Raw genomic sequence first — 72,089 nt, 5'->3', positions numbered from 1 at the left:
TTTAATTACAATTGATGCTATAACTGATCTCCTTGTATTTAAAGAAATTAGGAAGTTCAAACTAAAAAGATGTTGCGAATGATCGTGTTGTAGCTCGAGGCCCTTCTAAAGAAGGTAGTCAAACATGACATGATTCTTTGAAAAGGACTTCTACTCCTTGGTTGCACGTGTGAGATAGATCGTATTCTGGTTTCCTTCTTAGAATAAATTGCTTGCTAGTTGCTACTACAGTGTTGTAAAACCGATATAATCCATGAATTTCTTGTCTTGCTATCGCATTATGATTAAGGGTGTAAACGGTCATGTTCAGTTAGGTTTTGTACAATCTTTTGAACTGAATCGGTTATACTAATTTTATATTTTCAATTATTGATTTCACACCAGTTATCCTCATAAACTAGTATTTTCGATTTTACCTATTCAGTCTGGTTTTTCAGTTTTAATCAAGTGCTAATTTCAGTAAAAACAAGTTGCTATGAAAAAAAATCCGTTGAATTAAAAAAAAAATATGTTGTATAAAAAGTGATTTAATAGAGTACTGGTATTAATACTATATCACCAAGTACTAGTATAGTATTAATATTAATATAGTACTAGTATTAATGTTACTATAAAAAAGTAATTTAATATTAATAAGTTATAATGATTTAATATAGTATTAGTATTAATATAAATTAATATACTAATATATACCAATTAATTAAAGCGAAATATAATTAATATACTAATGTATATTAGTATTACTAATGTATTATAGATTTATCAAAAGGATTCAAATGAATATATTGAGAATTTATTAGGCCTAAAAATGTAATTAATATATATTTTATATTAATAACATATGATCAAACAGATGTTCATATTTAATATTATAATTTATAACAATAAATTATAATATAAAATTATTTGATATATAATTATATATATTACATATAAAAATATTTTATATAATATTAAAAATTAATTATATATATAAACACAATCCGGTCCGGTCCATTCCTGGAAATCCTATAACCGAAACCAAACTGGTTCTATCCAGTTTATGGAATCATGGAATCCGTCCTGGACCGAATTGGTCTAAAACCAGACCAACCAGGTTGGTTTTCCAATTTTTTAGTTTAAACTTTCACCCCTAATTATGATTCCTATGAATCTCATTGAAAAGTGGGCATTCAGGCTGTGCATGGACTCAAGTCATTAAACCGAACCTTGCAATGAAATCACGAGAATATCAACAGTGATGAAAATAGAAATGAAAACTGCATGCAAGATATTTGTTTGGAGTATAATCCATAAACTTCATGCGAACTTTGAGTGAACTTTTTGTCTAACATTTTCTAAGTCACAAAATTGGGAGTTTTCTAAACTTCAGCTTGGCCAAAACCTCATTGAAACTCCACCAAAAATTGTGACGAAATTTTGTTAGGTTGGGTCATTAAATCGGATCGTCACAATAATAAACAAGGGTCCACAAACCAAACAATCTCCCACTTAGAGATTGGTATGGCCAACATATTACCGTCACCCCCAAAACTAATATCCTCTACCTCTGCACGACTTCAGTTCTACATGTGTAGTGCCCTTAGTCAACACATTTGGAAGGCATCTCTCAATTCCCACTACACTGGAAACACCTAGTCTCCTACCGACACTAATGCACATTAGGGAACATGTTGCTGAGACTCCCTTCTCTGATTTAGGCGACTGATCTAATCTCTTGCTGTAAGTGTAGATGACCCTGGATCATCAGATGCTCTATTCTTGTTTCTCACACCTTTGCTCTGAATCGTGGTCTCAGAAGATTTTCCAAGGCTTACAAATTCATAAGGAATTACAAAACTGACTCTCTTTTGCTTTTCCATTCTCACATGCAGAAGTTTTTTCCCCTTCTGTATTGTCCTACATTTCACTAGACCCAAATGTCAAGGAGAAAATATAAATTCTCTAACCACGAACCAAGACCATGGCACCCTTGGTGACCTTTCATGCACCTCCCGAAAACACTACCAAATGACCATTATCGTCAATCTATCCCATAGAGGTCAGGAGTTTTTTTCAACTAGAAAGTATTTGTAACTTTTTGCAAAGTTCACACATTTCTGTTTGGAAGTCTGATGCATACATCTCCCACTACCACTACATCCAGTGCATTTCTATCAGTCATGTATGCCTTACCAAAATCACCAACAATATAGTTCCGCATGATTTCTCGATATGAAGTGGTATGAAACGATACCCCTAGATCTAACCACTACAAAAAATTTCACTTTTAAGAAAAGATATAGTTCCTAAAAGTCAATTTGAACGGCAATATGTAGAGACAAGATCATTCGGTCCTAAAATTGATTGTCCGTTTGTACGGTTTATTATATCCACTCGAAATGTGTTAATTCCGTTTAAATGGTACCAAATTCTTTCGAACAGTACTAATTTGTTCGAATCAAAATAATGTCCATTCGAAGGAAAATATTGTCCGTTCGAACAAATTTCATTAGATTTGTAATAACAGGAACAAAGATGGTTGTGGGAAGTGTCACCAGAGGAATGAAAGAGATACAAGAGATGTTTGGCTTTGTAGCAAAACACAACATCACAACAGACATTGAAGTTATTTCAATGGAGTATGTGAACATTGCATGCCTTAGAACGTCTTGCCAAGAGTGATGTTGAATACCGATTTGTCATTGACATTGGAAACACCTTGGCTCCTACCAAGCCTTGAAGAGTAGCTAGCTTGGCGTCTAAGGTTTATTGTATTGTTCTAGTAATTTCTTTTAATTGCTTTATCAGTTTGTTTTATCTCTACTTGAACCTGGTGATCTTTACTGATCTATTGTCAAGTTCTTTAATAAAGAAAAAAGAGTTTTTATGTTAAATTAAATATTTTTTTAGGGTTTTAATCTTATATAATAATAACTATGTCCTGTTACTATATTTTAAATCAATATACTTGACCAAAAGTTTTTTTTTCCACTTTACAAGATGTGAAATTAATAAATTAACAGATATTTTAAATACTCTTCCTGTGTGGGTCACATTCAATATTCAATGTACGTAAATGGCCGGTGGCTCGGGACAGAGTTTAATTTGCTTCCCAAAACGAGGGCTAAGCTTCGGAAAGTCGATCGAGAAGTAGTGGAACAAAAGATTAGCTGAGATTTTGGTGGACTCCTACTGCTTGTACCTAACTCATCATGAGTGATCATCATATTTTTTATAACAAATTAACAATATTAAGGACCAAATACATGTTCTGAAAATGGATAATTACTATTCTTTAAAACTTCTCAGGATTTTCTTTTTAAACATCGTTTCAATATAAAACACATTTCAATTTCAAATATTCAAAATTTTCATCTAAACATTATCCAAACACAAAAGCTAACACAATTTTTACAACTTCAAAACAAGATAAAAATTAATATAACATTTTTTAAGCTTTGGAATAAAAATAATATGAAAAATCTTAATTCAAACTATTTCATTATTATTCACAGACTATCTTACTACTATTTATATATAGTTATTTACAAAATTTTGAGCTACTTCAAATGTCCAAATGAGCCCTAAATTAATTTGATCATTTAATTCTTATGTTAACATAACTCCCTCTGCATGCATGAATGACCATGCGGATTGAAGGCCCTTCTAAACGAAGGTAGTCATACATGACTCCTTGAAAAGGACCTGTACTCTTTGGCTGTATGAGATAGATCGTATTGGTTCTTTAATGGAATAGATTGCTTGGTACATCAATGTTGTACAACCAATGTAATCCATGAATTCCGTGTCTTGCTATCGTATTATCCCTTCCTATGAGTCCCGTTGAGAAGTGTGCACGATGTAGACTCACGTCATATTGAATTGAACCTTGCAACGAAGTCATGAGAATATCAATAGAGAAGACAACATAAATGAAAACTACATGCATGCATGATATTTGTTTGGAGTAAAAAGTACCATATATATGGTAGGAAAAATAATTCTATTTTTCTATGCAAAATCAAGAAGCATTCTTAATTGCGGTTGGCTTCTGTATGTACCTGTATTTCAGCAAGATTGGCAAACGCTCATGCCAACTGGAATGTGTAGTTTCCGTCGTTAGTGGCATTTTTTAGTTCAAATTTGATATGCCATGTTATTCCTTCGTATGTTTGATTATTTAGTTTCCTGCAATTAATTTGATATATATATATATATATATATATATATTAGAACCATTTAAAATTTCAACAAATCTTATATTCAACTTATCGCCCTCCGGTCATTTGAAGATCTTTCTCTCCCTAATCGGGCTCGTCTAAAATTTCAAATGTTCTTCCAATAATGGAGGCAATGCATAATAAGTGCGTACCTTGTAACATGGGCGTAGAACCAATCTTTACGATAATTGCTAAAATCAACAGTATAAATGAGATCCTAACCATCCTGATATAGATCTGCATACCATTCCCATAAGCCATATTGCCTATACCTGCCAATTAAATTTATTCATGAAATGGAAACAAATATTTATTTAAAGATTGTAGCATCGATCAATTTGTGGCTAGCTGACGTCGGTGTGATCACTAACCTTTCTGAATGAATGAACAATCGGTTTGTGAGAGTTGGCTTTGGATCTGGTATATGGAACTCTGCGGCGGTGCGATCGAGAATGCCAATTTCCCATCGAGTCGGACCATTTCCTGGAGGCCTATACACAACCCCACCCAATTCCACATTTGAGCCTACAATATTGGATGTCAACCAAATCTAAAAAATTCTATTTCCAAACTTATTTATTAATACACCAAATGTACGTATTAATTAATTATTGATGTAAAAGTCTACCAATACATCAATTAGACGAGAAAGTTATTTTTCTTGAATTTTTTCTTTCAATTTTTAATGTAGTTTCCTAGTAATTATATATATAGTCCTGCTGGGTACAATCGCCTCTGTGCAAACGGGACGTAATCGGGACGACGTGGCACAATTAAATGAAAAAAAAAACAAAAGAAATCAAAAGATAATAGGAACATGGCACGATTTAATGAAAAAACAAAAGAAATAAAAAAATCTAGAAAGAACTTGGTGGGTTTTGGCATTTCGCCATTTCAGACTTCCAAGAATCAAGCTTCAAGGCACCCATGGAAACGAAAGTAAGAAAAGCACCTAATAACATTGGAAAGGCCAAGAGAGAACTAGATGGGTTTTGCCATTCCAGTAACCATGCCTCAAGGCATCCATGGAAACAAAAGCAAGAAAAATGCCCTTAGAAACATCGGAAAGACTAGGAGAAAACTTGGTGGGTTTTGCCGTAATGGTATTTCTTAAGAGTATTGAAACTATCAAATAAATAAAATGTATTTAATATATATTTTATATTTAAAACATATAATCAAATAAATATTCAAGTTTAAGATTAAAATGTTATATTATAAATTATAATATATATTTGATACATAATTATATATATTATATATAAAAAATTATATATTATATAAAAAAATTATATATAATATTAAAAATTAATAATATATATAATGAACCAGTCCGGTCTAGTGTTGGAAAATATAAAATTGATTCCGGAATGGATTTGACCGGTTTTTAAAATGAAGGAACTGATTCCAGATCAAACCAGTCAAAAGCCGGACCAAACTAACCGGTCTAGTCCAGTTCAGGCAGGTTTTTCGTTTTATTTTTACACCCCTAGTACGGTGGGGTACCAGTTGGATCTGTTCCGACAATTCTGGCTAGTTCATTGGTCTATTGTCTGTTTGGGCTAACTTTTGGGTCTAAATTTGGGCCTATTTGTTATACACGATTTCTACTTTTTCTAATATACTTTGGGCCTTCCTTTTCTAATATATTTTGGGCCTTTTTGGGATTGATTTCTAACTCTTAATTTACTTTAAAGTATTTCTAGTTGACTATCTTTATATTTAAGTTTTATTTTTTATTTCAATATCATTTGTATTTGTAATGTGAATGCATGAAAAATAAATTACTAAATTACTAATAGATGTTACTTACTATAACTATAATACTAATACTAACTATATTACTTACTACCTACTACATAATTAAAAAAAAAAAAAATAACTTCACTAAATGTTTAGTATTACATATTTTTTTTAAAAAGAAGCAAATTGTCTTATGCATAGCAAATCAAAATGCAAGTAAAAATATAAAATAAATAAATAAAAATGAATTTTCTTAAACATATATAGCAACAATGCTAAAAAAAAAAAGACAAAAAAAAAAAGACAGCATAGATAAATGACAATAAATTGTGAATGATCTTTATGTTTGCTACTTCAACCTTCAATCTTCAACCGTTGTCACATTTAATTGTACGCCCAACTCTATATACAAACATTAACAAATATTAATAATAAGAATAAAATATCAAATATTAGTGAATTTGGAGTATGAACTAAAACTAAATTACAATGAAAACATATAGAACATTATCCATTATCCATAACCTCTCGGATATCAATAGTTGTTGATGGATGCCAAATTTTGAGAACAAATAAATGTCTCAATAGTTCTTGGAGCCAACGAACTTTGAAAGGATCAAGCACATGACCTCTCATACTAAATGCTGACTCGGATGCAACTGTAGAAACATGCATGACCAACAATTCTCATGTAATCCTCGCGAGTATAGGATAGTTAGGCTAATAAATTTTTCACCAAGTCAACAAGTCAAACGATGGGTTGAGTGTCTCACAACTATCTGATAAATATCAATTTACTTATGTTTTGGTAATAGTAAACCCTGTGGCGAAAGATGCTTTCTACCACTTGTAGAACCATTTGATCTCACGTTCGTCATCACCGTCACCATCATTCATGGTTCTAGATATCAAAGGGGGCTCATGTTCTCGAGTACTCTTAGTGAAACTGAATGTAGTATTATATTTTATATATAGAGCTGCTAATACATGTTACATACTTGTCACTAACTCCTTAGCACAAAACTCATCATGAACTTTCTTTAGAAGAAAAGTAAGAAACCCTAACTTGTTTCATAGATCAAGCACAACTACAATCAACACCAATACATTTTATCCTATCTAGTGACCCTTAATACTTATCATATTTTGTTATCATATTTATGGCTACACTCCTCAAACAATTATTTATATTCTTGCTTAGCATAATCAACTCATCTTGCAGATTATAAATCTCCAAAAAATTGGTATTGACTATCACATATAAAGATCCAAAAAATCTATTAGTGACATCATAAAACATTTTCAAAAACTTAACAAACGCCCGCACTATCTCTCACTCCTTACTTTTAAGAGGTCCCATATACCTATCATCAAAATAAGAGAGGAAATTATAATCCTCACTCTCTGTCTGCCTAAAAGCCTTTTCAAACTTCTTAGCTACCTCCAACATCATATATGAGTTACATTGTGTTTGTAGATCAAAACACAATATTTTCTTACAATCATTGTTTTCTGTACATTTCTTAAATTTGTCTAATCTTGCGGGAAATGAATACACATATCTAAATATATTTCTAACTATTGTGATGATGTCATTGCACCTCTTCAAACCTTCATTCACAATAAGATTCAAGATATGAGCACAATATTTCATGTGCATATACTTACCTCCCAACACATTCTTTGTCAAAAACTATTTCAAATATGAAATTGCAGTATCACTTAAACTTGCATTATCAACAATTACAGTAAATATTTTATCAATGCTCCAATCAAGTAAGCACAACTCAACATATCTCTCAATAGTATCCTCTTCGATGAATAGGGATTAAACAAAAAATTAATAATTTTTTTTTCTACAATTTCAATCCTTATCAATGCGGAACGTAATTCAAATTTTAAAAAGATTGTCAATAGACAAAAATATTCATACAACTTTCAGATAATTACAACAGTCAAACTTTTAAAAATATGGTCATAATCTTTAAAAATTTAAATAATTGTCATTTCTATCTTAAAAAATAATTTTTTAATTTGTTTGCAAACAAAAGTAACTTGTTTAAAAGTAGGGGTGAATATGAACAGGCTAGATCAACTGTCAACAATAAAGACGGGATGCTGGAGTCAGAAATTGGTGGAGAACCAGTCAATCGGTGGTAGAAGATAGCTAAAACTGACATTGACCGGTTCAGTCCATGTTCAAATCACCGAATCGGCTGATATAATATATATTTTTATATTTCTGATAAAAAATAATGTCATTTCAAATGAAACGACACCGTTTTATTTTGAACTGAATGAAAAAAATAAAGGAAACGATGTTGCGTCGTTTTTGAGATAGGGTTAAAATTTGCATCCTTTAGTTCTTCTGCTGAACTATACTTTTAAAGCTTTTTTATTATATGTACTCTCGTTTTTTTGTATAAATGAGCATTTAAGATACCAAAAGTGTTTTTTAGCTCCTAGACAAAAAGCCAAACAAGCCCCATTAATTATTTTTTTTTAAAAAAATAAATAGAGAGAAAAGCTTCCCCTTCTTTCCTTTTCATTCCATCTAAAATTTTAAACTCTTGCCTACCTTTTCTCCTCTCTTTTTGGAAAAGCTTCTTTAGGAAAGAAACCCTCATTTGCCTTTTTTATTTCTGATCTCATCCATTCTCCATCTCCTCTATTGGTAATTGGCAAAGATCTTATACTTATTTTCTAAATCTATCATACAACTCCATTCGAATGCATCATTAATAAGTGTTTAAACAAATATTCTATATTATTATTTGAAACGATTTACTGTTTGAATGGAAATAATACCCATATGAGTGTTTGAACCAACTAGCATAATGTTTGAAACAGTGCAATATATAGAAGAATTCTCAACATCAATTCTTTTACTTGAAGGATATAGTAATATCATTCAAACGACAAAATATGGATTGATACATAAACTAAATCATTTGAGCATAACATAGATAATTTGAACAAACTACTTTGCATTTTCTTGTTTGAATGATTACGTTTGGTTCAAATAGAAGATTTTCCCTTAAAAAAAATATTTAGGAAAGAAATTGTTTTGTCTCCAAAAAAAAAAAAAGAGAATATTTTTGCACCTCTAAGTTGTCAACGAATTATCATGAGAAAAAAAACTATTTTTAGACAAAATTGACACTTTAATTTTTAAAAAAAAAATGTTTTTTTTTTTTTGTTATAGTAATCTAAGATTAACAAAAATATTTGATTTATTTTTTCTTATAAATACGAATTGAGAATCTTCTCGGTTGCTTTTTAGTCAAGTCAAAAATAGTGTACTACCGAATTATAACATCAAGCCTTCTTAAATATTGTACTAGAACATTCAGTACACCCCCTTCATTTTAGAAGTTTTTCTTTTAATATAACAATAGAAATTGGAATGTTTTACAAATTAACCATATGATGTACACTTTATTTTTTGGAATTGCATATATGAAAAAGAATAACCTAGATCACTATTGACTTTAATTTTTGCAAGTTAATTCGTATGATTTGGGGTGAAGATGTAGAAAACAAAAAAATCCATGCACTTGAGGTTAGTAGCATTATTCCTACTCATGAACAAATCACCAAATCAATTATCCAAAATAACCTCATTATAAATATAATTTGACTTTCTGAGTAGGGATTTACTACTACAAGATTCATTATATAAATATATATATATATATATATATATATTGTTACGAAATTGAAAAAAAATAAAGTGTTGGAAATATATAAATTATAGAAGAAGACATCTCTAAAGTGATAGGTGGGGATAGTACAATAAGCACAAATTTTATTGTAATTCTGGACACACAAAGCAAGCCTCATTCTTGGCCTTGCAATGCAACAAATAATTTCTTTGTCTATCTACAACAATAAATGATGCTATATTGCTATGTATGTGTATGTTATTTCTTATTTCTAATAGAGGAAATTAAACTTAAAATAAACTTGTGCATGCATGATCACCATTGAGGAGGCCCTTCAAGACGAAGATAGTCATACATGACTCCTTGAAAAACACTTCCATCCCTGGATTGTGTGAGATAGATCGTATTATTTCCTTCTTGGAATAGATTTCCTGATGCTTTTATGCTGTAAAACCGATATAACCCATGGATTCCGTGCCTGGCGATGGCATTGTCTTTTCCTATAAGTCCCGTTGAAAAGTGAGCAGGTTGTGCACTTAGGTCATTGAACCGAACCTTAAAACGCAATCATGAGAATTCCATAAGCAAAATATCGACAAAGAACAATATAGTGGGTACCAAATGATTGTGCTTAAGAAGTAATTATATTTTCTATGGAAAATAAACATTCTGAATTAATATTGTTTAGGTACCTCCACAATAAGAGAGAAGGAAGTATAAAAGAAATGAAATAATGGTGGTTTGCCATACCTGCAATTCAGCAAAATTAGCAGATGCCAAGGCCAATTGGAGTGTGTAATTTCCATTCTTATTCACACTTTCTAGTTTAAATTTGATTTGCCATGTTGTTCCTTCATATACTCGTTTATTCGTACTCCTGCAATGTAATGGTATTAATTCAACCATGCATGCATTACAACATAGTAAAATAATGGAGAAAAAAAAAATTGAACAAATTGTAGGTGCAAGTCTCCCACACTCATTTTAAAAAAAGTGAGTAAATATGATATCCACATAAAAAAACTAATATTCAAATAGTGGATCTCACTTTTTTTCAAAGAGAGTACACGATGCTTATATAATCTATAACTTTATCTAGTATTACTTATTACAAATACCTAGTAACTTGAGCATAGAACCAGTCTTTCCGATAATCGCTAACATTGATAGTGTAGATAAGATCTTGATCCTGATATAGATCTCCATACCTATCCCATAAGCCATATTGCCTGAACCTGTAGCCAATTAATTTATTGAAAAGTCAGTAATAATATTTTATTTAGATTGAAGCGGCTTTGATCTATATATATGTGTAACTATTGGTCATAAGACTAACTTTTCTGAGTTATTATATAATTTGTTTGTGAGTGTTGGCTTTGGGTCTGGTACATAGAACTCAGCGGCAGTGCGGTCAGGAATGCCAATTTTCCACAGAGTTGGACCATTTCTCGGTGGCCTATATACAATTAGACCCAATTTGACTTCTGACCCTGCATTTTTAGATGTCAATCAAGTTAGCTATATCGATAAGCTAATCAGAGTACATGCATTGCATGTTTTTCATGTTGTAATTGCTCTACTATCAACTAGCAATATTGATATATGCTTTTGTGAATCATATGTTACCTGGTTTAATTGTAATCTTGGTGTTATTTTTGTAATCCCCAACAACACCAGGGACCCATGCATACAAATTATAGTCCCCGGGTCGAACATTTTTTATTTGAAAACGTCCCTCCTTGTCAGCCTGGGTCCAGAACTGATAACCCTAGAAAAATACACAAAATTGTATAGCTTAATGGTGTGATCTGAACACCCTAATTCATCAACTTTAAGGGAAAAATCATGCATACGAGAAATTTACCTTGGTTTCTCTTTGCCATGATCCCGCCTCTCCAGGAGCAGCCAAACCCACATAAGCGGATTCCGCCCAATCTAGTGATTTCTCATTCATGTAGCTAATAAAATACCATGAAAATTAAGTGAAAATAAGATGCTTTTGCATTGAGTGTCATTCGATATTAACATGCATATCATGTGGAGAAAATCATATATTCTTGTAAAAAACTATGTATATACCGGTCACGGACTACCAATTGACCGATGACAGTTCCACGTTGACCGGCCGTGGGGAAATCTTCTGATTGAATGAAGTTGTATGGCCAGCTCTCGACTTCACGCAACATCTGATCATAAAAATTAAGTAGGCTTTAAATATACAGTAGTAATTAGCTCAAGTACTACTTTGTAGGAAGACAACAGTACCTTAATTAATTAATTAGCTTAATTATATTGTATATACCTGGTCTTCAGCGTCTGCCCAAAGTTTTTGGAGATCCTTCTTTGTGGAAACCGAGTTGAGGTACACAAATATAGGACCAAAAACTTTTTTCCATGGCTCTCCATCTTCAAATTTCATGTTTAGTTCCTCTCCCGCATAATGGGTACTCATGAACATCTGGACATAGGCATTCAAATCACAGTATTAATGATTGTATATTACCATAATTCTATAATACTTGAATATATTAATAAAACCTTTGAGAATTGCTGAATGATGTCTTTGAAATTCTGAAAATATTTTGTCATTTTTATTCTGCAAATATTATATGATGTTGCAGAGAAGTTCTTTTTTAATTATTTTCTGATCTTTATAAAACATAATTTATAAGTTCACCCGGATTTGATCAGAGTTTTAAGGATGTGGATGATCATGGGAATAATTGATATTAATCTAGACTTACGGAGAGAACAGTAGGGCCCACATGGGAGGTGAGCTCTTGCTTCATGGGCCCTGCCGAACGGAACTCATTGCTGGGTGTAATGATCCAGAACCCAACGGGTGGGTCAGCGGATATCCACCCCTGAACCTTATTATCTTTACCTTCCGACGAGTACTGATACTTGTCATCCACCTGCGTAACCGCAAGCCATACCCATCAGAGAGAGAATTTAGCCATTTTTCTATTTTATTTATTTATTGTTAATTTTTCTGTTTTATTTTTTATTGTTAAAAAGAAAAAGGCAAAGAAAAAAAAAAAAGAAGAAGAGAAAATTCGAGAAACCTAGAAATTAATACCATGACTTGAAAGATTAATGGACCGGACGATGATCATTTAATTGACTGACTTATTTGAAATTGACACATGCATATGGTCAAACAAAAAGATAAAACAAAAAATAACAACTTTGAAATACAAATACGAAGAAGAAATCATGAGATTTTAGGGTACCTCTCCCTTAAGTTCTGGATTTGATGGATCAATCAAACGAACAGCCTCTGGGTAGGCGAGGGCCTGTCCTTTTTCCCGATCTTCCTGTGTTGGCATGATCCTCTGCTTGTCATCCGATAGAGCCATGTAGCGAAATCTGACCATTTATTTCAAATACCATATATTAATACCATACTAGACCTAGCTTTTATTTATTGACTTTTTAATATTTCATTTAGTTTCTCTTGGAAAATGAACATTTCTTTTCATTTACTTGTCCTCTCGAAGCTTGTAAACGGCTCTTATTTGACCAAAAGACACCTCCGGCCAACCTTTAAGGCGCTCAAATATTGCATACGAATAATATCCCGAGATGCCACGTTGAAAGATGTACCTACAAATTGAAACTTATGTCTGATGAGTACCCTAGCCTGCACTAATATTATAAATAAATACATAATAACTACCACCACGTACGTACCTTCTCTCTACATTTAAGGGAACGATTTGTTTTCCACGGAGAGAAAGGTTCCATCTCTGAGTAAAGGAAAGCTCTATTTGGTCTTTGTTCTCTTTTATAATGGTAAACTGCGTTCCTGCTATTCTGCAAATCATTACAAATTTTTTAGTTTTGGAGAGGTGGGACCTGCATGCATTTCTTTCAACCTAGCAAGAATAGTACAAGTCCATGCATGCAGGAATCAATGATTTGAAGGGAGAATTTAACAAACGTACTACCTCCCAACGAGACCGTCGTGGCCATCTGGCTCATTCCAAACAACATCCCAATACCTGGAGACGTACATAAGACAATTAAGACATCATGTATCGTGTTTTTTTGTCGAACAATATTGTACGTGTATTGAATAACGTAACGTGGTAAAACCCAGAACCTATAGGGTCTAAGTATTTAGACAAACGACTCCCAAAGTGATGATCAGTTTAATAAGGCAAGTGAATAATAATATTATTGCACGAACGCACGTACCCTCGATTATCTCTTTCATTACGACCCTCAAGTAAATTATCGATACCATTGTACTTGATTCCCACAACATCACCTGCTGGTCTTGACAAAGTGACTTGCACCAGTCCATTATCCACCACCACCTGCCAGTGCATTTTGAGAATAAGAAAAATAAAAAAGAGAAAAGGTTGTTGGATCGAATTATATGAATGCCTGGTTTAGTTAAATTTCTTCCATATAGCACATCATGTGCATCATTTGTCCTGCTTTCACACTCTTGAAAGAGTTCACACGGTAGGTTATATGATCAATAACTTCTTATATTAATTCAAACCTTTTGTATTTCTAGTTGAAATATTTGAAAACTCAATGGTCGTTTGTGACTCAAAAGTGAGTCTAAGCCTTCGACAAATATAAAAAACTATTGGTATCTTGAACTTTTTTTCAGATTTATAATGGAGTACCCACGCAATAGGTGATGTGTTCATCTACCAGATTGTAACTAGCGAAACTCATTCAAGACTTGCGAAGTCTACGTAGAGACAATATGCTAACAGACAATAGGTCCCGAATTTGCATCCCAAAAGCCTCTTCTTTTTTTATTTTTTATTTAGTGATTAAGGAAGTGTTTTTTAGAGTGTTGTTGTGAATTTTTTTAGTTTTTAAAAAATATTTAAGAATATAAAAAACTGAATAAAAATATATTCGCTTCTCGCGACCGAGCTCTTGCTGATGCAGCACTGCTCATTACTAATTTGCAATAAATTTTTGTGTCCAGACTTGAGCAAAGAATTGAGAGCTCATTGGTACTTATGATAATTAACTAGAAAAATTTGGTGATCAAGTAATGTTTTAGCCTTTTGTGATGATAAAATATTATGTAGCAAAAAAAAAAAAAAAAAAGAAAAACTCGAGAGCAAGTGGATTTACGGTTTATAATTACCTGTAGACGATCGTGGGTGTCCAGCTTCAGTTCACGGCCGTTGACGTTCGCTAGAACCCTCCTGCGTTATATATACATATAAAACAAATTATCCAAGAAACATCTTTTGTACCTTTTGTAAAACTTAAAGTAATTAAGGTTAAAATAACTCAATTATCATGCATTATTGTCGAGAGAGAGAGAGAGAGAGAGAGAGAGAGAGAGAGAGAGAGAGAGAGAGAGAGAGTCATGGAGAAAAGGAGGGGGCCGAAACAAAGTGAGAAGTTGTTCATTATTTGATGAAGGAACTGTGATACTTTTCTTCTCATACTTTTCCCCAGTAAGTTTTGCCATGAATTGCGGGCTGGGTGCGTGGCAGATCGGGAAGCTGGAAACCTCAAGGAAAATGAAGAACTTCTATCTTGTAGGGACAATAGAAAAATAGGGCACGCAAACAGCTTTTTTCTAGAAATATTTCAAAGGGCCGGGTGACATTCGTTGCATGAAAGACTGACCATGTGAATGGTGCTAAATTTAACGAATGTCAGTCTAGCTTGTGTGCATTTTGTTCTCATGAGTACGTGGATGACAAGAATATCATTGTGTGAATCTGACTGTAAGCTAGAGAGGATGACAAAGTTATGCATGTGGAAAAATATCCTCTTCCAAGCATCTTTGAAATTAAAAAGAGGTTTTTATGGCAACATATATGCGTGAAAAACACTTCGTACGTAAAATTTAAAGTTATATGTAAAAATATACAAACTACTCCACGTACTACGTACGTAATTAAGTTCCATTTCACCCACCCGAGACTTGGTGGATTATTAGCACTATTTCATTTGGAGTAATGCTATTTTTATCTTAACTTTCTCTACTGATCATTAATGTAACGCGTTTTAAGTAGTTTCATAAATTAATTATTTAAATTAATATTATTGATGAAAGAAGATGCAAATGGAGTACCTACGTACTATAATATTGAGGTTGATACGAAATATATATATATATATATATATAAGTGTTTTATCTATAAAGACATTTTCTAAAAATGTAAATATAAGATATGACTTATTGTTCCATCATTTTGTGAGTTTTATCTTTATAAAATCTTGTTCCGAACATTTAGCACCTCGCAAACTAATTATCTTGTTCCGAACATTTACCTACGTCCTCTTTCTTTCCCCCCGCTCCCCCAACATATAAAAGTAACAATATATAGTTTACTGATATATATATATATATATATATAAAGATAATGAGGAACAACCTCAGGGGGGCCTTCTCAGAACAATCGGTGGTGAGCAAGAAGTAAACCAGCAAAATCACTCCTAAGAACCCAACGAGCGAACCCCATTGCCTTCTCAAGTACTTTGCATTCTCCATTATATGGACCTGAGAATATAAATTTCATTAAAACAAGAAACACTATAAACACCTCATGACGTGGATGTCGTTGCTAAAGAATTCGAGCATTAATCATGTTGTTTGGAAGTTCAGAAATAGCGTATATAAAAGAAAATCTCTTCCTCCAGACGAAGAAAAGAAAAGAGAAATCCAATATATATATATATATATATATATAATAGCTATGCAAGCTGCAACAGAGATTTTCCTGCAACAAATGCCAAGTACTAAAACGTACAACAAATAACGTTGATAATCGTTGCTGTCTGGAACCTTAAGAGTTTCGAAAACCGTGCAGATGTGAGATGTGTATAATACGAAGGTAAATGGCCTTTAAATACTTGCTCAAAATGAATGTCTGTAGCCTCTTTTTTTTAACTTTTTAAATTTTTATTAATTTAATATATGTCACGACGCGTACCCTCTTATTGACTTTTTTCTTTTTACTAATATTTTTTTTATATATCATGCATATTCAACTAAAGGATCAAATGCTAACCTAAAATTTCAACGTTTCTCACGAGGGCTGGTGGAGAACCAGTTCTATTTGAAACAACATTATATAACATACGCGTACGCATTCCAACGTGTAGCTGGGTTTGGAACTACAAAGAGACATGAATCTTGGCCTAACTATAAATAACGTGTTCACAGAGTGCTAGCTCGTACGCAGGGAGACTGCTGACTCAATGATATGACAAATCAAATGGAATTTGTTACAGGGAAGGGTTCGGTATTGAAATCTGCGTTGAAAAATGTTTGGGTTAGGCCGTTAAACCAGAATTTGACAAATTTCCAGAGATGGTCGTGCGTGCGTACGTAGTAGGTTAGATAAATAGCTTGGAACATGATCAAACCTGGACCAAGAAAATTGGTGGGCGATTTTCGTTTCAAGAGCACGAATGATGTTTCTAAGTCGTCCCCCAAAACAGAACAACAAAAATGGCGTTTTAAAAACTCATCAAGCTAGCAAACTCATCAGGTCATAAGGCACTAGTACTGGGCTTTTTAGTCCAAATTTGATAAACGTACGTTATTGGTAGGCCAAAATGCAATACGATTTGATGCATTCACAATTAATACAGGAATCATTGTCGGGGTGCCAATTGTGGAATATTGGAGTTTTCTAGATTTTTTTTGCCCTAATTAAATTTTTTTTATACAATTCAAAGAGAGATAGATACAATATATAGACTCCACTACAATAAATGATGTGCACTCATGGACAATATTAAATACGGTAAAATTCACGTATTGTATTTATCTCTTTAAATTGTAGAAAATGTTTGAATAAAAAAATATGAGAAATTCTAATTCGGATACCAACAATCATAGTTACCATTAGTCGACTCAATTGAATAAATTGAGTCCATATCTACGTGAGAAATTGTTCTAAAATAGATAAATTGGTGAACTTCAACATTCAGGTTTAAACCCACTATAGACGCGACTAAATATTACCAAACACCATTATGAATTATTAATCATGAAAACCTAACATGAGTGAAAACGTAGCCCCCCACCACAAGCATCACATGTCACGAAGGTGGCCGAATATTCCAACATTTGCATGATACTTTTTGACTTTATACCGTCTTTTGAATTAACAGACAAAGAACGAGGTTGTGTTTCACCAAAACATCAAGTAATGTGGGAATCACTTTGTCTCAATCGATCGAGGGCCTCACCTGGATTTATTTTGTTCTGGGATAATTAAGCTGTTCATGAATTACCATTTCTTTTCCATTTATATATTAAGTTCTCCAATTAAGAATAGAACATTTAATTTGTTTGCTAGAATTTTAAATTCCTAGATACTTCACAGAAGCAAAAATTATCTTAAGAAAAGTTGTGTATAATGAGTGAGTTTTGCTAGTCATCATTTTACATACCACACGTACAGTACCACACTTGTTTTTTTTTTTTTAATTTTTAATTTTTTTTTTGGTTTTATTCATGCTAAATTAATTGATTTATTTTACTCATTATCCCTATACTACATACTAGTTAAGGAAATAAAATAAAATAATAAAAAATCATATATAGTGTGTGGTATAGAGATAATGAGTTGAATTTTTTATAATGAATTAATTCATGTATTGGCAACCATTTTTTCATTGCTAATAGGCGCGCACTTTGTCAATAACGGATTTCTCCAAAACACACCTCTTATTCAAATGGTTGCTTTCAACTCTTTTGTTTGACGGCGTGTTGCTATTACCAATTCTTTTGAAGCAACAATGAAAATTTTATAAAAGTACTAAATGTAATTAACAAAAACTTATAAGAAAAAATAATTTTTTCACATGTCAATTATTGATATATATATATATATATATATATATGCTGAACATCAGTAAATTTGAAATATGTTGAACATCATGTCAATAAAATAGTAAATAAAACTGTAAATACATGTAGTACTACTAATCATGAAGTACTAAAGTCTACAAATTTAAGCGCATGTTTGCGGTTACGGTGGGAAATAAATATAGCTTATAGCTTTAAGGCTTATTATACCTTATAACTTAAGTAATAAATTTTAATATTAAAAAGTTATTTCCTGTTTGATAACCATATATTTAAAACACTTTAAAATATATTATATTTGTTTGGAAAATAAATAAAAAAGTAATTTCTGAAGTAGAAATGACGATTATTTGATTATTTAAAAATTATGACCATATTCTTGAAAGTTTGAAAGTTATAATTATTTGAAAGTTGTATGGATATTTTATTCATTAACAATCTTGTTAAAATTTAAATTAAATTCTATATTATCTAGAAAAGTAGATTTAGGAAAAATAATTAAAATAAAGTTTTTCCTTAAACTTATATTTTAACTTATTCGAGATTAAAAAGTTCTTAATTAATTATGTAACACCTAAGCAATCTAATTTTTCTATTCAAGGGCTTTAAGACTGTTTACACACTTTTGAAAATTCTAACGCAACCTCAAACACTCCTTATATCGATCGCTTAATACGTTAGACAATAAAATAATTTTGTGATTGTAAATTGTTCATTAAAATCTAATTAATTACATCCATCTATATCAATTTGTCAATTTAATTTTTGCAACTTCTTGTCATGAACCTAGCTAATCTAATCTCAAGAAACCTCTATGAAAAGGTCTATGAAACTTCCAAAGAGTATTGCTTTGACGTCTTACATATGTTCTTGCATGGATTGAGGTCGTGATTGGTTTTTCTTTTGCCATCCGTGATTTCAGCCGTTCCATTTTTAAGTAAATTTCTATTTTAAACACGACTTCTCCAAAAAAAAAAACAAATAGAAAGGATGGAAAATGAGTTATGACTTTTCTTCACGATCATTTTCCAGGAACGTCTAATTAGTTTCCTTTTTGTACTGCGAAAACAAGAGAACATTCCACTTTTGAGATTTCTCACGTTTTCATTCCATTGATCTCCAGCTAGCATTTGGTTATCAAATCCATCTCAACTCATTTCATTTAATTATTACAATTTTTTCAACTTCCAATACAAAATATAATAAACAATTAAACTTTTTTAAATCCTAAAATAATGATAATATTAAAAAATAATATTATAATAATATTTTATTCAACTTTCAACTTTCATCTCAACTTAGCTCACTATCCAAATTAACCTTGAAAAAGCAAGACCATGCAAGAAAAATGTTCCATGTTGCATGTGCAAGCGCTTTTTCCACGGATTCCTTCAATTAACCTTCTTGGTTTTCCTAAGAAACACAACATACAATAAATCCTTTTCTATGAAATGCGCGGTAAAATGATAAAAAATACATTATTCTATTGATGATATAGCAAAGGGAATCATTTTCTAGAGTATTGATCTGTTTAACTGGGGGAAAATGATCCAAAATCAAGTAAATATATGATATATCACTCTTGAGGAGGCCCTTCGAGTCGAAGGTAATCATACATTACTCCTTGAAAAGGACTTCCGCTCTTTGCTTGTCTGAGATAGATTGTGTTTTCTCCTACTTGGAGTAGATCGCTTGGTACATCAATGGTATAAAACCAATATAACCCATGAACTCCATGCCTTGCGATGGCATTGTCCTCTCCTATAACTCCTGTGCTGAAGTGAGCAAATCTGGCCCTCGGATTGTTCAACCGAACCTTGAAACATAATCATAATTATTAAATTGGCCGGCCAGTGTGTTAATGCATCATTTATAATTAATAGATTTTTTTTTTTTGAAAATCAGTTTCATGAGTCTTGCATATACCTGCAAGGTAGCTGCTTCCGCTGACGCCAAGGCCATCTGGAGGGTGTAGTTGCTGTTGTCTTTCACTGTTTGCAACTCAAATACAATTTGCCATATTGTTCCTTCATATGACCGACCATTTACACGTCTGCAGTGCAGTAGTAGTACTATTAGTATCAAGAATTCAAACAAACAAGATTTTTCAGAAATGCATGCAAAGAAAAGGTTAAGAAAATGATAACATATATATGTATATATATGTATATGTATATGTACCTCGTAACGTGGGCGAAGAACCAATCAGTACGATAGTTGCTGGTACTGATGTTGTAGATGAGATCCTGATCAGGATATAAGTCTGTGTACCGATCCCATAAGCCATATTGTCGGTATCTGCAATGCATTATATATATATATATATATATATAATCACTTGATTAAAGTGAGCGACAAGAACTTGTGAATTAAGGTCCCTTTAGATAATAAAAGTGTTTTATCTTAGTTGATTCGATCTCATTATTTTTAAATTGTTACATAAAATATAATAAACAATTCAACTTTTTTAAATTTCAAAATAATAATAATATTAAAAAGTAATATTTTAATAATATTTATTCAATTTTTAATTTTCATTTCAAATACTAATAATTTCATTTCAATTGATCAGCATCTAAACGGCACGTAAGAGTGCAACAACATGGATGAATGTGACTCACTTTTCTGGGTTAGAATTATTAATGTTGTACAATGGGACCCTGAGTGCTGGGTTTGGATCAGGTATATAGAATTCTCCGGCCGTGCGGTCAGGGATGCCAATTTCCCACAGGGTCGGACCCTTTCTTGGAGGCTCATACACAAGAACATTCAGATCTATTTCAGAACCTGCAGAGCATTGGACGTCAATGAAGCTGCTAAATTTTGGAAATTTTGGAGGCTCATACACAAGATCAACATGATTAATCATCAGTTTCTACGTATAAAAGTTTGAAAATCGAGTGCATTTTTTTTTTTTTTCCAAGTTTTGTAGCGATTCATTACTTATCTTTTCTTAATGGGTAAATATATACCAATTGCATTATGTCAAAAGTTGTATATCTTTTTGAAGTGGTTGCGTAATATTCTAATGAGAGTCAAATATTGCATCTTTTTCCAATTGGGGTGCCCAAGAGTTGCAAAATTTTCAGAATTGGTGCTAATTACTTTAGCACTCATATATTAATATATGTTTACAAATGGTCATGGCAGTTGGTTTTAAAAGTCGTCTAATGAGCTAACATCCACAAAGTCTTATTAGATCTAACTATCCAACTTTGACATTATGATCTGCGTAACGCGTATAACATTAATCTATTGATGATATAAGTGTCTTAATTATTAGATATTTTCACAGTACAGATACATGCATGGTATGCACATCCTATTATAAGATGTCATGTTAATTAAAACTTATATTTATATAAGCATTTTTAATTACGTGACATGTCATAATTGGATAAGATCAATACCGGCCATGTCATTATACGTAGCCCAACTACTTCTATATATGTTACCTGGTTTAATAGAAATGGTGGAGCTATTTTTGTAATCCCCAACGAAACCAGGGACCCACGCATACAAATTATAGTCTCCAGGTCGGACATTTTTAATGACAAATCGTCCTTGCTCGTCTGCTTGGGTCCAGAATTGATAGCCCTGAAAGAAAATTACCCAAGAAAATACAAAGGTTTACACCTCATTACTCCTATCTAAAATCACCTAATTTCACTATTCAAATAATTAATGGAATCTCTGACCCAGAACCAGAAATTAATTAATTAATTAATCACCTTGCTTTCCTTTTGCCATGATCCCACCTCTCCCGGAGCCGCCAATCCCACGTAAGCAGATTTCCCACGCATTAATTCCTTATTGATATACCTAAATTAAGTTTTGTAGCAGGACAATTAGTGAAAATCACGATATCTCATGCATATATGGCATTACGCATACACGTGTTAATTGAATTTATGCGTGAAAAAGTCGAGGAAAAAGCAAAGAGACATACGGGTCATAGACCATCAATTGACCCGTAACGGTTCCACGTTGGTCAGCAAAAGGAAAGTCTTCTGACTTTGTGAAATTGTATGGCCAACTTTCTTCTTCAATCGACATCTACATGAAAATTAAGTCCAAGTTAATAATTAATTATATCAATAATTAAGCTGAAAAATGCAACCAAGCTGTCCTAGAAAATAATTAAAGGAGTTAAACTAACTATACCCTGACGACTTGAATAATCATTAATCATCATTATATATATATTAATTTACCTGCTCCTTGGCGTTTTTCCAAAGTTTTGAGGCATTTTCCCCGTTAGAGAGCGAATTTACATACACAAATATAGGACCAAAAACTTTCTTCCATGGCTCTCCTTCTTCAAACTTCATCTCTACGTCTTTCCCAGCGTAGTGATTACTCACAAACATCTAGACATGAATAACCAATTAATTAATAAGAAAAGTGATAGTTGCAGTCGTGAGTATATAAGTACTGCACAATTATTTTAAAAAAAGTAAATAAATACGGGATCCAAATGAAAAAAAATAATAATTTTTTTAAAAATAAATTTTACTCTTTTTCAATTCAAAACAACTGCATGATATTTGCGTAATTTATGAATCTATGTAGTATTACTCAATTAATAATGGTCACTAGTCCTGTACGATAAAATACAGTTACTCTTTATATATCTTAAATTTTGTTAAAAATTGATATATAAAATGGGTTTTACATTAGTTTTAGTCATAATAATAAACACTATGAATCCTAAGTTACATATCTCTAAATCATTCGCTTTAAATTTTAAAATTCAAGTAGAAACTCAAAAAAATTTAATTCTAATAAGTAATTTTGTATGTTTATCGTTTTAAATTATGTCATGCCAATAAATAAAAATATAAATGAAATGGATACGTTTTGTTATCTCTGATTATGACCCTTCCAAATGTTTGACCGCATGATCTTAATAAGCAGAAACTATATATAATCTCGAGGGTATAGGTGGGGTGACTTACAGAGAGGGCAAAGGGGCCCACATGGGAGGTGAGATCCTGCTTCATGGGCCCTGCTGTCCGGAACTCATTACTCGGTGTTATGACCCATAATCCAACGGACGGGCTTGAAGATATCCATCCATGAACCTTATTGTCTTTGTTTTCCACCGAGTATTGGTACTTGTCATCTACCTGCATCCACTCCCAATATTTATACCATTTCTACATATTACATACGGGTCTTTCTATCTTATATACACAACTTTAAACATTATTTCTTATAAATTTAGAGTCTTTTATTTTTCTACTATTTACTGAGCTGTGAAATACTCTCAAATCATGTGTTACGGAATCAAATTCGGAAAAAAGAAGCCACACTTAAAGTCGTTTATAACATTTAATAAAAAAGAAATTTTTTAACCATGCATAACGAGATTTTTATATATAGAAGTAAATCTATCAACTGGCACAAGTATTTTATATAATATATTAGGATCTATTTTAAAATAAAAGTAAGTTTATAATCTAAAGTATTATATCAAATCACATCAATTTGTTTATTTATTTTGATGGAATCTATTTGCGACCAAAGCATTTCTGAACTTAATGTACGTAATTCTTATAGGCCCGCTTGTTGTATTTCTCATTTTGAGAAATTCTATTTGTAGTTTTCAAGTGGAGATTGTATGTGCAGACCTTTTATTAAAGAAGAAAAAATATTATTTTAAGAATGATATTTTAATAATTTTAAAAAAATTTAAACATAAAATTGCCTATATTTGCATTGCAATCCCCAAATCGGGACTGCACGTAGCATTGCTCTATTGTATAATAAATTATTAAATAGTTATATCCATATCATTATTATTCTGAAAATAAATGAAATTAATTCATTATAATTAATTGTTTACATTAATCAAGTTGTAGAATAAGATATAAAAGGAGAGAGCCAATGTGATAACTGTTTCGTTATCGACTTCTCAATTTAATTTAAATTTCAAATTATATAGATAAATATTATCTTTCATTTAAAAAAAAATTAAAAAAAAAAAATCCATGCATGGGTTTGTAACAAATTTTCGATTTAGGGATAGTACCTGTCCTCGAAATTTTGGTCCAACTTGGTTGGTCAACTGAACAGCCTCCTGGTAAGCTAGGACCTGACCGTTTTCGCGATCTTGATACGTGGGCATACTCCTCTGGATGTCGTCAGATATTGCCATGTAGTGAAATCTGACCATTGATTTTTAAATACCATATTAAACAATTGCCCACCCTCGATTTGAAAAATCTCATCTAGTACTAGTAAAATGAAATGACCACATTTTAATTACATTTTCTCTTGCAGCTTGTAAACAATCCTAATCTGTGAAATATCCACCGCCGGCCATCCCTTAACACGCTCAAATATTGCGTATGAATAAAATCCCGAGTTTCCACGTCGCAATATGTATCTACAAATTCAAATTTTGAAATAAACGAGAGAGACGTATAAAGTAAGTCTTATAATATTTATTAAATATTTAATAAAAATATGAAAAAACAGCTCCAACATTAATATATAGATATTGAATACTTGAGATCAAATTTGAGAAGTAGCGCACCTCTTGTCTATATTTAGAGGAACACTCTCTCCACGTTTGGAAACATCCCATGTCCTGCTAAATGAAAGCTCTACTTGTTCTGCGTTCTGAGTTATTACCGTTAAGTTTGTTCCTGTCACTCTTCACATAATTCGTGTACATTTTTTTTAAGCCTAGAAAACAAATCCATGCAGGCCATCGTCGTATTGATTAAGGAAGAGAACTAATTAAAATACGTACCTCTCGAAGATTCCAGTATCACGACCACCTGGCTGATCATTCCAAACTACATCCCAATACCTAAACGTCGTACGTACGTACGTATTTCATTTTGTCGATTAACAGAACTGGATCATAGGTACACTAAAACCAGGAGGAATGCACGTAAATATATAAATACGTACCCTCTATCGGCTTTGCCATTATGTTCTTCAAGCAAATTATCGAGACCATTGTTATAGTTTATTCCCAAGACATGACCATCTGGTCTCGAGAAACTCACTCGCACGATGCCATTATCCACCACCACCTGATCATAATTCCATTTATCCCATCAGTCACCAAAAAATGAAAGAACAGAAAAAGTAAAAAAGAAAAAAAAAAGTGGGTTATTGAATCCATGCGAAATGTAAAAATGGAATTGGATCCAATTAATGATTTGGAATTTATATTTCATGATAAGAGTTTTTGCACTCAGCAATCCTACATTGCATGTGTTATGGGTAAAGATGATTCCGTTAAGTATAAAGCTCAATCAAGATAAGTCTCAAAGCTGTTCGACGTGTTCCAGAGTTCTAGTTCCAAACGGCTTCTGTTCATTTGAATCTTGTAATCTATATGATCATAGTTTACCTCTTGTAACAAACATATATCTCTTCTTCATCGATTGTAACAGTTTTGAATATATATATATATATATATATGAGAATACATACACTATCTCTAGCAAGTAACTTCAAAAAATTTTTCTAATTTTTTATGGTATCAGAGTCTGCTACAGAACGAATGAGGGCTTACACTACTTATCTTATGACAAGAATCAGAAAAAATATTGACTTGCACATAAAGGAGTGTGTTGATGAATAAATTCCACATTACTTGTGGACAAGGTCTTGGCCGGCTATGTTTGAATCGGTTTTATAAGATGATTTAGGTCTATAAAATTTTTTCGCATGTCTATTGAGCAAAAAAAAAAAAAAAAAAAGATGGGACACGACACGTGATGCATTTACCTGATGAGGATCGTCGGTATGGAGCTTCACGTCGTAAGATTCTGGGCCTCTGTTCAACAAAACTCTCCTGCAATATCACATGTATTATAAAAGAAAAAAAAAGTTATCAACATATAATTATACCAAGTCCGAATTGGGTGAAACACTTAAGAAAGTATGAAGGATGAAGGATCTGAACGTGACTTCAAAATTAGGTATATCTGACTTCTAGAGGTACTATCTCGAGTTGCCAAATCTCCACGCAAAACGATCGACATGCATTTACAAATGCTAATTCTCTTGTAGTTGAGGGGGAAAAGACATCGGAATTGGGGCTGGCTCTAGAGTTCCAGAATATTAGTGCAGCCCAAATATTTTTATCAAAAATTTTATTAACCACAAGCAATAATGATGGACAAAAGGTAGAAAAGAAGAACCAGAGGCAATAGTTCTAATATGCATGCACCAGTATTTTTCTGATACTTCTGTGAATTACATGCTAAAGGGAGACTTTGCTCTGAGCCCACCGGGCTTCTTAATTTATATGACTGTATGCCACCTCTATACTTCGAAGAAAAAGCTGATGCAGAGTCCGTGCGTCCAATCAGACTGTAGCTAGGAAGTAGAGAGCTAGCGAGAAAAAGATGAGAAATAACCTAATTTCTCCAGTCTTCCCAGAACGATCGGCAAGCAAGAACACCAGGGAAATGATCACTCCTATGCACACAACTAGCGAAACCCATGATAATTGCCTATTCCAGTTTGCCTTCTTCATGTTAACCTGGAAATCAGTTTCATAAGAACAAAAACCTTAAAGCCTGTCTTAGAAATCCAACAATACTTTCGGAACAAACAAGATATATATTATATATATATATTTATAGGAAATAGCAGAAACATTGGAAAAAAATAAATAAATAAACCGGGTTGCCAATAGTAAAAACACTGTTCATCCATGCAATAATGTTCTAATTCCTACCTCTGAATTTCGTTCCGAACCTTATTAGCAGATAAATACAAATAAGCCGAGTAATGGAATTATATAAACTGCAGAATACGAAGCACTCCCGCTTTTATTTTTATGTCATTCTCCCTCTTGATCGACTGTTTAAATTGTATTCATGTGAAGGTTCCATGCACTGACGTTTCATTCCATGAGCTGTCTGATCCGATTCTGTTTTTAAACAACGCAGGAGGGCACACTACATAACAAAAAGAGAGCAGACTGAGCTATTTTTATTTATGGCATTACTAATATCACCGGAAATAATCATATTTTTATTTCAAACAGAATTTTGTGGCTATCCAAAGCTGTAGCTGGAATTAAAGACTTTTTCTCGAGGGTTTTGGTGTCTAAAAATAGTCTAGCTAAATATACCTCAATTTCCTATTTATAGGTCATCTTAATAACTTATTACAATGACTCAAATCTGTCACAATTTCAGTCATCACTTAAATTGACTTATTATCACGACTTCTAGTCGCTGTAATAAGTCTTTTAAATCTCCTTCTCCCCCACGTCACTTTCCCCCCCCCCCACACACACACTCTCTCTCTCTCTCTCTCTCTCTCTCTCTCTCTGAGGATTTAACACTCACAAATTTTCGATCTTTGCTACCGACCGTTTTCTCGCCACCATCTTTTTGTCAACGTCGGTCAGTTTCTCTAACTTTATCAGGCATGCTCTCTCTTTTTCTCTAACTCTCGCTCGGATTCAAGACATTCAAAGAGAAATGTATACTCTCTCTTTGGTGTTGCCAAGGTTACTCTCTCTATATGTGAGCTTACAACTTTCTATTTGTATTTATCTTGTGTTCAATTTGTGTAGTTATCAAGGTTGAGTCAGATGTTTTGGTATCCTAAATTTTGCGCGCATACCATTCCAATGATCATAGGAGTTAAAATACCAACTCTCTCTCTCCCCTCTAGTAGGTCACTTGGAATTAATTTGTATGATAATTAAATGATTAATTTGCAATAATCTACGTACCAATTAGTAGGAGGATGCTGTATTAATCCAAGTAATAATTTTGGTACACGGGTTGAAGCTGGTAACCTCAACTAATCATTAATTATCAATGAGTCGATTTTCCAGCTAACACAGGTGGATATATTCCGATCGAGATTTTGAATTAATTTGCTTGACTAAATAAATTCAATTTAATTTGTTGCTTCAACAACGTACTTCATGATTTTACTAATATATAATTTAGAATCGGTTGAAATTAATGAATATATTTCAAGATGCTTATAATAAATAATTAAGCACGTACAAGAAAGCATGGCATATATAGTAATGCGGCGCCTAAGATTCCTGTGATCAGATGAATTAATTAATTATATATATATATATATATATCATTCATTTTTTTTTTCTTCCACATATATTTTAATTCCTAATCATCAGTAGACGAAAATTTAAAATGGCCAGTTCTTTTACATTTGAAATATAATTAGTAGCTTGGCATATAAGAGCTGATCCGGCGAATGTGCTGTCAATGATCTGTTTCATGATCGATCTGTTGATTAACGTGTTGGATATATACGTCAAACTCTTTTAAAGATAAAGAATGATCTAAGATTGAAAATGTAAAGGCATGCAAGTTGAAAATATGATCATGATCTCCTTAATTAATTCACCCGGTTCTCTCATGTTGAGAGGATTAATTTGTAGTACTAGCGAATAATTCAAACTAATATGGTTATTTAATTTTATATTTCAAGAATTTGTTGGTCTTTATCCTTATGATCCCTCCGCATGATCTAAACTTTAATTAAAAATAAGTTTGAGTTGATCAACAAATATTGTATTTAATAACGACCAATTAATTACATTCCAACGAAACCCGCCATGGACATGACCAATAAAAAGCAAGGTCTCATGAATATTTCATAAACCTAGCCATCTTATGTGAAACTTCATCCCAATTACTGCAAATTAACCTGATCACCAAGTTCACCATCATAAAAATTAATTCGTCACTTTTTGTTGAATCCAAAGTTTCAAGTTTCGTGTAATTATATTTCAACACATTGATTTTGATGATAACAAATGAATTAAAAGAATAAATGAGTCTCAAATTCAAATTGTCTACACAATGGTGTCAAACACATCAATAAACTAAGTATGAGTAAGAATGGAACAAGTTCACATTAAAACTCATAGAGTAATGTTGTAAATCTCTTAAAAATTTGAAATTAGGATTAAGGCTCAAAATTAATATTTTATCATAAAACATTAAAATAAATTTTCTACATGTGAGTGAATATTTTGAAAATTAAATTTGAAAATTTGAAAGATGATTGATTATCATCTTTCACATGTGCATGCTCTGTTTGAATATTTTTAAAAGTGATTGATACTCTTTTAGACTTATGCAAAAGATAAATGATTTTGTTTGAAAATTTTGAAAAATAAATAGTACTCCTTTTGTCATATGAGAAAAAATAAAGCGATTAGATTTGAAATTTTTAAAAAGTGAATGATATTGTCTTTGAAAATGAAAAATAAGAAACTTTTATTTGAATTTTTTGAAAAGTGAATGATGTTGTCTTTGACAATTGAAAAATAAGAAACTTTTATTTGAATTTTTTGAAAAAATGAATGATATTGTTTTTGACATGTGAATATTTTATTCTCTATTCTCTAACCATTAAGTTTTAAACCTTGTTAATTTTGAAAGAGATATAGTTTGCGCTGTATTGTTCTTATTTCACTTATTGAAAAATGTTTTCTGATAACCCACTTACTATCAGCTCTTGTATTAGTAAAATAGTGTATATAACCCTTGTGCGTGTAAAGTGATTGCAAGTGTAGAGGGTGTTCTATACAGATCCTTTGTAGCGGTATTGTTCAAAGGTGTAATAAGTTTCTATTTCCACTTAAAGGAGGTTGAATAGTGAATTTGGAGATTTTCAAAGGGTAGCTTGAAGCGAGGACATAAGCAATGAGGCCGAACCTCGTTAACATACTGAGTTTGCTTTTCTCTTACCCTTACTTTTTATATTTATTGCTGCTTCATATTTTATTTATATTTTATATTGTGTATTTGATTTATAATTGTTAATTTTTTAAATATAATACAATTCACCTCTCCTCTTGTGTTAGTCATCTGGGTAACACTTTCTCTTCATGTGAACACACAAAGATCGAACATGGGTACCTCCCTTTATAAGTGCAAGTCGGTAGCGCTCTTTTGCCCTCACTTTAAAGTGTATATTAATTTCTTTTAATGAAGGGTTTAAATAATAAGAGATAAATTGTTCACACCAATTCCCATCTTGGCAATTAACATGGTCCTTCTGTATATTTTCTTGCAAGAAATAAGAAAAACACAACTGATCGGGTTGACTGTAATGTGGCCAGGAGAAACTTTGTGTTGAGTTTGTGGAGTCTGTTTCATTCTTATAGTAACTTGACTTGATTGTCTGACCTAACATGATAAGGATTCGTCACAGTTCTTTTGTGGAGTTTTATTGGCTCAAGCCGAAGTTTGCACGACTGTCACTCAACGTTTGTACGATAGGATGAGTAGCTCAAGTGGAAAGTTTCCTTGACATATCGCTTGAGCAATCATCAGACATAAAGTTCGCTCGAGACTTGCTCAATACCTTGCTCGTAACAAATAATGCGATTGTAACGCCACAAAGAAAAATTCACTGGGAAGAATTTCTTTGGACTCTAGGTATATCATGAAAACCTAGAAGAATTTCATGGATTGATCAATTGATTAGGTTTTAGCTCATAAGCGTAGTCGAATATGATTTGCTAAGGGGACAAATCGTCTTTTTTTTTTTTTTTTCTTTAAATTTTTAGGCACTTAGGATCATAATTAGATGAAATGAATTGAACTACTAGACTTGTATCAATTGCTAAGATTTTATTGGGTAATAAAAAGTCTCAAGATTTTCAAGTGAAAAGCGAGCCAATCAAAGAGCACTACGTCACCAAATATCATCACATTACAATTGAGGATGTCCAAATCAGCCTAGAATTACTAGGAAATCTCATTGGATACATGCCACTATCACAACCCTTCATTTGGTACACACTTTATACATGTCAAGTGAAGTACAATTGTGTCAAGAGGATTGAGTGAAAATCAAGCAAACTACTTTCTTTCTTACAAAACCATTCTCTATTACACCCATCACACTATTCCAACTACCAAAGTACACTCTTGGTAAGCTACCAAGGGGGGTTTGAGGCTCCAAACCTTAAATGAAACCCCAAATTTCCTTGAAGAAGCTGAAACCCCAAGACCTCAAATGCTAGCCACTCAGTTTTGACCCTTTTTGCTTCCCTCTTGGTTTAAACTAATTCTACAAGCACCCATCATATCAAATGCCTTCTCTTACACCCTCATCCGATCCACTCTCTTACACTATGGTACCCTCCATAGACCAGCTCCAATTGGGTTTGAACTTGAAACCATAAATGAAATATTGTGAAATCCACATCCATTACTTATGAAGGAGCTTGCTACGTACACAGAGAATTTCCACCGAAATCCTCTATCAAGTGCAACTCTGTTTTTTTATTTTTTTCACATTTTCTTTCACCATTTTTTAAGCTATTTAAACATTTTTAAAAAATTAAAAAAAATCACATATTCATTTTAAAATACTTATTTAATTACTAAGTAAAAATAAAAATAAAAATAAAAATAAAAATAAAAATATAAAAATACAAAAATTTCAGTAAACAATTTCGGTAGAAATTGTACGTGAGAATAGTATTTTCCTACTTATGAATCCCAGCTTTCTTTGAATAAGGGGAAGTGACAAAAACTCCCCTTGAGAAAAGTGATTATCAAAACCACTTTTATAAAGGACAGAGGAAAGATCAATAATTTTAGACAGAGGAAAATGTTAAAGTAAGAATGAAAAATGCACACTCTGTTACGCGTTGACTTGTCACTGCCGTGTCAGCCTTTATTTCTTGAAAATAAATAATCAAGACCATAACTGACGGGCAAAAATTGGATTACAGACAACTTGCTTTTTCCCCTCTGTCACTCCTACCCTACGCGTCTTCTTCTATATATCAAACCCTAATCTCTTACTTTTTCTCTCAGCTGGAACAAAAAGGCAGAGGTATGCCTAATCTCTGGGTTTTTCTCCTGCTTTCTCTTGCTCTTTCAGCGGGCACATCTTGCATTTTCTTCTATTGGTAATGCTTTTTCTTCACAAAATAGTGGGTGTGTCTAATCTATGGGTGGGTATGCTTTCTCTTGTGTAAAAACATTTTTGTTTTTTCCCAGGAAGAGGGTGGACGTGCGCTTGATGTTGAACTTCTTTAAAGTCCAAAAAATTAGGCTTAAAACTGAAATAAAGCCATTGTTAGGAGAAGTCCAAAAACAACAGCACCAGCAAAAGTTACAACCAAGGTAGCCAAAATAATAATAATAATAATAATAAGTGAAGAAAAAAAAATTACAAAATATATCACTAGTCTCATGGTCACTTCTCAATTTTTTGGTACTATGGAAGAAAAATTAGGCTCAAAACTAAAATAATTGAAATAAAGCCATTGTCTGCAAAAGACAAAAAAAAAAAAAAATGAAAGAACATTAGCAAAAATTAGAGAAGCTGATGGTTACTGGAACTTTGTGAAGTTGATGGTTGATCACTTTGTGAAGCTAGCTGAAATGTTGGGAAGCCAAGAGGGAGAAGAATAGAAATTTCTGGAAGAGAAATGGGACAACTAGGGTTTGTCCAGTTTTTTCCTTCTTTTTAAAGAACGACGTGGCAGTGAAAACTGTCTCTGCTATGTCAACGCATAACCAAGACCACATTTTTGTTAACTACAGGTAGCAAGACTCAAAGAAGGGAAAGTCAAAATAGACGATATCGATTTTCCCCTCGATCATGTAGAATATTGTGAAATCCACATCCATTACTTTTGAATCCCAACTTTTTTTGAATAAGAGAGAGTGATCAAAAGTTAGCCTCTCGAGAAAAGTGATGATCCAAACCACGCTAATATACTCTTTAAAAAAAAACTCAAAATGAAAACTCCTACTCGTTTACAAAACTTGAAAAAACTTAATTTGGTTTTTGTTTTCGTAACTACTGTTGATCATAATCTGATATTTTATTTCAAGTTTGGAATGGATGCAGGAATTCTTCTTGGACTGATATGTGACATTAATATCTTACTACAATATGTAAATAACAAGAATTTGGCTTTATCTCACCTGACGAGGAATTAGGTGTGAGCACCAACGTAGTCGGAGTCAGATACCGACGTAGTCGGAGTCAAATTTCCCTAAATATGACTCCGATTCAAACTTATGTAAGCTTCCATCTAACTCTGACTTATCGAAAAGAAATCAGATTTGGGCTTTCTGTTAGGTTCACATTGAGCCAAAAAAAAAAAAACTGTAGGCTTTCAAATCTCAAATTTTTGAAAAGTTAAAACTAAAATGAAATTATTCACTACTAATTTACATTTATACTAATATTTAACTTATTTTTATACTAGACTTATACTATAATGTCTAATTATATTTTATCATACTATAGTATTACATATTATTTTTAGTGTATAATTACATATTATTATATCATAGTATTACAAGTTATTATATTATACTAGTGTCTAACTTATTTATAACTTATTTCTACACTAGACTTATTAATTATTTTTAAACTAGTGTCCAATTGTTTTCTATACAAAACTTATACTATAATGTCTAGCTAATTACATATTATTGTACTAATGTCTAACTTCATTATATATTATACTTTCTAGTTTCTAATTACATAATAATATACTTTAGTAAATTAGTATATGTGTTATTAACTTATTATACTAGACTTATTTAATTAAATACTAGTATCTAACTTATTTCTATACTTGATTATGTATGGTAGTAATACTATGATGTCTACTTATACTAAAATATCATAATTAGTCTATTTATATTATAGTATAAGTATATTATTTTACAATAATCAGCTTATCTAGTATATTATTGAATTTAACTATATAAGTTAACTATACTAGTATATATGATAAATATATAAATAAATACATATTTTTATAACAATATGTACAATATCGAGATTTCGAGTCAGAGGTTAAAGTTGAAGCCGAAATCGGAGTTGAAGCATATAATCAGAGTTAGATCAGATCGGAGCTGGAGTCAGTCCAATGACACCTTTGACAACTCTGACTGAAAAGTCGGAAAAAAAAAAAAAAATTGACTCCAACTCCATTTTGTTGGAGTGGGAGTGGAGTTAGATTCAAATTCGGAGTCAGTTTTTTGAATTTTTGTTTAGCCGTACGAGAAATCCAATGGTTGGGCTTATGAAATGCAATGGTTCTTGACGGACGAGTGTAAATTTGACATTTAATATCCTTCAATACAAAAGAAAAACATAGAAAGGGAAAAAAAAAGTGGAAGAGAAGGATCGATGGAGGAGAAGGGAAGAAGACATCATACAAGCCAATCGATTTGATCACCAGCATGAGTGATTGAAAGGGGATTTTTCTTTTTACTGAGAAAGAGAATTCCGGTTGGAAATTAAGAGAATCAGATGCAATCATCCTTTTGCCTCCTTTATTAGTTTTACCATAAAAATGATACAATATTAGTTTTAAATTTTTAATGCAAAGGTTAAGAATTTTTAAGGGCATTGAGTTAGGGACAAAGTAGATGTTTAGTTGGATTAGAATTTGTTTCTTTAAATAAAGGTCAAGCACTTTAATATCCAGCAGGTTGGGTAGTGGGTTCACTCGACATTACTTGTTTAACTATCCAATGTCAAATTAAAAAAAGTAATAGTACAAAAGGCCAAAGTTCTCCAAATTTAAACTTGGTAGTACCTCTCATCAAGCCACAATAAAAAATCTTAATTATGTACATTTTATGTATATTCTAGTCCCTTTATTTTAGTATAATGTTTTGAGTGAAATAAGTTGTAAGTGTTCTGTCCAGTCAACCCATTTAACACGGGTATAATTAAATGGGTCAAACTAATTGTCCATGATATATACAAGTGTGTCGGGTTTAAATTATAATCAGTAAGGACTCTGCTAGATCCACATAGAAAAACCACCGAAAGTGGCTACCAAACAAGCAATTTTCTTTTTTTGCTTTTTTTCATACATTTTTTTTTTTTATATTTTTAAATTTTTTTTTAGAAAAAATCACAACATTATTTAAAAACATTTCCCTAATCACTAAGTAAAAAAAAAAAAAAAAAAAAAAGAAGGGAATCGGTGGCTACCATCGGTAGCTTTTTCTATGTGGGATAAGCATTATGCAGTCGATAATTGACCCTTTTAGTATCCACAAAATGATCAACACATCTTATTGGTAATATACACTAAATTCCAATTAGATCTAGCACAAAGAGTTGGGAATACAAATTTTGATAGCAATCATGCAAGTGTATGATAAAATTTCTTGATAATTGTTTAGGAAGGAAATAATTCAAGCAAAGTACACACCTCCAGTACAAGCACAAACCTTAGTTTTACGATGTAATATCTATGCTTTAAAAGTAAAAGAGCGTTGGGAATAAACACATATTTCAAATTTGTAAAGTCTAACATAAGAAGAAAATTACCGATTATTTTTTCCTGAATTTAGAAGAGCTGTTGCAGAGCCGGCTGACGTAGTAGAAGAATAAGTTGAACCACTGCCAGATGAACCCCGTGTTTGATCTGTGGCTGATCCAGTGAAACCAGGTGATGTATAAGAGAATCTACACATCCACTGGAGGCGCAAAATACATAGGCACAGGCAACTTTGATGGAAGGCTGGGCAAAGGAGCCTCAAAGTTGAGAACATTTATAACTTGCTTTATAGAGGGTCGGATAGTAGAATCCGGATGACAACCCCAAAGGCCAACAATCATCAAGCACTCGATTTGCTGCTCATCAAATTCAGCACATAGACCCTTATCAACAGCTTCAAGGATTTGACCTTTTCCATAGAGGTCCCATACCCACTCGACCAGCCTTACCTTTGTTGGTTCTGCCATTGGTTCTACTGGCTTTCTTCCACATGCAATCTCAAGCGAAACCACCCCAAAACTATAGACATCAGACTCTTTACTAGCCTTGCCAGTGGTGACACACTCTGGGGCTAGGTAGCCCATGGTGCCTGCTAAAACAGTTGTTTGCGAGCCCAACTCGTGGTCTACAAGCCTTGCAAGACCGAAATCACCAAGCTTAGCGTTGAAATTTGCATCCAACATAATATTGCTCGACTTGATGTCTCGGTGCACCACACGTTGTTCCCATTCTTCATGAAGGTACAAAAGAGCAGAAGCCAATCCAAGGGCTATTTTATGCCTTACTGGCCATGTTAGCATAAGCTTTCCTCTAAAGAGATGAGAATCAAGGCTTCCATTGGGCATGTACTCGTACACGAGGAGGAATTCACCTTGTTCATGGCACCAACCAATGAGTTGAACCAAATTTCTATGTCTCAAACGACTGATGATTCTTACTTCTGATATGTACTCCTTTTTTCCCTGCTTTGATCCTTTTGAGACCCTTTTAACAGCAGTTTCTGTATTTGATTCACTTAACAATCCCTTGTAAACGCCTCCAAATCCTCCCTCTCCAAGCTTCCCTTCCTCAGCGAAGTTATTTGTTGCCCGGGTAAGTTCACGGTAAGTGAATCTCCTTGGACCAGTGCCTTTCCCAAATTCATCATCCATGCAAACATCATCACCCAAATATTTTTTTCTTTGATCATTGGCCCCTTTTCTCCAGTAGAAAAACCAGAGTAAACCTAATCCAAAACCCAATACACCCAAACCCACAGCCAAACCAATCGCTAACGGTACTCTGTTTTTCCTATTTCCATTTTCTGCCTCCAAAGTTGAATAGAACGACCAAGAATGAATTGTATGTAACTCAACAAGCCGACCTGTTGAAGCAGAGAAACCAACTCTAACCCATTCCGGCAAAATAGTTCTCAAATTAATTAAATATGACAGGCTAGAATTCCCACCAAAGACTGGATCATCAGCGTAAGTTAAGAAAACACTCAGATTTTGTGTGGTTGAGTTGTAACATACCCATGCATTAGCTGTTTTTCCATTCTTTATGCTACTTTTCCATGAGACATTTGTTGCTGAGATAATGGAGTTGATATTGATTCCTACATGATTATCACTTGGATCCCATGAATTTTGGAAACTATCAAACTCAACTGCGACAATTTTATTCAAAGAGGCTTTTAAAGCGGATTCAGGACTAAATAGTCCAAGAAGTCCGCCAATGGAATTGCTAGGGATTCTTGACTCCAGTGGCGCAATGAAGAAGGAGAGCCCATCACCAAACATTGAATTATTCAAAGCGTTGATGACAAAGGAGAAGTGGGTGATGAAGTCCGTAAGCTCCATTGTCTTTGCATCCCAAAGGCGTACGGGTTGAGCATACGAGGCTCGACCGACACTTTGAGTGAGGGAGTCATCGAGTTTATTCTTTGTGAGCTCGAGTTTTCCTCCAGAAATGAATGCATCCTTCTCGAAGGTTATCATGTTATCCATATTGGATTGGAAACTAGTGAGGTTGAAGAAAACTGAGTTTGCACAAGGAAGTAGCAATAAAAAGAAAACCATGAAGATCTGATTGACAACAGATACCATTTTTTGGGGCTGAAGAAGGCAAGAACTTTGGTTGAAGATAGTAATGGTTGGGATGCATGCATAGAGATCAAGGAGATCTGAATAAAGGTCCATTTGATGCCAAAGGCCTACAAGAAGTAGTTCAACCTTATGTTTGTCCTATCTCATAGCTTTGGTTTTTTCCTTCTAATCTTTTACTATTTGGCCGGCTCATCTAAATTACGAGGCCTAATTAGCAAGATCATTCGATTTCTTGTTTAGTGACATGGTAAAAGTCGCACCTTTGGGCCACAATCCAGTGCACTTGATCGTATGCAAATATATAATAAGGATCATGAATGCAAATTTCACCCAATATATGTTTGGATATTCTATCTGAATCACTTTGATCATGCCGACTGTCTAGAGGAAAAGGCCAATGTTTGGGTCAGGAGGAGGTTGCTGCAATATTCTAGGGTTTAATTTCTTAAATATTTATTGCCTTTTGTTTGATATATGTTGCTTCATCTCTGCTCCAATCCAGCCATCCAAAATTAATCTTATTTTATTATTATATAGTTTCTTATATGTACAGCATGTTTTGTAGAATAATCGAAAATTCTACAAACAAAGATAGGGAAGAATAGGGGATATCGGAAGCCTTTCAATTCATGAAAGCAAATTCGACAAACAGAAAAAGGTGTGTTAATATGCTAAAAAACCAAGCTGGTAGATTGCCGTCCTAAAGTATTCTGACTATTCCAAGGTACAATCACTACAAGATATATCGCTTTTTCCCAAGGGGGTAATCGTGGCTAAAAATGCCTTTTTTGTGGGTAAAATAATCTTTCTACAAGTTTGGCCCATGGGACGCTCGTGGCGTATAACTGGCTGCAAATACTATTATTTGCCATAATGACTATAATTGGTGGGGACTAAATGTTTTTTAGCCACGGCATATTCCGTGTGAAAAGACTTTATTTCTCATGGCAAAAGTTCATTGGATTTCTAACAATCTCTTGGAAAATGAGAGAATGCCACCATATCAGCCCGTGGCTAACATCTCTGTTGCCATCATACATTCTCGTGGGTGAAGAATGTCTTCCACTAGACCAAATCATGGGCAACGGATTAAATACCACCATAGAAACCCGTGGGTATAGGTATATCTTCCACCAGATGAACTCATGGGCAATTTAATAAATACCACCATAACAACTCCTAAGTAGAGTTATTTCTACCACCAGAGCAACTCGTGGATTATGGAACAAATACCACCATAACAGCTCCTAGGTAGAGGTATTTCTTCCACTAGAGAAACTCGAGGGTAAAGGAGTTTTATACCACCAGAGGATGTTGTGGGTATATATGTATTAGCCACAACTATTGTGGTAGAAAATAATCCCAGCTAGAAACATATCCCTTGCCCATTAGACATGATAGTGACGGTGGGAATTACTTACTTCCCATGAAAGCGTCTTGTGGCAAACACCGACTAAATATGGTGGTAAGAATCTGGATTATGCCCCACAAAACTTCACCCGTAGGAAATAACTTTTTTCCATGGTTTGCCCCTGTAGGAAATATGTATAAACATGTACTTGCTAGACTTTTTTTCCCCAACCATGTTCCATGTAAATCCCATACGAAACCTGGAACCATTCTGTCACAAAACCTGATCCAATATATGGTAGTCAATGTATATTGATTCCCACAATTCAATATACATGAGGTGCTCGAGATAGGCAACAAATTTATAAACATATACTTTGTTCACAACCATATAACATAATTTCCCATAACATAAATATTTACACCATTCAGGAATGTTCCCATATTCATTGATGGAAATGGAAATACACTAATGTGAACTGTGTGGGAAGGAGAAGAGGGTCAGCAGCATGATTACAACTACTTTAATTACACAACCAGCTAAGAAGCTTCCGTTCTACATGCATAGACTTTCTTAGAACTGAGGGGTTCAACTTCCTCCAATTTCAATCTCCTGATAGCTCCATTTCCTTCATTTCTTAGAACTGAGGGGTTCATCTCACCAGTTGACTAAACACACCAACTTATATATCCTACTGGCTCTCTATATCAGAAAATTCCCCCTGCCTCTGTTGAAAAGACCTGAAAAGAGTGCATACATTATGTTATGATTTTAATCAAAGTCCAACTAACTTCAACAAAGGACATGATCTCCTGACTATCCAGATAGATTTATTAGTGTTATGATTGGTCCTTTACAATCATAACACTAAGGGATGTTTGAATCTAATCCCATAGTAGCGGACAAATGTATAGGATTGAGGCCATGACATTAAATTATCCAACAATGCAAAGCAGAAATTAGACTATAGTAACCCAATTTACACCATTTATAATTAATGGTTAGGTTATAGCACATTGATATAAATCATACCCTCCTAACCAAATCTGGATACAATAAAAGCTACACCACCATTCATTATGACATAGGTGTACCCACTTGTTCTGTGTCGATATAGTTGACATAACAGGTTTGATGAAGTTTTCCTAAATGCCAAATCCGGACCTAGCATACTGAAATTATTTCTGTACTAATAATTGATCCATCATGGCAATGGTTCTAGGGATAGCATGAAAATCGTATCTCATTAATAGATAACTCATACTTCAAAGTTAAATCCCACTCATCTTTCCCTATTTTCAACAGTTATCTGCTGACTTTTTTTCTCCCTAATATCCCATATGGTCATTTACAAACACCACAACCAACCATTAATGCCTAATTATGTACATTGACGAAAACAAATTCCAAAACTGTGTTCTACACCTTTGCTTCAAGGAACACCATGTCCACAAGTTTTCAGTTTATGGTATAGTATTATTAGCTTCAATTACCATATAAAATAACATATAAAACATTTTAATTATCAGCTTCATTTCAGTATGAAATAGGGCATGCAGCGCTCTGTGTCCAATGATTCTGTATTATAGCTTCAATAACCCAACTTTGCAACCAATCCTAACCATACTCCTTTTACATTACCCAATCAGTTAATGCACGTATTCCATAAATATTTTCCCAACTGCTCAGGAAAACTAAGGAGTGTTGTACACCTGAAATACTAATTATCTGTAATTCGTTCATAATCGAGTTTTAGTACTATTGATAATAGAAATGCTCTTAAGTTCTTTGCTTTTTTTTTTTTTTATCTTTTTATCTAATTGTTTCAATCTCCTATATTCAATGTATATATATCCTAGATCTTGAGAATTGCACACATATCAATACCTGGCAAACACTATACTTTTATTAAGTGACCAGACAACCAATGGCTGGTAACTAACTAAAATGTATGTTAACATCAGTCCCACCTATTATGATTTCCAGCTAATTACTCTTTTATCCCACTAGTTATTTCCTGAGCCGTTTTAATTTAAACAAACATGTGGTCTACCTTGAGGAGCATATAACAACATCATTCAGCTATGAGAAGTTTGTGACATTGACTAAACCACTAAAGGAGGCAAATATTCTTTTTACCATCACTGGATCTAGAACTTGTCCAATTATGTTCCAGATTTTTGATATTTTTGCAAGGTTGCCATTCATGGAATCTCTGAAATGCGTTCTGTGCATGAATCCCCTGGTGCCATCACAGAAAACAATGGTCTTCTCTAACACGTGATTGAACAGATCCTCTGATGCAATCTGGTGTATCCCTGCATGGAGAAAATATCATCATCATAAACTATACCCACTCAGGTAATGAATATACACCAGCCTGGAAATTATAACTACTTCTCAACTGTTATCAAATTGGGTACTCACTCATTCTAGTGTCTTACCATTAGCAAATCCTCTTGACCACCAAACATCTACCAACCACTTCCATATTATGTTCGGTTATATATTTCCCAAAATACAAACTGTCATCACTTACATCAAGTCCTCCCACCCTTTTTGTCAAAACATGACCCCCAACCCATCCCACACCATACATGAATACCTTGGCATTTATAACTATTGCGATTTCCAAGTTAAGGGGAACAAAAAACACAAAAATCCCCATAACCTTCAAAAAATATCAGCGGAAGAGTGCCCGTCCTTTATACTTAAAGGGATCTTACCCATCTTTCATAACCTTTCAAAAACTGTACCCTTAGCAGGCCTACGACCTCGTTTCTTTATGGGTGGAACTGTAACAATGAAGTGAATAAAACTGTTAGTTAACACAAAAGCATGGATACCCTGTTTAAATGCTGAAACAGTGTGAATATGATTCATGTCCAGATAACAAGCCATTAATTAGTACACCATACATGTGCTGTTATCCCCCTTAGTTACATCATATTGTGCAGTTTGTATGGACTCTTCTACCCCCACAGCTGGTACCGCTTCCCGTGAGGCATCAACCCTGGGATCCTTCTCATCTCTTAGGCTCCTTGTCTCAGGCACCAAATCTGGAACTTCTATACCCTCTGTTGGTACTATTTTAGGTGAGGCATTTATTATGAGATTGACGAAATCTCTCTGTCTCCTTGTTGGAGGCACCAAGGCTGGAGTTTCATCAATTTGGCTTGATACTATGAGTGGACGTTGAGGTCTAATTCTTCCCCTCCATCCTCTTTTCCCAGATATCACCATTACTACCTACTATGTATATTTCTATATTAGTGATACAACAATCAACATGTTTCACTAATACTAGTTCAAATAACATTGTTGTGAAAGTTTATCAACATGTTACTTTTTCCTAACTTTATCTCGAGTTCTTAATATACAATTAATTCTTCCGAGTAATGGTGGGGATGTTTGAATTTGCTTGAATTTATGCTTCAGTTCCTCAGGTTACAGAATATGTCACATTTAGATGAAATTTTTTCCTTCTTAAATGAATAAAAGTGCAAAACATATTCTGATATTAACTGTGACATGAAGTTTCGAATTCAACCACCTACTGCAGGTGGAACACAAAAGCTAGTTTTTATGGACATTACCGTGATAATGAGATGAGGAATTCCCCCCCCCCCCCCATCTCCAGAAATTCCTATGATCACTGGTGTCATCTTATCACATTAAATGGACTTATTACATTGGACTCATTTGAAGATCAACCCAGAGACAACATTCCATTATCACAGAGATTATCACATGTTAAAATACATGGATTATATTTGCATTTTATATTCTATTTCGGGCACGATTTATAGTTGTTCTGGTCTCCATTTAATCTGTAGGACTTTTCTAATTTATGCTTTCTGAAAACATACATTAGAAAAGACTGAAGTGGTGATTTTTTGCCCAAAAATTACACCATACAGTAAACCACAAGATTTCTAAACACCTCAACATCATGTATGCTGCTACTGTAATTACCCCACTGGTCTTAGCAACATGCTTGAAAAACCATTGCCTTCACCACTAGGACAACAATGACAACTACCCATGTTGTTGTTTCACTATGTTCTTCTACTTATTCCTTATATGCAAACCCTAGTATGACCTTTTTTTGGCTCAATATCTATCTTCAAAGTTCCTACCATATATTAAAAATATTCCCTAAAATCGGAATTCAGATCTAACTCAGCATATATGATCTTCTTTGAAAATAGGCATATCATCTTAAGAATTATATGATTTAACAGAAAACCATTCACATAAAAAAGACTTGGCTAATCTTGTAAAGTAAAGTTGGAGCTTGTGGGGTTAAAAATCTGTTTACCTTTTCTTGCCTCTGTTGGTTAGTTTGGTAGCAAAATGTTGAGCTGTGTCTTGAGCTCTCCGTGAGTTTTCTATCACTCGCAATAGGGTTTGAGAATCCAGCTAAAGTTTTCACAGCTCACTATGAACCCCACCAGTTGCTTACTTCCTCACCCTACTAGAGTCAAGAGCACCTTCTCATGATCTGGAAGTTGATGTAAATCTAGCTTTTGTCACTTCATGCTCAGAGGGTTTAACCACGGGCAATATTGACTCTCCAAAGTTAAAATCCCCCCAGTGGCAAGTAATATTTTACTTCCCCGCGTGCTCCATTCCTTGCCATTTGGGAATTATAGCTACTTGTATTTGCTTATTTCTGGCTTCTAATGTATATTAAATGGGCTGCCGAGCAATAAGATTCTGTCTATTAAAATGTAGTGTTTCCGTATATCTTTTGCATTACTAGATTTGCCAATGTATGCTACACATGTATGGATTTAGAGCTGCCTGAGAACATGCTATATAAAACTACATTTATAATTACCCCTAGATCAGATTAGAGATATCATTTCATGGACCTTGTCACATGCTTATCTTTGTGTTCAAATATTCTAGACAGCATTGATAAATCAAATATATGTTGATGGATAGCTGATTTGGCATAAAGTATGATATACAATCTGTATAAGATCACCATTTTGAAGAACATGTTAAAAATTATTACATTTGTGGGACCCAATGGCTTTTTTGGCCAAGCTTGTCTGTTTTGATAGCTTTCTCTTCTGACATGTTGAAAAATATATAACTTTTAACACCAGATTGGGTTACGTTATTCAGTGCCTAAACTTGACACCACTTAAGACAACGTTAAGATATCTCATTTTCACAAAATGAGAGAACCATTAGGCCCATAGTGATCCTGAAATGATATGCTTCTTTAGTCATAGGCTTACACGTTGCCTTCATCATGTGAGAGGATTGCAAGAGTCATTCAGCAACGTTTTATACAATCAAACGAACTATTCTGTATAATAGAATATTAAAGTAACTTGCTGTAATTGTGATCGTCCTGTTTTTATGTTTTTATTTTTTTTTGTGCATGGTATATAATTAGTGGTTTAGTTGGGTTGAATTATGACTCTGTATAATAGAAAACTCATTTTAAGACTTTTAGGGACCATGGAATTACAATAATCGTCCAAGTATCTACAAATTTTATTTACGCCTTTATCTAAAATGTTCGATACCATGCCCCTTTAGCTCGATTTATCCTTCCATCCCATTCTATAATTACCTGCATAGAATACTTTGTACTTAACATGTCCATTTCACGATAAAGCAACCAGCTTATAGTCATTAAACCAATACTCTATTTGCATTGGTTTAGGCCTTTTTAAAAAATGTCCATTTCACGCCCTTTATGGAATGCTCTATCCGTCCAAAATACTAAACCAATTCTTGCAAATGCTTTATGCCTTTGTTTACCTTATCCCCCTTTCATTCCCAATTTATATCAATATTTATAAATTGATATAAATGGAAAATTTAACACACTTCCACTTATGAATTTGGACCACATCATTTACATTTCCATATTTATATTCAACTCAATGAAACATTCTTGGTTTCATTGTAAGGCAATGGTGGAAAATTCATTCTTGTATTGTCTTACAAGAGACCTGGAGAGTGTTATTACATAAACCATCTAATGTCAAACCTTTCATTTAGTGTGCAAATATATTCCAGGTTTGACCACCATCACTCTTCCCTACCTGGAAAATGCCATCTTCCAAAGTTTCCTTTGTTAAGTGTCTAATTGGTAATATTAAATTTATCCATTAATGTGTCTTTGATGGATATACTATAGAACCATTGTTAGAATTGGTTAATTCCCAATGATTGGCTGAATCTTTCTTACGTATAGAGGCCTTGGGCTAAATATTTTTGTTGCATGCAACAATATGCATGCATTACATGAATGATTTTCCAATGCTTGAATTAAAGGCTACAAGGCTTCCTGTATAACCATAGAATTCCCCAACCCATGTTATTGCTGCATGATCCCAATGAAATTTGCAGGGCATTAAACTGTATTGACAACTAGGTCTGAAAATGATTGACGGTTTAATAATTTAAATTGAAAGCAGCTCATTACTTTGAATTTTTGTGGATTTGAATGTGACTTTAACCAACTCATCTCCAGCCCAATGCATTACTCTATTTAGGCATCTGTGTAATATTTATATGAACTATTTCATATAAATTGAGTAAGATGGGACAATAAATCATTGCTTTAACGGACTAACTGTACTCTTATCAGCAGTGGATTCATCAATAACAGTGAAAAACAAACTAATGACAATTTAGAAGTTTGAGTGACTGCTTATGAGACTCAACTCCCATTTGCATGCGTGTACCGCATCAATAATGTCCAAAAAATATATATTGGTGTCAGCCAATTCTTCAAGGTGCAGTTTGAAAAACCAACACATTGATATAATAATAATTATTCAGTGTGACTAATTCCATTATTTTTCTAGTGTTTTGATTTAAGTTTTTCCCTGTCAATATTACCCCTTCTATGGACTGTGCCGGGTATGAGCAACATTGGTTTATAATTCATTATGATTAAATATTTGTGGGAGTAACTTCCTCAGATACAGTGAAGCACTCCCCACCTATGCTTGCTTTCTGCTTTCACAAGTTATGGAAGACCCTCTAACTTCTGGTCTAGTTGTTATCTTCCTAGTGCAACAACATTTACAAATGCAAGAGGTGGTTGTAACCTCCTCCTGGAATATTGATGTACAGAAACGAATTTCCACATGGCAAAGGGTTGTTGAAATACACTACTATATCCCAAACAGCAAGAAATTAAGTCTTGTCCAGACAATTATGCAAACCATCACCCAACTAACTAATCAACAGCAGAAAAACCCAAAGAAACTAAGTGGCAAAAACCAGCAGCAGGTTATTATAAAGCAAATTGGGATTTGCTTTATAATGTGGAATCAGGGAGAATGGGGTTGGGAGTAATGATTAGACATCATAATGTCAAAAATAAATGGACAAGCCTACATGCATGTAGAGAGGCAAACAATAAACTTCACATGCCTTAGCTAAATCAGCCCTCAATTTCTCTATAGACCTATATGATATTGAAGAGTGCCCTGTATGCATTCAGCCAATTGTAGCTACTGAAATGTTATAAACTTGGTTGGTTAATGACAACCTGTTGGTATTAACAACACTCCAAAATAACCACATAGCTACCCACACTCAGCAATGGTAAGAATTCCAAACTGTTTGAATTGGTATTGTACTAATCTTGGTTTTTCCAATTCAACCACAACAAATTGTTCTACATGCATTACTTTTCTGCCCAGAAAAGTTTAAGGAACCAACCAATAACCTAAAGTAAGGAGTCCACCACCAATGGGCTTCTTAAAGCTGGATGTAGATGGAGATAAGAGGTAGTATGTATCGACAATCTTCTGTACTTTTCTATTTATTGAGGGGCTTACATCTTAGTACCTTGAATATTTGAGACCATACCCTGTGTTCCATTACTTTGAATGTATGGTGATATGCATGAATTTAAATAAGCTGACTAATTATTTTTATGCTGAAGCAACATTCATTTCAACTAGTACCAACCACTTCATAGGCATGTTATAATTCCAAACATCATGCGTTCGACTAACAAGCAACATTCAGAAAATGAAATAGACGGTTCTATGGATAACTACACTATGTTTCCTCATTGCAAGTGAAAGTAAAGAAAGCATACTACAAACCACTATTTCATCTGTCTTATGCCTTCACACGGTCTTCCATGAAGGCAGGATATGATCATCGCCATTGACAAACCTCACGCGCTGTCTGCAAATGGAGTAAATAAAAACCTGGTCAGGCACCAATATAAACCCAAACATATACAATCATCCCTCATGATGGTACAATGAAGGGCTTTAATGGAATAACAAAACCATCATCGGCATATAATCCACTTGTCCTCATTTGCATGTATAGGCGGGGAAAAATTCTTGACTTAATTTATAAGCCTCAATAGCCTTGTAGAACAAAAACAAATATGATCTTGTTTTGTTTATAGATACCATTATCCATAAAATAGGATTAAATAAACCAGTTTTGGAAAATGTATAATAGTGTTATTGAGGTTTTCAATATGTACCAAGTCTTTCCACATGATCTGTGTTCTCCTTCTACAAACGAACGTTAAGGGCTTCATCATCAATACAATCATCATTGTCACTTTCTCTAGACAAATGTTCAGGTGACAGGGTAGACGGCTCAACTGGAAACTGGTCTTCATCTCCTCGAGTCAGTGGATTGAGCGTCTCCGGGCTGGTTTCATTAACAAGACCGTACTCCTGTTCCTCAGTGTCACTCTCGTCTTCAGTTTCAAAAGCGTCGGACTCATCATCATCACCATCAGCATCATCATGCAAGTCCAAGGTATTGTGGCAAATATTGTAAACATTCCTATTAGTTATCTTGTGTACCGCGTGCCAACTTCCCCCCCAATTCGGGTCCTTGACATAAAATACTTACAACGTTTGGCATGCCAGGGCGAATGGCTTATCTTTATACTATTGCCGGTTGGTATTAACACTTGTGAAGTGCTCCCCAACACTTATGCCCTTTCTTGTATCGCCAATGTCCCACCAATCACATTTAAACATGAAACACTTACGCCAACCCATATAGCATAATTCTATGATGTCTTGCAACACACCGTAAAAGTTAACAAGCAAGCCTTGATGTTCGCCATGAACAACAACCCCACTGTTTTGGGTGCGGCGATGCCTTTCGAGCTGCTTGGTGTGAAACCGAATTCCATTCATTATACATCTAGAATATGATGTGACACGTGGATCTGGACCACATGCTAATGCAAATATGTCATCGCTCACAGCGGGGGGAGTCATTGAGTGCAACTCTGCAATCTAGCATGGATATTTGATTTATCAATAACAGTATTATAGAAAGGCTAAGTTACTATAAAGGGATATTCCTGCATATGAAAAAGAGAAATCTTACACGTGTTCTGAACCACATTGGGAATTCAATTTGGTGCCTACGCTCGAAGTTACTTGGGTCCTCTTCATTCATCTTGTTACAGTGATCCCTACAAATATATATAGACCATTCATTAAAAGATTATCCACTGACAAAACTTAAAAAATATTTGAGGCTGAAGTGGACAACGAGGGTGGACTTACTCTAAATAGTCCTCAATCTCCGGACAATTATTAAGGACGTACCACGTGGCCTTGGCCAACAGAGAGTCGGGTAAATTTTTCATTCTTGCTGCCCCTAGTGGGCGCACCTTTTGGGAGAAAATCGATAAATTCGAATCTACGGAGCTCTGCCCAACTGTGTCAGTGTTGCGTTCCTCTCGATTATGTCTAGTCATGATATCATTAAGGTACATAGAGCAAAATGTCAGGCACTCGACATGCAAATATGCCTCTGCAATTGAGCCTTTTGGAAGGGCTCTGTTGCGGACGTACCGTTTGAACTTAACATATACCTCTCGAATGGGTACATCCACCTGTATTGGACAGGTCCTGCTAGCAAAGCCTCATATGGCAGATGAATAGCAAAATGCACCATGATATCGAAAAATGCTGGTGGAAATATCATTTCCAGTTTGCAAAGAATGATGGGTATATTAGCTTGAAGTCATTTCAACACTGTTATATCTAGTGTTCATGAACATAATTCTTTGAAAAACAAACACAACTCAATTAAACATCGACGCACATACGGTCGTAGGTACCCACCAATAACAACCGGCAACAAATATTGCAGGAAGATATGACAGTCATGGCTCTTCATTCCCATTATTTTTCCATCAGTAACATTGACACACTATAAGACGCCCCCAAATTCCGTTTGGGATCGAACGAACATTTGAAGCGTTGAGACATGCAACACAAGGTTACCTGCCCCCATTCATTACATATAAGATGCAATGTTCCTAACATGCATCTAACATTATGCAATATTCGCATCGGATAATTTTTTTCTTTAGCAATACTATGCACTAAATTGAAAATATCTCAAATGCTTAAAACATACTTCATACATAAAGACCCATTGAATAGATCACAACACTAGTCCAAAATGGTTATGATCCAAAAAGTACTAGAGATGCAACTCCATTGTACAAGTAGTAATTTACGTTAACTACTATATTAACATTGACGTCGCACCGTCGCTTAGTCAACTGTGTCTAGTTGATCAGTTCTTGATTCTCCTTCAGGTCCTATAACAAGATCTACCATTCGGGGGGAATGGTAGTTGAGACTACCAAAGTGAGATTTGATTACAAATCTCAGTAAGTTAACAAAAAACTTCCACACAAGCTAATGATGCATGGATGACAGTAAAAACATAAACGCATAATCAAATTCATAAGTAATTAAAGCATAACTTGGCGTACAACATAGCATAATTGACATAACTTAAATTGAAACATGAACTGAACTTGACTTGACATGAACTTGATCTGAAACTTGACTTAACATGAAAAATACATACTCCACAGTTGTTGTGGTCCCATGTATTCTACGTGTAAATACATACTCCATAGTTGTTGTGGCCCCATGTATTCTACACAAACTTGACTTAACATGAAAAATACATACTCCACAGTTGTTGTGGCCCCATGTATTCTACGTGTCACAATTGCTGTGTTTCACGTAGTGTATGCGTCACAATTGTTGTGACCCCATACATAAGTAATCAAGATGAAACGTGACTGGAATACGAAATGACTGAAGTCCTGACGTAACATAACGTGACTTGAATATAACTTGAAATACATGACCAACTTGAGATAGAAACATTTCGTAACATGGCATAACATATAATAGACAACATATTTAACATGACATACTTGCAACAGTAAATATTACATGACTTGACATACATGTAATAGATGGTATACTTAGCATGACGTACTTGTAAGGTACAGTAATACATGACAGAATATATTATGTAACAGATAAAAATTGATGACAGAATAAATTCTGTATAATAGACAATTACGTGATAACTTGGCATGGCATGACATATATGATAACACACATACATACACTGTAGTCCTTTTACTTAGCACACATACACAGTAGACTGCTAGTAAGTTAAAAGTTAACTTACTTCGATCTCCGCGTTTCTTATAAAACTTCAAGTGCGACCACGAGGAACTGTAATTAGTGATTCTAAAAGTTAGAACTAAATCACTAATAATTTGAAATATGGAAAATACTAACTTAAAGAGTAAAATTTTCATTTTACTCTCTAAATGTGAGAAAATGACCGTTTTACCCATAACTTAAGGATTTTCCATACTAACTCCAAAAGTTTCCAAAATTTACATGAGAAATGTAAATTTTGTCCTAAACTTAAATATCAACTCAGAAAAATTTAAAACAAAACAAGACTATGGAAAACACACTATGGCCGAAACATCCATAGGTCATTTCCCTTGATTTTTGTTGCAATTCCTTCCAACTTCAAAACTCATGCTTAAACCAAAATTTTGCAACAAACATCTTCCAATCCTAAGTTCAAAACCATACTTAAAACATCAATTTAGAAAAAGCTAATAATCAACACCAAACTTTTTTGTAAAAATATCCAAGCACTTGAATCACAAGTTTTGACTTTAAATCAAAACATCTCCAAGAATTTCAAAAATCAAATCTTACTTCTAACATATTCATAATATCATCCTAACATCAACCATACTTTAAATCATCAAACTAAAGTCACCAAAATCACAAAATAACATTTGGAGTTTTTGGTTTTACACTTAATCCAAAAATAGAAACTTTTTCCTCAACTAGTTTTGATAAATCTCTTGATTTATAAATATATGATCTTCAAATCAAACCATCACATGATTTAAAAAGATGTCCTAAAACATATATAAGCTTCTAATTCAAGATCACATGGTTAGAAATTAACCAAAACATAAATTTAACCAAGAATATCCACACTTTGGCTTATCTGAATATCTCTTTGCATAAAAAATTATATCTTCGAAACTAACATCAAATATCTTCAAAATAATAATATAACATGTATATAAGATGCTTAGGATCCTCCAATAAAATTATCAAAATCATTGGAATAGGTTTAGACCACCAAAGAGTTAAACTTTCTCAAAACAGAAACTGTTTTTCCTCTTCCAGTTTCTAAGTTTTTAAATCTAAGAAAATCTTTCATCAAAACCTTTAATCATGCAAAAATCCTCAGCCAATAATCATATACAAATGTTAACAATAGTCCATAAAAATTTCGGACCAATATCTATCCATTAGCTTGATCAAAAACTCCAAACTATAACATATTCTCCAGTTTATCTCCCAGAATGACCTTTATATAGTTTATATAATATTTGACTAATCAAATGATCTTCAAATGGGACAAATAAGATATCCACGTAAATTAGACTAAAAAAGGAACAACTTATATGAAGGAGAATTTATGATAAAATACTTACAAAAGCTTCAAAATGGGTGTGCAAAAGACCTCCTAAAAGCTGTCCGAGAGAGAGTGTTTGATATTCTTTCCATGGAAAGTGTAAATGAAGATAATTTCGTGGGGAGGGGTGGCCGGAGATACTTATGGATGAGATATGGAAGAGATGAGGCTGGAGTGAGAGTTAAGTGTAGGACTCTCTTACCCGAAATGAGAGTTAAGTGTAGTACTCTCTTACCCAATAATATCTACAAAAATCAACTCAAGATATTTTTACCCAATAATATCCATGAAATTAGTTTAAAATATATTTATCCAATAATATCCACCCAATTAGCTTAAGATATTTTTATCCAAAATATCCACAAAATTTAGCTCAAGATATTTTTATCTAATAATATCTACAGTTTTGAACAGACTTTTCGTCCGAAAATATGAAAAAGTGTTATTGCGTCATAAGACCTTAAATAACCCTCCGAGTCTAATGGCACAAACCATAATACATTTTGACACTTCTAACTATCTCCAAATAATCAAAAACACACTTCGGATACCATAGTAAATAATAACACTAACTATGTAGTTAGACTAAAACCTATACAATTAATGGATTCGTGAAAACTTATGGGGTCTTCACGAGGTTCCTAAAGCTAATAGAAATTTTAGAATTAAATTTCTAGCGGGCTGTTACACACTAGGCAATATTAGAGGCAAAGCCATCAGGAAATTTAACTTCTGCCAAGCGTGCACAAAAACTCCTTCGCTCATTTACGTTTAACATATAACAAGCAAGGCTCATAGAAGTTTGAGTACCATCATGTTGTAAATATAATTCTTTTCTTAGTCCAAGATCTTCCAAATCCCTACGCGCAGCAGCGGTGTCCTTACTTTTGCCTTCAATATTCATCAAGGTTCCCAAAACGTTAACACAAATATTTTTCTCAATATGCATGATGTCTAAGTTATGGCACAATCCCAAGTCTAACCAGTACGAAAGTTCAAAGAAGATACTCTTTTTTGTCCAATTAAGTTCATTGGGCGTACGGTTTTTCTTCTTTGCTGATTTACCAAACTGCACATTTGAGACCTCATGTAATTGCTCCAGTAAAGCTTGTCCCTCCACCATTTTCGGTTGGAGACGGTGTTCCTCCTTACCATTAAAAGCTGACTTTTTCCTCCTCCAACTGTGATCTCGCATCAACCAACCACGATGAGCCATATAACAATGTTTTCGATCATGCACAAGCTACAGTGAATCTATCTCAACGGTACATGTAGGGCATGCCAACTTACCCTTCGTGCTCCAAGCAGAAAGGTTAGCGTATGCAGGAAAGTCATTAATGGTCTAAAGTAACGCTGCCCTCAACTGAAACGATTCTCGTTTGTATGTGTCATATGTATGAATTCCCTCCACCCACAAATCTGTCAACTCATCTATTAGGGGACGCAAGAACACGTCAATATCATTTCCCGGAGCCTTTGGTTTAGGGATTAATAATGACATCATCAGGTATGGATCTTTCATGCATAACCAAGGGGGCAAGTTGTAAGGCACAAGTAGCACTAGCCAAATGCTGTACGGTTTGCTCATATTATTGAATGGGTTGAACCCATCACTCGCTAGACCAAGTCTGCCATTACGAGGATCCTGGGCAAACCAAGCATGTTTGTTATCGAAGTCTTTCCATACACTAGAATCCGCTGGATGTCTCATGAAATTGGGATCGTCAACACGCTCTTTAACATGCCATCTCATTGATTGTGCAGTCTTCTTTGACATAAACAACCTTTGCAACCGCGGCTTCAAAGGAAAATATCGGAGGAATTTTTGGGATATCTGTTGGATAGCTGGCATTGAGGCCCACCTAGATGCATTGCATTTAGGGCACTCATCTTTATCAGCATGCTCCTTCCAAAACAAGGTACAATCATTTGGGCATATATGTATTTTTGTGTAACCAAATCCCAAACCCTGCTGTAATGGGCGAGCATCGTGGAATGAGGCCGGAAATAGTGCATGAGGAAAAGCTGCTTGCAAAAGCTTTATAACCATGTCAAAAGACTTCATAGTCCAACCACCAACTGTCTCTATGTGAAGCAACTTGACTATGAATGATAGCTGTGAGAAGTTTGTGCAGCTTGGATAAAGTGGCTTTCTTGCATTTTCTAGCAACCCTTCGAAGGTAGTATGTATTAGATCATCAGTGGTGTGTTGTGAAGGCCTTTCATCTAAATTCAATTATGTTCCAGCAGAATTATCCATAAAGGATCTCACACGGATGTCATCTAACATTTCGTCAACATCATCAATGTAGTCATTGTAGTTGTAGGCATGAGGAACTTCTTCCTCAGAATCTGTGGCTTTAGGCAAAATTTCCTCCTCACCATGGAATATCCATGCCGTATAAGATGTATCAATTCCTATGATGAACAAGTGATCCCGAACCACTCCAATGGGATGGAAAGTATGATTTCAGCATCTCTTACATGGACACCTAATGCAGTCTCTACCAGGTGCATGGGCCTTCGCCACATCTATGAATTGTTTAACGCTTTCAGCATATTTTCTGGAACACAATCTATCTTCAATATGCATCAAAGCCTTATCCATCTGGTTGAGTGACAAGGAACAAGTTAACAAGGAGTATGAGGAAAATCTTGTTACACTATGGACACAATGAAAGTGTGTAATGGTTTATCACGAAACTAGTTGAAGATAGATTGCAACAGTAATGAAGGGCAAAATTTGTTTCACATGAACAGGATTGTTCGATAGCATTGTATGGATTTATAACTATCTTCGCAACAAAATTGAAGGTGGACTTGTCCTAATAGTTAAAGTTTAGTTGACATATCATAGGGTTGTTTGAAAGGGAGGTGTCATAGCACCTGGTAAGTATGTTATGAATTTAGGGTGTCATTAATATTGATGAAATGCCCTACGCTCTAGATCCCACAATTTCCCTATTAGTAAGGAGGCAAATTAACTTGGTCAATTTATGTTTACTGTAATGAAAAGGAAAGACCATTTGGGAATGAATACTATAGTCCTAGCTACTTTCCTAGTAATTCCCAAACACCACATGTATATGTATGACAATTAGCAAAAAAGTAAAGTTACATCTATGAACAACTATAAAGTATGAAATAAATTAAGAGAATTAAGGTACAGTTTTGTAATATACATCATATTATTGATCATGGCCCACATTATATGCAAGCGATTAATTGTTTTAGGACACTGGCTATTTGAAAGGAGGCAAAGATGGGATGTTTCGGGCTTTTTATAATTATACGTATTAATAATACAACAAGAGATGACAATTCCCAAGCGGGTATGAAGTGTGCTTTGAGAACCAGGGTTAAAGTTTATAGAGTTAAGTTAGGCAAATTGGTTTTCATTACATAGATGAAAATCCGTACGTCAACATAAAGTATTATATAAAGTTTACTTAGACAGATCAATTTTCTTTTTTAAAAATTTTTATACTCGTTCACAAAAGTTTTTAACTAGGCAATACATCAAGTTCATGATATCACAATGGTGGTTAAAGAGGGTTTGTTCTCCTAGTGCTACTCAATTGAATTTCAAGACTGAATATGCTTGGGAAGTGATAGGCTTTAGCATGAAACACAGAAAAGTTTAGTTTCCAAGGCCAAATGGAGCAATAAATTCGAAACTTATATGATTCGCCCATGAGCAACGCACGAAATATACGGCTGATAAACTTACTTCAACACCTTGTGAGTGTAAACCTCAAACCACAATACAAACTGAGGACGACTTCAAGGGGTGTTTCAACTTACATGTATGTTTATATTTCGAATCAAGGTTATTTAATTCAAGCCTGGTTTGGCTTGAATTAGTTAAAATCAGTTCACATACCAACATATATAACACCAGGGAAGGGAATTAAATGTATAATGGTGGTAAGCCAATTAACTTCACACTAGGCAATAGGGTGTTGGTTTGTATAAGAAAGAAGGGGATTATGCTCCAACCAGATCCGACGATAGCTATGACATGGCAATAGCTTCATAAACCACAAGACAAGCATGCACGGTATGACTATTAAAAGTAAAGTTAATCACCATATTAAATCAACTAATCACATGTAAATACAGGTGAATGTCCTATTAGCAAAATTATCGTGACATACTAAAAATCTAGAGTCAACAACCAATAACAAACCAGGTACGAGCCATATTATATGCCATAGAAGTGTTAGCTAGATTTAGGTGGAATCTCAAAAGCTCATATAGAGTTTAGAAGAATTTAAACATGAAATCTAGCTGAAAGATATAAAAGGAATCTTATTACAAGATTGCCTTATCTTGTAATGGAGACAAAATATAAACATCAGAAAGTAAAACATTAATGTGAAGGGGTACTTTGCATGTGAAGTACATGGCCCACATCCAAAGTGAATATTCCATGTAAACCATTTCAACATAGCACACGGCTCACAAAAATACTGACATCTCCTAGAAGTCAACAAAAATATATCTTTGCAACCTTAGAGATAATCAAGACCAACCTCTTGTGCAACTTGCATTGCACAACTAGACTCGTGCAATCAGGACAGATCACTAGAAAAATCTTGACAACCCATCATTAAAGGCTACAACATTTTGCATCAGTTTTCTACCCATGACTCCCAGCTATATAACCATGTCCACAAGATATGACACCGTGTATTCATTGCTGCCCATGATCATTTCCACTGGTCACGTTAAACACTATACTTTATAATTGATAAAGTATCAATATTTGCAAATGGGATGATCAACAATATATGGTTTAGTTTATGAATTGCAACATAGTCAAAAAAATTAATATTCGAACAAAACAGAGTGCATATATGGCATAGATAACTCATCAATCCGAGTTTTAAAATCCAATCAGCAAAGGTGCATACTAAAGATACTCACCTTTGTGGTTAATCTGAGCAGTTTTTATGGTAGCAACAACACCCTATAAAGCACAAGAATGGCACAATAAATTGACAAATCTATAATATATGAGTGGATAAGCGATGGGAAGACAGGTTCTCTATATCAAAACCATTGGAAAATCCATTCAGATGTGAGAGATTTTAGCTTAATATCATGTGTTATTGTCAAAAGTTAAAAGTTTGCATGTTAAAATTAACACTACTGTCAATTGCCTGCGATGCTATAAGTTAGAGAGCAAAACTTGAAGGAAATAAATTTTTAAGTAATATCCAAATATTGGATGATCAGTCCAATTCAGTTTGTGGTCACTGGTAGAGATAGGAAGATATGATCTTCGTGGCCAGCAGAAAGTTAAACGACATAAAGTGACGTTAAAAGAACTGACTAATACACAAGAAAACTGTGACAATACTTTTCATGGACAAATCTAATTACCATATAAAATCTATACCCTATCCGAGACCACTAAACAAACATAGAACAACCATAAATGAATTTTTGAGAAGAGGAGTGTAGGAAGTAAAAAATCTAAAAACAACCGTGGTTCATGGACTAATAATAGGACAATATATATTGCTATGATTAGACTTTCATGTATGTACCTAAATAGAGGCCATTTATGAATGAAGTGAGAACAGTTTACTAATACACTCATTAATCCTGCATGTACACATTTCTGTATTGAAGAACCTTTAGAATAAAACAAAACCGGTACATTACGGACACTTAAATTCAAGCAACTGTTATATTTAATATAGAACTGAGTTCAAAATTAACACAATTAACATAGTTACAAGCTGAATTTTTTAAAGTGGTGAAACTAAAATTGTACACCAAAACTAGTTCTGTGTATGATAGAGCCTTACACCCAGGAAATTGTAGCTGCATAATCACATGGTTATGCAGGTCAAATATATAAGTATAAACAGGATAGAAGCACTGAGATTTTATAAAAGCCATTTTTTTCCTATCATCCATGTAAAAAAATGACAAAGACAATCATATGCATGCACAGAGACGTTTTGCTATAACAGAAGCCATAAAGATTACGCCCACTGTTGAGTATTTTGCCTTGTTCTACTTCTATGCAATATATAAAGGAAAAGCTAGTGCATGAAAAGATAGTTTTTTACACATATAAACTTGCCTTAGTACTGCTTTAATTAATAGGTGATCGTGTGCGTATTCGAGAAACTAATCTCATCAATTTATAAACTCAAACACCAAGCCAAGACCCTAGTATATCCAACTCATATAAAATTCATTGATGTATATTAAAGTAATATACATGCACAGCGTTTAATGATGGTGACAGGCTGGCCCACATTATAAGGTTAAATAGTATTCAAAAGTTAAAGCAAATAACCATTCATTCATTTCTGAATGAATGGTTATTCCTTGCAACTGGTGGAAAAATTCTTATGCATCACTTAACTTTAGGGGTTGAGAAATCCCAATTTCCCAAATGAATAAGATCAACCAAGCAACATTCTTTTTACCACCATAGCCAGACTCTCATCAGCAACCCCATATCAAATTTTATAGGGTGCAAGATTTGATATAACTGCCAGGCTGGAAATGCTGATGTTTTCCAGCCTGGCAGTGAGGCTAGCAAATGCCAAGAATGCATGAATGTTTGTTTAATCTTGTGCATGAGGAGATACTTCTTAATTCCAGATCTAACACATGAGTAATTCTCAGTCACCATGTATTGGACTGTAAAGATAAAATTAAAGATTTTTTTCTTAGTATTCATCAACATCTCCAATCTCGTTCTTGCACAGTACAATACTTAACCAAACAACACTCCGACCAGACTCATACTTAGTTGGTCCTTAGGCTCCTTGTCGCTCAGTTTGGCCTTCCCCGTCATTGATATTTTTTCCATGTTGTTCTTCCTCATGGTAATTATAAAAGAGGCAAGGAAAAAAAAAAAGGAACCTAATTTGGTGCTAGGCTATAAACATATTTTATGATATCACCACACCTCCCCCCACCTTTTCTACACAAATTTATATTCGAACAACACCTCCACTTATGAATACCCTCCTTCCTACTTTCTCTCCATTTCTCAGATTTTCTGTTATGTTGTTTATTTCTGGCGAGAGAGAGAGAGAGAGAGAGAGAGAGAGAGAGAGAGAGAGAGAGAGAGGGCAAGATAAGAAATATATATTGGGTATTTAACATTATGCATGTAGAGGTAAAGACTAGCAGAGATCAGGAAGCACAGCTGGGATAACCATCTGGTCATTCAGCTTCCTTTTGATTAAAAGAGTGCCAAGATGGGCTTTTCGTATGCAATATGGCAAGATTCATCAAGTGTATCACAATTGGTGATGGAGCTATTGGAAAGACATGCATGCTGAAATCTTATAGCATGGAAATACACCTCCCATAGCATGAAAGTGTTATGTTTCATAACACTTGATACTGTCTAAATTTACACAACCAGCTTTCAACTAAAATTATAAATTAAACAATATTGTGGTCTCAGCAAATCATTTAAGATGATGTTTTCTAACACATAAATTTATATAGGATTATGTGCCTCCTACTCTTTAAACATTAGAGAACATGTTTAGGTTGCTAGTAGCACAATATAAGTATTGACTATGGGAAACTGCTGGTAATTAGTACTATCTAATTGAACAGTCAACAATTTTTCGTAAGACCACAAAATTTTATGCGATTGACAAAACATTTTAATTAAATACATAGTTGGGTGAACACAAGGCAGGCGCATTATAACAACATGTTAACTTTGAGTTACAAATAGGGTCTACCCTATTTTCTTGCTGGCCTTCTCACTCATAAGAAAAGGCCAGATAAGCCACAATATCTATCAAGGTTTCACATTTAAAACCCAAAATGGAAAATTGTTCATGGACCAATTTTTGAATTTCATGCTTTATGATTCAAGTTCTTAATTAAGATCTCAGTCTACATTTATTGAAATGATTTTTTTTCTTGGCCATGAAAAAAACATTGGTGGAATCCTGAGATGTTATGCATTACGGCACAAAAACTGTGCCAGTAGTCCTTGACTGTACCAAACTTGGTACAGTCTTAACGTATACATATATAGGCATATATATATATATGTATATGTAATAACTTCATGTTAATGCATGTATGCTAAACATGTATGTTAATTTGGATCAACATACTACAGATCTAATGAAAAAGACAAGGAGAAATCCTCTTGATCATCCTGGACTTGCATCAGTCTCAAGTGCTTAGGGAAATCCTCTTTGAACGTATATTCCTAGCTAAACAAATACAATGAAAAATTTCCAGAGAATGAAAGCGGGCCCAATCACCAAAGATACACACACTTCTTAAGAGGCAGCAATAGGCAAGAGATTTACCAAGTGGGAGAGGGAGAGATGTTCGATCTTTAAAAGAGAAAACACCCTACTTGTGAGTGGTGCCAACTGGCGGCAGTGAGGTGAAAATGGGCGGTAACTGTCGGCAGCGAGTGGACGTCAAAGGGAGTCGACGCAAGGAAACCACCGTCGATGATCGAGTCTGTTTGAGAGTAGTCGAAGGTGAGGTGAAATTGCAAGTTGGGGCTCGACTCATATATGGTTTCCCAACAAGCAATACACTGACCGTGTGAAGGGCTTTTGATTAATGGCCTGTGTTCTAATTAATTCCTGCTCAACTTTTAATACGAGAGAAATGTCATCGTTGAAGGCCACTTATAGGCACGGTTTATGAGTCGCCGCACGGAATCTCGTGACAATAAATATTATTTATTTCGTTGTTGTCTTTTTGTGACATAAGCCATCTATTTCTCACTAGCGTTTATCATGGAAAAGAAAATCGTGGCTAAATAACATATTTCTTGTAGTGAATATGGCTGAATTAGTCGTATTTATTAAGAATGTCATCGACATCCTCGCCCTTGAAAACAAGAAAATTAAAGCAATAACTAAATACACTTTTGTCGTGAGCAGGTCCACTCTTGGTTTGGCCATTTTCAAAAGATAAATTGATATATGCAATAGAGAAATGTGCATATATCGTGTAATTTTTAAAAAATAAAAAAAAAATAAATACGATATTTATATGATAAAAAATTAATTGTATAATAATAAATCTGATTATTTTTTAAAAAGATTACATAATATTTATATAATTGATGATTGTATCTAATATTACTTTCACTTCTCTTCAATTTTGGTCTCTTTTATTTATTTTTTAGCTTGATGACATTTGATAATTAGATGAATCACAACAAGAGGTTGAGAAATACTTGGATCAGACCGCAAATATAATCAAATTGAGTGTCGCCATAAATTCATTGACGTCATCGGGTTTTTTTTTTTTTTTCCTCTCTCTCTCTCTCAAATTATGGTGTTCATGGCAGTGTGAATACGCATGATGCATGGAATCTTACGAACTTTGTACTCGAGCTGTTTATAATGCCCCTGGCCAGAGTCGAAAGATATTTTAATCTTCACCGACGTCGTCCTTAATTGATTGCTTTTAAACATAGATATTTATCAGGTCCAATGGAGTCTGCAGCCTCGTCACTCTCGGAATGGCCGCACATTTGGCTGCAAAACAACCACATACACGGCACATCATTATAATGCTTTTATTTACCATTTTCTCTTCTCATTACTTTCCAAGTCAATCAGAGTAATGTTGACTCTACAATGAATCTGTGTAAAGACGATCAAATTGTTTAGGATGTAAATGATTTTACACACCAACACGTAAATTTATCTAATATAATTAGTTGAAAAATTAAATTTTAATAAAAGAGTTTTACTATATATAATATTAATTAAAATTTTAAATATAAAAATAATAATATTAACATATAGATTAATAAGTAAATTTACATGTACATAACAAAATTCAATTGTTTAACATTCCGACGCGTAAGTCTTGACACCTCATCATTCATAAACTTCATTTTAAAAAACCCCTATGGGTTTTATTCCTCCCATAAACTATATTAATTTAACGTTTAAGCTTAAAACTAATTTAAAGTCTAAAACTTAATTTACATTTTACAACCATTTTTTATTTACTAAGAGAAGATTTAAGGAGTGAGATGAGATAATAATTTTATAAATAATAATAAGATAGTTTATAAATTATAGTACTGAAATAGTTTAGTTGAATATTTTTTTAATTTTGAGAAATAAGATAGAAAAAGTTAGAATAAAAAATATTATAAAATTAAAATATTATTTTTATTTGAAGATTTGAAAAAGGTAGAATTATTTTTTAATTTTTTTATTTAAAAATTTAAAAAAATTGAAATGATTAGTTTAAAAGTTTTATATTTAAATTATATTTAAAAATAATATGAGATACAATAAACTAAGATCAGATAAAAATTTTGTGTCTTATCTGAAGCCCCAAACCTGCCTTAAGTTTATCGAATTTAGTCTAAAAATATCATTTATATAAGTTAATCAGTCCATTATATTTAACATTATATATAGTTTTTTAGCAGAAACTTTACTGTTGTCGAGTCACATGATCAGTCCAATCCAAAAATTAAGACCCTTCAGTTCTCTGTCAAAGGAAAAGACCATTTTATTCTCCTTTCATTTACATGTTCATGATCAGACAGTCGCGTAACCAGCAAATTTTATGAGTGCCCAATTTTTATATCGTACGATACATTTATGTAAAATAAAATATAAAATAAAAAATTATAAAAATATCACTATATATAAAATTAGATCTTGATAATTTGTTACATACAAATAGAAATAAAATTATTAAAACACAACTTAATATATGTTTTAGATTTCTAACGACAATATTTTATTGAATAATATTCATTTATTATTATTTTTGTAATAAAATACTATAATATGTTTTCTTCATAGAAACTATCGATTGATCTTTTAGAAATCTTTTTTTTTAGTATGTAAGTTAGTTTATCAAGTTTCATGTAAAATCTAAATATTTTCGTGTCATATCAAAATATATAATGCTATAATTGAGATCTCCACTAAATTTTTTTTCGAGGTTTGTCTTCGAATGGCGGAAGATTTGGAGAAATTGTATGCTGCGCTTACTGTCACTGAGAAGGAGAATGAGGAGGTTGTGGTGGAGTTTAGTAAAGTTGAGGACGTTCTTGCTCGTGGAGAGCACTGCTTGGTTATGCAATTGGTTACTCGAAAACACTATAATCATGAAGCTTTTAAGCAGACCATGCGTAAGGTGTGGCGTCCCGTTATGGGACTTAAGTTTCATGATTTGAATTCTGTTTTTACGATGGTTGAATTTGATGATATTGGAGACAAACTGAAGGTGTTACGGGAGAGTCCTTGGTCTTTCGACAAATAGTTGGTCCTCCTGCAGTCGTTTGAAGGTCATATACAGACGCATTCCCTGCGGATCGTCCATGCGGCCTTTTGGGTCCGTATTTTTGACCTTCCTCTTATGGCCCTTAATGGCTATGTGGGGAACCTTGTTGGGAGCATGTTGGGGGAAGTTTTAGAAGTGGATTTGGACATGGGTGAAGTTGAATGGGGAGAGTATATGAGGGTATGCATTCAAATCGATATTACTCAACCTCTCCAACGTCGAAAGCGTCTGAAGTTTGGTGAAGGGGCTTCGTATTAGGTTTGTCTAGCGTATGAACGCTTGTCGGATTTCTGTCATTTCTGTGGGATTATTGGGCATACACATCGCGAATGTGAGGCTTGTCCCCCGTCAGAGATGTCTTCGGAGAAATTACCGTAAGGGGTTTGGTTGCGATCAGGATTTTCATCGTCCCGGAGAGGTGTTTCTGGCAAGCACTCTGCAGCACCTCCTACAAGACCGTCGAAGGAGGTAGTTACACTATCAACTGCTGCCGATTCTCACGCAGCGATGGGAACTCAGTTACTACCGGGTAGAAGGAACGGAATACCGGGCAGCAGTTTATCTTTGTCTCAGTTGGAACCGACTCCGAATCCAGTGGATAGCCCTTTAACTGCAGGTCAACCGATATCTGAGGAGGTTCCTGTGAAATCGAGGGAGCCGACAGCAGGGGAAAGGAGGCGGTTGATGATGGAGAAGGGTATTTCAGACTTTTCGTATGGTGTGGATATTGGTTTGGTGGATATACCGGTCCTGGTTTGTGGGGAGGAGTTATTGGGCTTCGTTAGGCCCACGCCAAAAGCAGTTGACCATGTTGCTTCTCATCAAGAGCCCACAGCCAGCTCCTCTTCTCTGTCTCAAAACCCGGTCATGGATCATGGATCGACAAGGCCCAAGGCCAAGGAGTTTGAGTCGGATGCTTGCCACACGGAGCCCATAGCCAGTTATCACCTACTTACTTTGAATCTGATTGACTCCTTAGGGTTTTCTGCAGTTGACGGCGCATCCCCGAGTCTTGGGTGGGGGACAAAATGGAAATCTACACATGCTCTGCGGGCTGCTACCAACCGACGAAAGAAATGACATGGGTCTGGGACCCATCTTCTAGAGATATGGGTGGAGGCTATTGAGCAGCCCCACCAGATCTCATGAAAGTGTTTAGCTGGAATCCCCGTGGGCTTGGGAACCCACGGGGCATTCGTACTCTTCGTGCTCTGTTGGCAAAGGAAGCTCCCGATGTGGTCTTCTTACTGGAGACTCGGCTAAATGCTCGGCGGTGGACTACCTATAAGTATACCCTTGGCTTTTCAAATTGCTTTATTGTTGATGTTGTTGGCCGTAGTGGTGGTTTGGCTATGTTATGGAAATTTGAGTTTGCTTTATGAATTTTGAATTATTCTGTGAATCATGTTCATGCTGAGATCGAACTACCTAGTGTGGAAGGGGGGAAGTGTTTAATCACAGGGGTGTATGGTCACCCCCAAGTAGACCATAGAGAGGAAGTATGGTCTTTGCTTAAACATTTGAGCCTCAATGTGTGTTGTCCTTGGTTAGTATTTGGCGATTTTAATGAAATTTTCTTCCAATCTAAAAAATATGGGGATAATATGCGAAGTGAAAGGCAATTACGTGGATTTCGTGCTGTGTTGGAACAAGGAGGGTTGTGTGATCTTGGCTTTGCGGGAGTCCCATTTACCTGGTGTAATAAACGAGAAGGGGATGGGCTTATTTCTGAAAGGTTGGATCGGTTTTTGGGTAACATGGCTTGGATTGATGCTTTTCCTAATTTACGGGTTCAACATGGATTTGCCGCCTATTCTGACCATATTCCTCTATGGCTTGATACCCATGGGGGTTGTATTCAAAATAAAGGCTTTAAACCGTTTCGATTTGAGGCGATGTGGGTGGGTGATTGAGAGTGCACGGCTCTGGTGGAGAAAGCGTGGAGTGCAGGGGAAGGGTTTCAATCCTTGAGTCAAGTAATGTCCTGTATATCTCACTGTTCTTCCGCTTTATCTCATTGGAACCGGACCTCTTTTGGTCATGTTCAGAAGAAGTTGGCTGCTGCGCAACAGAAGTTGAAAGAGATTTCATCATCTGATCTTACTTTTCAACAGGGGTTGTCTCATAAATTGGCTAGGGAAGAGGTACAGAAATGGCTTGAATGAGATGAGATTATGTGGAAACAACGATCACGCATGGTATGGCTTCGCGAAGGAGATAGTAATTCTCGATTTTTTCACAGCAGGGCAACTCTTAGAAGACAAAAAAATAGAATTTATCATTTGAAGGATGATGGTGGAATCTGGAGAGAGGGGGTTCCGATGGAAACTCTGATTGTTAATTATTTCCAGAATTTATTCTCAAGAATAGATTCAGGTGATATGGCTAAGATTTTATCTGGGGTTGAGGGTAAGGTTACTGAACAGATGAATGTGCTGTTGACTAGGCCATATGTGGCTGAAGAAGTGGAAGCTGCAGTTAAGCAAATGCATCCATCTAAGGCCCCGGGTCCGGATGGTATGTCTCCCGTGTTTTTTCATAAATATTGGAATGTTATTGGTAAATCGATGATTCTTTCTGTTTTAAAGGTACTGAATTCTGGTTCGTTTCCACAAGAATTGAATCATACTTTCATCACTTTAATCCCTAAGAAAAATGACCCATCTACTGTGGCTGACTTTCGTCCCATTAGTCTTTGCAATGTTTTATATAAGATTCTTTCAAAATGTATTGCCAATCGTCTGAAGAAAATTTTGCCTTTGGTAATTTTTGAATCTCAATTTGCTTTTGTTTCGGGTAGGCAGATTACGGATAATGTTTTAGTTGCTTATGAGCTATTACATTATCTTCGGTCTAAGAGAACCGGGAAGAAAGGCTTTATGTCCATTAAACTTGATTTGAGTAAAGCTTATGATCGGGTGGATTGGGGGTTTTTAGCATAGATGATGTAGAAGCTTGGTTTTTCTCATAAGCTGGTTGATCTCATTATGCAGTGTGTCTCTACAGTGTCTTTTTCGGTCCTTATCAATGGAAGCCCAAAAGGCCGTATAGTTCCTACTCGTGGTCTTAGGCAAGGGGACCGGCTTTCTCCTTACCTATTTCTGTTTTGTACGAAAGGCCTCATTAGTTTGCTAAGACAACATGCTGGCCCAGATTTAGTAGAAGGTGTGAAAATTTGTAGAGGGGCCCCGCGTGTGAACCATTTATTATTTACTAATTATAGTGTAATTTTCTGCACATCAACTGTCTCTACAAACTTGCACATTCAGTCCCTCTTGAGTAAGTATAAGAAGGCATCCGGTTAGTGTATTAATAAAGACAAGACTTCAATGGTTTTTAGTAGGAACGTGGAGGCTACTGTGTGGGCTGACATTATGTCCCTATGGGATGGGAGTAATGTTCAGCAGTATGAGAAATATTTAGGTCTCCCACCTATGGTTGGGAGATCCAAACAGAAAGCTTTTTCGAAAATAAAGCAGAAATTACGGCAAAAGCTACAAGGGTGGAAAGGGACTTTATTATCACAAGGAGGGAGGGAGGTTCTCTTGAAAGCAGTGGCTATGTCTATCCCGACTTACGCTATGAGTTGCTTTCTGTTTCCTTAACAATTATGCCATAAGATGGAGATGATGATGGCTCGATTTTGGTGGGGAAATTAGTCTCGTGGGAGGAAAATTCATTGGGTTAGCTGGAAAAGGCTATGTGATTCTAAATTTAGGGATGGTATGGGTTTTAAAAATCTGCATGACTTTAATTTAGCCCTTCTTGCCAAACAAGGGTGGCATTTGTTAACTAAAGAGTCTTCTCTTCTTCATAAGATTTTTAAAGCTCGTTATTTCCCAAAGACCTCTTTCTTTGAAGCCAAAATTGGTTTTAACTCCTCTTATGTATAGCGTGGTATTTTCAACTCAATAGGCTTATTGAGAGCTGGATGTATGTGGAGAATTGGTAATGGGGAAAAGGTAAGGGTGTTTCATGATCCTTGGCTTCCGGGTATTCAAAGGAAGGCACTTCAAGTAACTATGCCTAGTGTCTCTTCTTCGCATCAAACTGTTAATACTCTACTTGATATGGATGTTGGCTGGAGGAATATTGATGCTTTGAGAGCTCTCTTCAATCCAAGATTAGTAAATCAAATTCTGAAATTGCAAGTGTTAGTGTCCCAGCCGGATTCTTGGTATTGGATGTCTGAAAAGAGTGGGATTTATACTATGCGGAGTGGGTATAAACAGCTTCAAATTGTCAAGACTCAACTAGCAGGTGAGAGGTCTCGTGCCTCTCAGATTTCCTCTTTCTAGAGAGAGTTTTGGCATTTGAAAATTCCTCATAAATTGAAGGTGTTTGGTTGGAGGGTGTGTAATGAATATTTGCCTACTTTTAATTATAACCTGGTCAAGAAAGGTATAGATGTGGCAGATTGTTGTGTTTTTTGTAAGCATTCCACTGAAGATGCAGCCCATGCTTTATTCTTTTGTTCAGCTATCCAAAGTATTTGCTTACAATATGTGCCTGTACTGAAATCTTTACCTCCTGTTATGTCTTTTTGGGATTTAGCATTATTGGTTAAAGAACAAGGGGAAGAAGGAAGTCTTCTTACTTTTATTACTATGGCTTGGGGAGTGTGGTATAGAAGAAACCACTTTGTTTATGAAAATTCTGCACTTAGTGTTAGTCATGTGATTGATAGAGCTTTATCAATGATTTCTGATTTTAGACAAGTGCAGATTTTTGAGGGCCCTAGATAGGCAATGCATAATGTCTTAAGTTGGTCCTCTCCACCCCCAGGTTATATTAAGACGAATATAGATGGTGCTAACTTTTTTAATCTTCAAAAAGCTAGTGTTGGCGTTGTGGTGAGGGACAGTCAAGGGGATGTGCTTGCTGCTTGTAGAAAATCTGAACATGAGGTCTCCTCTCCAGAATTTATAGAAGCCATTGCGGTATTAAGGGATCTACAACTCTATTCTCATTGGGGTATTCAAAAACTGATGGTGGAAACGGATTGCCTCTTTTTTGTGAACATATTGAATTCAGATGAGGTTATTTTAACAGACTTTGCTTTCATCATTGAGGATATTAAAAGATTAATACAGGGCTTCTAAGAGGTGAAATTTCTGCATCTTAGTAGGCAAGGGAATTCTGTGGCTCACCTTTTGGCACGAAATGCTTGTAATTTTTTAGATTTGGTTTTATGGGCTGATTGTCCTTCTTTTGCTTCTCAAACTGTTTGGCTTGATAAACAATCTATTGTAAGAACTTGATTTTAATGAAATGTGATGTTGTTTGTCAAAAAAAAAAAAAAAAAAAAGAAATTATGGTGGGGCCAAATCCTTGAAAATAAATAATATATAGAAATTATACAAAATTTTTAGGTTCTAAGAAAAAAAATTGGAGAAAGATATTTCTATATATATTGAGATATATTTTATATGGGGATTATAAACTTTTTGGAGGATCATTTTCTATATTTTTGTAATACTTGTGTGTTGCTTTCTCAAAACAGATATTTTACTTTTATAACGAATGGATTTATAAAACTAATTGAGTTCTCGAGAATTAAGCGACATCATCGATGGGTCACATTTCCCTAGTAAATTTTCATTATTTGAACATGATGCTTTTAACTTTAGAAAAAGTTCTAACTCTAAAGACTATTTATCATATGCTACTTTTATTTATTTAATTATCATTAGGTTTTGTTTGAAGTAAGAAAGCTAATTCTTAGTACTTGTACTCGATATTGTCGACCATATATGTACGCTAGGTACGTATGAATGGCTTTGGATTGCGAACACGTAAGGCGGATATTAAGATATTTTTTTATCTTATTTTAATATATAAAATTATAAATATAAATATTTTTTAATTTTTAATTTTTTTCATCTAATTATTAAAAATTTTCAAAAATTTTAATAAAACATAAAAAATAATTCTACATTTGCATATCTTAAAATAAAAATAAAATTAAAAAAATGATATTCTTACAATATTTTAGTTTTATAATATTTTTATTTAATTTTTTCTTTTTCTTTTCTCAAAATTTCATAAATATTTTAATTCGAACCTTTTTATTATTATTTACAAATGATTTAATAGTACAACTATTATTCACATATCATTACAGCTCACTATTCAAACAAGACATAGATCTAGATTTGATAGTTGGGACCAGATCAACGGAGATAAACAAGAGACTGAAACCAATCCACCATAGGCATAAGTATTGATCATTGATTTGGTGGAAATAGCGTTCATCTTTCGGTTAGTCCATAAATTAATCTATAAGATTTTGAAGAAGGAACTTTGCTTCTATAAAACCGCATGTAATCTTCTATTCTATTTTTATTTTTCGATGGATCTCCTAATCTATTAAATGATCATAAATGATAAATGAGACGATTTACGTTTAAAAGAGTTTGAATGGTCATGTCAATAAATATTAAATAAATTATAATTTTAAGTTTTTATTTTATTTTATTTTTATTTTTATAACATAGGCCGAAAAGGGATTCTAACACTTCGTTGTCTTTTCTCTGCAAACAAACTAATCATTATACTTAATATTCCAATTTATTTTTATAGAATGGATAAAATATTTTTCTAATAATTAAGTACAAGAAGGAGTGTAAAATCCGATTCGGTTTAGAATAGTTTTGGATAAAATTTGAGACAAAATTAATATGAATCAGTTTTATATTTTTAAAAATAGGTTTCGCATCATTTATCTTTTAGACCGATTTTACTAGTTATGATTGGTCCGATTTTTTAATTTTAATATACTATATTATATAATATATACTATATATAATATAGTATATAATATTATAGTAAGAATATATTATAGTAAATTATAATATATATTATAATTATATTATACACTATAGTGATATATTATATTATATTATAATATACAGTGATATAATATATTATATTATAATATACAGTGATATGATATTAATATAATTATTAATACAAAAAACTATAATGATATCAAATTTTAAAATTTAATATTATATTAATTAATTATTTATCATGTAACACAAAACTATTTTAAATATAATTATATATTATATATTATATAATTATACTCGAACTTTATACTTGAGCTGTTTATAATGCCTAGGGGTGTCAAATCGTCTTAACGGGTCGTGTTTGTGTCGTGTCAAAGTATGTATATTATATTATATAGATAAACTCTAACTCGACCCGTTAAGCTTATCGTGTCAAAACCTCAAACCCTAACACAACCCATTAACATAATGTGTCGTGTCGTGTCAACCCATTTTGACACGTTAGTGAATATTATTAAATAGGTTGACACGAAACAATACAATCTGTTTCAAACTGTTTATGTAAATGAGTTGAATATGCTTAAAATTAACCTATTTGACTTGATTAAATTTAACATAATTTTCTATAAATGTTAAAATCATAATATCTATAAAAATTATAAAACTAACTGAAAGTCCAAAATTACAATCTAAATAATAAAAATATTGAAATTAAAATTCTAACAAGTTTACTTTTAGGTAGAAGGGTATAATTGTAACTTTAACTTTCTTAACGTGTCATAACGGGTTATAACGTGTCAAAATAGATTGACTCGTTATCAATCTGTTAAGCAATCGTATCTTAACGGATTAATCCATTTTAATCCCAATCCATTAAGATTAAACCTTAATTTATTATTATCGTATTGTGTTCATATCAAATTAACGAATCGTGTAATATATTATCACCCTTAATAATACCGCTAGCCAGAGTCGAAAGATATTTTATTCTTCACCGACGTCGTCCTTAATTGATTGCTTTTAAACGTAGATATTTATCAGGTCCTTAATGGAGTTTGCAGCCTCGTCACTCTCGCAATGGCCGCACGTTTGGCTGCAAAACAACCACATACACGGCACATCATTATAATGCTTTTATTTACCATTTTTCTCTTCTTATTACTTTCCAAGTCAATCAGAATAATGTTGACTCTACAATGAATCTGTGTAAGGACGATCAAATTGTTTAGGCTGTAAATGATTTTACACACCAATACGTAATACTTGTGTTGCTTTCTCAAATCATATATTTTTCTATAACAAATGGATTTATAAAACTAATTGAGTTCTCGAGAAAATGAAAAAGTTTATAAAGTAATCTCGGAAGAGTTACTTTGGCACGCCATACAAAGAACTCTCATTATTCCTTCTCTCATAAATTTCTAAACAAATATGGTAATATTGAGAATTCTTTTTTAGGATTTTTAATTATTATATAATACATGTAAGTATACTAACTTAATTAAATGTGTGTGTATTGCATAATAAATTAATTTGTATATTCCGGAGCATAGAGTTAATTTAATTAAGCGACATCATCGATGTGTCACATTTCCCTACTAAATTTTCATTATTTGAACATGATGCTTTAACTTTAGAAAAAGTTCTAAGTCTAATGACTATTTATTATTTGCTACTTTTATTTAATTAATTATCATTAGGTTTTTTTAGAAGTAACAAAGCTAATTCGTAGTACTTGTACTCGATCTTGTCGCCCATATATGTACACTAGGTACGTATGAAAGGCTTTGGATTGCGAACACGTAAGATTGAGTTCTGATTTGGATATATATCTAAAATTATTTTTATTGAGATATTTTTATCTCATTTTAATATCTAAAATTATAAATATAAATATTTTTTAATTTGAAGGTTTTTATCTAATTATTATAACTTTTTAAAACTTTTAAATAAAACACAAAAAATATTTCAACATTTACAAATCTTAAAACAAAAATAAAATTAAAAAATAATATTCTAATAATATTTTAGTTTTATAATATTTTATTTAAATTTTTT

The 72,089-nt window shown here is 33.8% G+C and overlaps 2 protein-coding genes and 1 pseudogene across 5 annotated transcripts; all 3 read right to left on the bottom strand.

Annotated features, from left to right (window-relative positions):
* Positions 1–9,733: 9,733 nt before the first annotated feature.
* Positions 9,734–16,501, bottom strand: LOC122315084 (rhamnogalacturonate lyase-like). 3 transcript variants are annotated; one of them, XM_043130835.1, is made up of 17 exons: positions 16,357–16,501; positions 15,982–16,106; positions 14,733–14,793; positions 13,811–13,932; positions 13,561–13,614; positions 13,304–13,426; positions 13,097–13,216; positions 12,844–12,979; positions 12,355–12,525; positions 11,913–12,068; positions 11,690–11,796; positions 11,475–11,568; positions 11,237–11,378; positions 10,947–11,100; positions 10,729–10,845; positions 10,361–10,487; positions 9,734–10,165 (listed from the first exon to the last, which is right to left on the bottom strand). In XM_043130835.1, the coding sequence occupies exons 2-17, from the start codon at positions 16,095–16,097 to the stop codon at positions 9,926–9,928; spliced, it is 2,040 nt and encodes a 679-aa protein (XP_042986769.1). In that variant the 5' UTR covers positions 16,098–16,106; positions 16,357–16,501; the 3' UTR covers positions 9,734–9,925. The 3 variants fall into 3 exon arrangements, with proteins under 3 accessions (XP_042986769.1, XP_042986768.1, XP_042986770.1); XM_043130834.1 differs by having other exon boundaries at positions 15,982–16,108; positions 16,303–16,438; XM_043130836.1 differs by having other exon boundaries at positions 16,392–16,425.
* A 3,285-nt stretch (positions 16,502–19,786) lies between these two features.
* LOC122316967 (rhamnogalacturonate lyase B-like) lies at positions 19,787–27,388 on the bottom strand. Of its 2 annotated transcripts, none has more exons than XM_043133840.1 (17): positions 27,139–27,388; positions 26,816–26,940; positions 26,181–26,247; positions 25,353–25,477; positions 25,189–25,248; positions 24,970–25,089; positions 24,700–24,819; positions 24,463–24,598; positions 23,387–23,557; positions 22,643–22,798; positions 22,378–22,484; positions 22,160–22,250; positions 21,884–22,025; positions 21,050–21,215; positions 20,610–20,726; positions 20,355–20,481; positions 19,787–20,244 (listed from the first exon to the last, which is right to left on the bottom strand). In XM_043133840.1, exons 2-17 carry the CDS (start codon positions 26,932–26,934, stop codon positions 20,005–20,007), a joined length of 2,064 nt encoding a protein of 687 aa, XP_042989774.1. In that variant the 5' UTR covers positions 26,935–26,940; positions 27,139–27,388; the 3' UTR covers positions 19,787–20,004. The 2 variants fall into 2 exon arrangements, with proteins under 2 accessions (XP_042989774.1, XP_042989775.1); XM_043133841.1 differs by having other exon boundaries at positions 27,159–27,388.
* Positions 27,389–35,566: 8,178 nt separating this feature from the next.
* On the bottom strand, positions 35,567–37,842 carry LOC122317231 (annotated as a pseudogene).
* Between the last annotated feature and the right edge of the window lie 34,247 nt (positions 37,843–72,089).

This window comes from Carya illinoinensis, chromosome 7 (assembly GCF_018687715.1).
Source record: "Carya illinoinensis cultivar Pawnee chromosome 7, C.illinoinensisPawnee_v1, whole genome shotgun sequence".
Classification (NCBI taxonomy): Eukaryota; Viridiplantae; Streptophyta; class Magnoliopsida; order Fagales; family Juglandaceae; genus Carya; species Carya illinoinensis.
The sequence above is the reverse complement of the archived record's forward strand: the minus strand, read 5'-3'. Positions and strand labels throughout refer to the sequence as shown.

What these genes read in the sequence shown, in the direction of transcription:
- LOC122316967 (XM_043133840.1), bottom strand. Translation starts at nt 26,934, where the DNA reads ATGAAGAAGGCAAACTGGAATAGGCAATTATCATGGGTTTCGCTAGTT. An exon ending in AATGGCAAAGCCGATAGAGG is followed by an intron (nt 25,249 to 25,352) that starts GTACGTATTTAT and finishes TACGACGTTTAG; the next exon opens with GTATTGGGATGTAGTTTGGA. An exon ending in CGGAAGCAGCTACCTTGCAG is followed by an intron (nt 20,245 to 20,354) that starts GTATATGCAAGA and finishes TTATGTTTCAAG; the next exon opens with GTTCGGTTGAACAATCCGAG.
- LOC122315084 (XM_043130835.1), bottom strand. Translation starts at nt 16,097, where the DNA reads ATGGAGAATGCAAAGTACTTGAGAAGGCAATGGGGTTCGCTCGTTGGG. An exon ending in CACGACGGTCTCGTTGGGAG is followed by an intron (nt 13,427 to 13,560) that starts GTAGTACGTTTG and finishes AATGATTTGCAG; the next exon opens with AATAGCAGGAACGCAGTTTA. An exon ending in CATGGCAAAGAGAAACCAAG is followed by an intron (nt 11,379 to 11,474) that starts GTAAATTTCTCG and finishes GTATTTTTCTAG; the next exon opens with GGTTATCAGTTCTGGACCCA.